This window comes from Notamacropus eugenii, chromosome 3 (genome assembly GCF_028372415.1).
Source record: "Notamacropus eugenii isolate mMacEug1 chromosome 3, mMacEug1.pri_v2, whole genome shotgun sequence".
NCBI classification, from domain to species: domain Eukaryota; kingdom Metazoa; phylum Chordata; class Mammalia; order Diprotodontia; family Macropodidae; genus Notamacropus; species Notamacropus eugenii.
The window spans coordinates 198,152,929-198,224,892 of record NC_092874.1 but is presented as its reverse complement, the minus strand read 5'-3'; the positions used below and the strand labels follow the sequence as shown (position 1 = coordinate 198,224,892).

Below are 71,964 nucleotides of genomic sequence, written 5' to 3'. Positions count from 1 at the left end.
TTCCAGGTTTTTCTGAAGTCCTCCTGTTCATCATTTCTTAAAGCATTGTAATATTCCATCACAACCATACACTACAACTTGTTCAGCCATTCCCCAATTGATGGGCATCCCCACAATTTCTAGTTCTTGGCCACCATAAAGAGAGCTGCTATAAGTATTTTTATACATGTGGGTCCTTCCACATTAATTTTGGGAATAGGAATGAACACACATAAGGAAACACTACACATAAATAGGTAGCTAGGGCAACTCATACTGTTAAGGGGATGCCACAGAGGATCCCCTTTCTTTTTCTCAAGCTGTCTCCACTGGTGTCATCTGTTGAGATGCTTCTTCCATCAAGTTGCAACTTGTACTGTCTGTGACCTAAGAGCTACTGCTTGGGAATGTTGTTGTCTCCTTACAGTTGTGAAGGTAGTAAGCATCTGAGAAGATCTAAATTCAGATTCTCTGACTCCAGAACTCATACTCTTTCCACATACTAAGTCAGGGCTGAAAGTCAAGATTTGAGAGCACTGTATATAGATACTGCTGTTGTTAGACCTTCATTCTCCAGGAGGACCATGATATGAGGGAGGTGATGTCATGACATGCAAGTGAATTGGATTTAAGTGAGGGAGGACTCTACAAAGTCATCAGCCTCACTTCCTCCTCTGGAGCCATCTGGGTCTAGTGGTAAGATATAGATCAGTACAACTGGAGATGGCCCTGGATTCAGTGGCCTTTTAAGGCAGTGAATAGCCTCTTTGCCTAGTCAAAAAAAAATCTTGGAGTGAAAGCATATAGAGATACTGCACATTCTATGAAGTTACAGTCTTAGGAAATAAAAGAAAAAAAGACATTGGTGCAAAGAAACGAACTCTAGATTTGGAGTCAAAGGATCAAGGTTCAAAACTAGGTTCTGCCTTCCACTTACCAGTTGCATGATATTGGGGGCAGCTTGGTGGTGCAGTGGATAGAGCACCAGTGCAGGAGTCAGGAGGACCTGAGTTCCAGTCTCACCTGAGACACTTGACTCTCACTAGCTGTGTGACCTTGGGCAAGTCACTTAACCCCAGTTGCCTCATCCTGGGTCATTTCCAGTCATCCTGATGAATATCTGGTCACTGGATTCAGATGGCTCTGGAGAAGTGAGGCTGGTGACCTGCACAGCCCTCCCTCACTCAAAACAAAGTCAAGTGCAAGTCATGTCATCATTTCTCTGATGGTATGGTCTTCTTTGGCAACGAAGCACAAACACATGCATGATATTGGGCAAGTCACTTGGCCCAGTTTCCTCATCTGTAGCATGAAGAACCAGATTCTTTAGGTGCATTCCAACTTTAAATTTATGATACAGTGAACATAAAATTACTTAATGTTAATGGAATAAAAACAGGGAAAAGTTACAACCTCCAATTTGACCAAGATTTATGTTATTTTTTAAAAATTAAAAAATATATTTTAAAGCAGCCACATGGTATACTATATATGTGTATGTACATATGTGTGTGTATATGTGTGTATACATACACATATATATGTGTGTATATATGTGTGTGTATATATGTTTATAAGGACCTTATAAAGAACAAGGTTTTAGGATAGACCTGTCTGGGTGAATAAGGACTTTTTCAACTATGTCTCCCAGGAAGCTTTGAAAGCATATAGCATGTTTCATGATAGAAGGTACTGACTGTGACTTCATGGGGGCAGGCCAGTCTATAAGAATCATGTACTATAAACTATGCCCAAAGGACTGCATGCCCTTTGACCCAGCAGTCCTGCTTCTAGGGCTGTATCCCAAAGAGATCATAAAAATGGGAAAGGACTCAAATGTACAAAAATATTTATAGCAGCTCTTTTTTGTGGTGGCCAAGAACTGCAAATTGAGGGGATGCCCTTCAACTGGGGAATGGCTAAACAAGTTGTGGTATATGAATGTAATGGAATACTATTGTGCTATAAGAAATGATACATAGGAGAGCTTCAGAAAAACCTGGAATTGATGTTGAGTGAAATGAGCAGAACCAGGAGAATATTATATGTAGTAACAGTGTGCAAGGACTGTTTCTAATAGTCTTAACCCTTCACAGCAATGCAAAGACCTGAAACATTTCCAAAGATGCAAAATACCATCCACATCCAGAGAAAGAACTATAAAGTTGGAATGCAGAATGGAGCAAACTATTTTCTATTTTGTTACGTTTTGTTTTGTTTTGGTTTTTCTCATTTGCTATAATTCTTCTATGCAACATGACTCATGTGAAAACATGTTTAATAAAAATGAATGTGTAGAACCCATATAAGACTGTATTCCGTCTTGGGAAGGGAATGGTGAGGAAGGGGAAGAAAATTTAAAATTTATGAAAGTGATTGTTGAAAACTGAAAACAAATAGATTAATAAAAATAATTTTAAAAAAGAATTATGTATACTAGAGACATGACTTCTGGTAGTTTTAAAAAGCTGGAATAAAGCAAACTGGAGGGGAGACAGAAGGGAAAGGGGCCAGTGAGAATATGGATGAAGGGAAAATGGCCACTCTAGACCTTCCTCTATGGACTTCTCTTCCCTTCCTGGTTCACAGACAATGAACTATTTTTACCTGCCATATCTAACTGAATCTAGACCCATAAATCTTGATGTAAAGTTTCTGTGACTCCCTGAGTCCTGATGTGTAAGGACCAGCACACTTTATGAACCAATATGTTTCTCTACTATTCTACTTTTTCTCTGGAAGAGTTGAGAGGTATAAGAATTAATGAGGAGGCAGAGAAACTATGTTTTTCTTTCTTGTTGAGTGGAAGTAGTGCAGGGAATGTAGAGATTGAACTCAGGAGGCCTAGGAGGTTGAGGCCACATTTTTGTTGCTGATATGTAAATGAGAGCCACAGGTGATGTGATCTGCTGTTTGAGGAGTCTTGATATTAGAATACTTTCATTTTTAGAGTAAATCATTCTTGTTCTCACTGCTGTTTGAGCCTATGTGATAAATCCTGACTGATCTAAAAAGGGGGAGATTTAGTGGGTGAAGACTATATGAGAGTTTTGAACACAAAGCTGGGTAGCCTCTCAGCATAGCAATTTAGAGCATTGTTACAGTACTAGAATAATTATCTTAATAATGATAATGATAGCAAGCACTTTAAAGTTTGCAAAGCATGTTACCAACATTTCATTTGTTCCCTATAGCAGTCTGAGGTATTTGCTATCATCATGTCTACTTTACAGTTGAATAAATTGAGACAGACAGAGGTTAAGGGACTTGTCTAGAGTCACACACCTAATAAGTGTCTGAGACTAAGTTTGAACTTAGGTCTTCCTGCTTAAGGTTCAGCATTCTGTCCTTGGCACCATCAGCTGCCTAATGATGGATATGGTCCAGCTCTAAAAAGGATTGTTTTGCTGCACATATACATATGCAAGGCCAGAAATGGGGTGAATCAAGAGATAGACAATATATCTTGCCACTTGTACTTAGCATTTGAGTTTTTTAAAGAATTATTGGGGGTGGAGCCAAGGTGGTGGAGTAGAAGGACACACATACTCTAGCTCTTCCCCCACAGCCCATAAATACCTGTAAAAAATGACTAAAATTCTAGAGCAGCAAAAGTCACAAAACGACAGAGTGAAAGATGTTTCCAGACCAAAGTAGCCTGGAAGGCCGACAGGAAAGATCTATTGCACTGGGCATAGAGTGGAACACAGCCCATGGAGCCCAACCCAGCCTTGGCCTTGTGACACTGGCAGGAGTAGGACTGGAATGGGCTCAGGGCAGAATCCCCAGCAGCAGCAGAGGTTCTCAGATTCCTCAACCCACAAACGCCAGAGACAGTTTCAAAGGTCAGTGAGAAAGCTTTTTCATCTGGGTGAAAAGGGAGCATGGTCCTACCCTAGCCCTGGCCCCAGGCAGTGGCAGCAGCAGCATCCATTTTTGGAGCCCTCAGCCTAAAGCCCCTGGGGGAATTGAGCAGCTAATCTGGGTCTCAGCCCCGAGTGGTGGTCTGGGGGTGAGGAAGAGTGTTGGCTGGTGTGGTGGAGCTGGTGGAGGCTCTGGAAAGGGAATTCTAATTGAAGATCCTGGGCAGAAAAGCTTTGGTAGCTCCCAGACCAGAGCACAGGCCAGGAGAGGAGTAAACTTCTCTCCCTTGATTGTGCCACCTTGGAGGAACTAAGAACTTACAGGTCCCCAGAGTGTACCCTCTTCTTGACAAAGGACTCAAAACTCAAGTAACTGGCTGAGTAAATGCCCAAAAAAGGGAAAAAATAAGGCTGTAGAAAGTTACTTTCTTGATGAACATTTATTTTCTTCCATCCTTTGGATGAGGAAGAATAATGCTTACCACCAAAGGCCTCCAAAATAAATATGCAATCGTCTCAGGCCATGGAAGAGCTCAAAAAGAGTTTTGAAAATCAAGTAAGAGAGGTGAAGGAAGAATTGGGAAGAGAAATGAGAGCATTGCAAGAAAATAAAGAAAAATGAGTCAACAGCTTGCTAAAGGAACCCAAAAAATGCTAAAGAAAATAACACCTTTAAAAATAGGCTAACTTATTGGCAAAAGAAGTCCAAAAAGCCAATGAGGAGAAGAATGCTTTATAAAGCAGAATTAGCCAAATGGAAAAGGAGGTTCAAAAGCTCACTGAAGAAAATAGTTCTTTAAAAATTAGAATGGAGCAGATGGAAGCTAATGGCTTTATGAGAAATAAAGAAATTATAAAACAAAACCAAAAGAATGAAAAAATAGAAGACAATATGAAATATCTCATTGGAAAAATGACTGACCTGGAAAATAGATCCGGGAGAGATAATTTAGAAATTATGGGACTACCTGAAAGCGATGATCAAAAAAAGAGCCTAGATATCATCTTTCATGAAATTATCAAGGAAAACTGCCCTGATATTCTAGAACCAGAGGGCAAAATAAATATTGAAAGAATCCACCAATTACCTCCTGAAAGAGATCTGAAAAGAGAAACTCCTAGGAATATTGTAGCCAAATTCCAGAGTTCCCAGGTCAAGGAGAAAATATTACAAGCAGCTAGAAGGAACCAATTCGAGTATTGTGGAAGTACAATCAGGATAACACAAGATCTAGCAGCTTCAACATTAAGAGACTGAAGGTCTTGGAATAGGATATTCCAGAAGTCAAAGGAACTAGGATTAAAACCAAGAATCACCTACCCAGCAAAACTGAGTATAATACTTCAGGGGAAAAAATGGTCATTCAATAAAATAGAGGACTTTCAAGCATTCTTGATGAAAATATCAGAGCTGAATAGACTTTCAAACATAATCAAGAGAAGCATGAAAAGGTAAATAGGAAAGAGAAATCATAAGGGACTTACTAATGTTGAACTGTTTACATTCCTACAGGGAAAGATAATATTTGTAACTCTTGCAACTTTTCTCAGTATTTGGGTAGTTGGAGGGATTATACACATACACACACACACACACACACACTATATGTGTATATATATATATATATATATATATATATATATATATATATATAGAGAGAGAGAGAGAGAGAGAGAGAGAGAGAGAGAGAGAGAGACATAGAATAAGTGGGGGGCAGGATATGATGGAGGGAAATATAGTTAGTCTTACACAACATGACTATGATGGAAGTTGTTTGCAAAATTATACATATATAGCCTATATTGAATTGCTTGACTTCTCAGTGGGGATGGGTGGGGAGGGAGGAAGGAAGAGAAGTTGGAACTCAGAGTTTTAGGAACAAATGTTGAGAACTGTTTTTGCATACAACTGGGAAATAAGAAATACATGTAATAGGGTATAGAATTTATCTTGCCCTACAAGGCAAGAGAGAAGATGAGGATAAGGGAAAGGAAGCAGTGTTAGAAGAGAGGGCAGATTGGAGGAAGGGGTAATCAGAGTACACAGCATTTTGGGGTGGGAGGAGGGGAGAGATGGGGAGAAAACTTGGAACTCAAAATTTTGTGAAAATGAATGTTGGAAACTAAAAATAAATAAAGAAAATTAAAAAAAAGAAAACAAAGAACCAAGAAAAATCTGCTAAATAAATAAATAAAATGAAATTATTTACATAGTATTCACAAAAATACTACTATGTGTTAGACCCACATTCCTTTGTGAGGAAAATTAAATAGAAATCCTAAGAGATTTCCTGTCTTTAAACTAGAGACTGATATCTAACAGACACTCAACTCTTAGTGAATGAGAACCACAATTCAAAAGTTAGTAGTAAGCTTCAGGCTACTAGCTAGGTAGGAATGGCTGCTCTGGAGTGGAAGTCCTTGCTCAGGACTCCTGGAGAGATAGATTCCTTTTGGCTCAGTTTCTAAGAAATAGTGATTATTGCTTGAAGAAGAAAGCTGAGAAGGCTTTTTCCTCCCACAACAAGGATTTTTTTCTTGTCTGATGACAAAGTATGCTAAGTTTTCTGTCTTTTTTTGAAAGAACTGAAGCCAGAAAAACATTATGGACTTTTCTCTAAAACAGTGATGGCAGAAAGCATCCCAGCTAAAGACTAGTGAATGCCAGAATCTAGAGGCTCTATAGCTCTGTGCTGAGTAGAATTTCAGCTGGCAGTACAGTACCAACAAGGATCATGGGACCAGATACATTGAGCAGCAGCCAAGACCAGTAGGGAGCAATGTCTGGCAGAGACTAACAGGCTGGACTGGACCAACATAATAACAGTGCCAGAAGGCATCAGTGGCTCTGAAGCATTGTAGGCATGTGTGGACTCCTTACATGCATATCTTGGCCTCACGTATTCCTTATATGAATGCCACTCCACAGATAATGCCCTGATCATGTGTATTTCCCATGTGTGGGCATCTCTACCCATGTTCTATATGTGTTCTACTCTTACAAATGGTATGTATATTTGTGGGAAATTGTGCTTCAGAGCTGGTGAGAAAATGTTTTATTTACATGATGTATTTCATGTTACCTTTGCATTATGTCTTCTGGCTGACTAGTGAAGGTAAACATATTGGTAGGGACTCATGAGCTATGGTTTTGCATGGATGAAGATCCGTGGAGAATGTTGAATCTGGCAGATCCTTGTCAGGTGAATCCACTTTATAAGAGATAGGGTGGGCTTTTGGGTCATACATGAGTGAAATGAACATTTATATTATATTCTCTACGAGACTAGGCCCTTAGATCGAACAGATCCCTGCTAGGTATGTATTAATTTAGAAAACTACAAATTAACATTATCTGTATTTTATTTTATTTTTATTTATTTTGTTAAACATTTCCCAGTTTCATTTTAATTTCGTTCAGGCTGAAACCTGGAGTTTTATGACTGCCTTCGAGTTTGACACCCTTGTTAGATAATAGTATGAAGCTTGTTCAGATTCTTGATTTTCTTAATTGAAGCAGATGCTTCCTGTTTCTGAAGGTTTCTTACTTTCTTTAGAACTGCTGTTCTCTTAGGTGATGCGATAAGAGTAATGAGGGTAGTGGTGAGTCTCAACGCGGGGTGAATGTGACATAATTCAAACCTGGATTCTAGGTTAAGTGGAAGAAATGGAGTTAATTATTTTAATCCGATCAGTATTTTGTTGAACACCTTTTAAATACTCAGCCCTGTACTGGGAGCTTTAGAGGAATATAGAAGAAATATAATACTTGGCATTTATCCTCTTAAATCTGACAGCTGAGCTGAGAAGATAAGAGTCACACACATGAAGCAGTGGAATAACAGTCCTGGCTATACCTTATAGAACTGTACTAAAATTGCATTTACCAATATGGATAGATAATCAATACTATAGGAGTTTAAAGTAAGTACCCATGGTGATAAAGGGTCTTGAGATAATACTGTGTAAGTGTAACAGTGGGTGAGCTGTGACTGTACTCTCTAAGGACCAGGTAGATTATATTTCACCTCTCCCCCAGAGTTTTCCAGTACCCTTAGGGGGTCAAGAAGGTCTCTCATCTCTTCCATTGGCTCAGTTCCCTCTACTCCCAATTATGTTCCCCCCAATTTTAGGAGCCTGAGGACCCCAATTTTATTCAACTACTTAACAGAATAGCTTTTAAAAAGGAATATTTCTTTCAAAGGTAAAGCAAGAGCAACCATACAAACATTTTCCTTTCTACCTTGGGGGACTTCATTCCCCTGCGCCATCTTGGTCTCTGGAGAGGGGAGGGGGATTGGGTTCACAGCTTAGCTCAGATCTTACATAACATTAATCCTGGCATATTCCAAGTCTAACAATTCCATCCCCTTCTCTTACATCTCAGGACTTTCCTGCTGGGCTAGTTGCAACATCTGGCCTGGAATTCTGAGCTCCATTGACACTCTATAGATCAAGCTCCTGGGTCAGTGTCTTCGTTCCCTAAAACTAGACCTGAAAAAGAAAAAAAAAATGGGACTCAAACCTCAAGCCCATTTCTCAGACATATGACTTCAGAAATGGGGAAGGTGTCCCTTAGGCTCTTCTCCAGATTATTATATGGTATGTTCCTGCAGTGAGTATCCTTCACTCTTGAATGAAGCTAGAAAAGAGAGAGACAGATAGTTTTAAAAATGAATCCAATTCTGGCTACACAGCCAGTGGAAAGGGGGTACTCCTAACTACATGGTAGGCCAACACAGAATATCCACACATGTGTTTAGTCTTTTGTGTAACGGAAAGAGGTTTCTAGTGCCTCCCACATGAAGACCTCCATTTCAGGTAGTCTGGGCATGCATCAAATCTTGTTCCATAAGGACAAGTTGAAGACAACTAGGTGGCTCAGTGGAGAGAGTAGGCCTGCAGTTCGGAGTACTTGAATTCATATCTGGCCTCAGACACTTACTAACTACATGACCATGGGCCAATAATTTTAACCTCCATTTGCCTTAATTCACTGAAGTACATGGCAAACCACTCCAATATCTTTGCCAAGAAAACCTCATGAATGTACGTGCTGTGGTCTACAGGGTCATGAAGAGTTGGACAGACTGAACCCAAGTTGAAGAAACTGGGAATGTTTATGTAATACTAGATGGCACTGTGCGGTCTGAGGGCCTGTGCTGGCCTCAATTTCTTTAGCCTCCTGTCCTGAGCTCACTTCCTCAGTGGTGTCATGCTCCAATGGCTCATTCTTTCAGGGGAAACCCAATTTAACCTCACATTCAAGTTTTAGGTTCTGCTTTAGTATCATTCATAAAACTAAACTTTGATCCCAGGGAGGTCTTAACTTAGAATTCCAGCATCAAAGCAGAAATAGTTTAATAAATAATATTAAATAGTTTGTGAAATCCAAAACCTCTGAGGAATATCTCTTCTTGTACACTCTGATCTCATGGCACCATACACTGAGAATAAACTAATTTATGAAAAAGAGAATTAGGTGTACTAAAAACAACCAACAATGATTTTTAGCACTGGTGTGGTGGATAGCAAAATAGGACAGAGTTGTATTTTTTCAGCACCCTGTAAAGATACAGAGGCATGGAGAAAATTACCCCTGTGCTGTGCTGTTGAGGGTGGGGGTGGGGGAGAAGAGGTGGAATTTATTACCAATCTGGCCTTTCCTCCAGTTGGGTTATTGCAGTCCCATGATGATACTGGCCATCTGAGGGGGATCCCAAATGATTTTCCACTCCATTAAGCAGTCTCTGCCCTGTTTCTCAATCCTCTCAACTGCTCTTCTCTTCTACTTTTATTGTTTGTGTCCCAAACTTTGTGTGGCTGCCAGGTCTCATCCCACCCCGGACCCAAACTCAGAACAGCTGGGACAAAATGACCTTCTCCCCAAGGGAGCCATTGAATTCTTCCCTGGAAACTTGTGGGCAGGGCTACATTCACCAGAGTAGGGAAGACATGATAGCTCTCTTCATGTATTTCACATGGCTGCTTTCCAAATATATGAAGAAAGCTCATTAACATGTTCTATTTGGCCTCATATGGGAGAAGATACAGACGGAGATTTTGATTTGCTAGAAGGAAAAGCTTCCTAATAATTAGAGCTTTCTAATCGGGGAGTGGGCTGCCATGGCATGGGGTAGGTTCACTATCCCTGGAAGTCTCTGAAAAAAGGCTTGGTGACTAATTGTGAGTCCTTTGTAGTGTACAAAAATATGGAAAGAAGCAAAGGTTTAGGAGATGAGTGCATTGATTTCATTTTACATGCTCAGTTGTCACTTTAAAGCGTTGTTCATCTTTATGCTGTTGAGAACAGCATATCCCTGGAAGAAAGTTTCCATTTGCAAATGTACTATGGTGTGCTGGAAAGGACATTGTTCTCAGAGCCAGGGGATTTGTAATTGGCTGTGTAATCTTGGGGAAGTCACTTTAAATGTCTGTCTCAGTTTCCCCATCTATAAAATGAATGATTTGCTTAGATGATCATTACAATTTTTTTAAAGTTTTACTGCCATATTTTGTTTTTATATTACAAACATTTTCAGATTATTCCTACTCTGTAAGACATATTTTTAAAATGAAGTTAAACAATGAAACAAACCGGATCACGCAGTGACCTCATGTAAAAGTGCATGCAACATTCCATGGATATAGCATGCCCCTCCATGCCCCTGTTTAAAAAAAAATTTTGGTTAATAGAAATCTATTTTCTTTCCCTTTCACCCCATCCCCATTGAAAAAAAGAAGAGAAAAATAAATTCCTTGTAACAAATACGCATAGCCTAGCAAAACAAATTCTCTCAATGGCTGCATACAAACAATATTTCATTTTGTACCTCAAATTCACCACTTCTCTGTCAAGGGCTAAACAGCATGTTTCTCCCTCGAATCTCTCTAACTATGGAGAATGATTGCATGATCATAGCTTTTATAACTTTCAAAGTAAGGGTTATTGCTATGTAATTGTTCCAGTTTTTATCAGTTTATAAAAATCTTCATCATGGTTCATTTTTATAATATTGATGTGGCAATCTAAAAGATTCTTCTGGTTCTGCTTATTTCGTTCTGTATCAATTTGTAGAAGTCTCTCAATGTCTCCAAGGAATCATCTGTTTCCTCTTTTCTTACACTACAATAGCGTTTTGTCATATTTTTGTGCCCCAGTTTATGTAACCACTCCTCGGTTTATGAGTCTCTCTTTATTTTCTGCTTTTTTTCACTACAGAAAGAGCAGCCATATATATTTTTGTACATATAAGACTTTTCCAGTTTGTTTGGCCTTTGACACAACAGACTAATCCGTTTAGTGTTGTCTGCCTTAGGGACGTAACGAGAAATATGAGACACTCTATGGAGGAATTTATAATCTTGCTGGGGAGACAAAACTAATGCATGTGAAACAATCAGACAACAGTATAAGTCAGTATATATCTAAATAGTAAATAGTTTGGCAAAGTATATCAGTGCTATAGGAGTACAGCAGAAGGTACAGGGCAATCAGGGATGAAGTAACCAATGTAGATTTCATTTGGGTTTTGGATATTGAACTGATCCTTGAAGAAATGATAGGATTTGGATAGACATAGAAATGGGAGGTGGCGGGGGAGGGGAATGAGAGAGGGGAAGATGGAAGGACCATAAGAGAGGACAGACTGAGGAAAGTCACTGAGGGAGACTGAATATGTGTGAATATGTCCTTCATTTTCAAAGAGGACCATGACATCAGGAAAATGATGACATGACTTGTAGTTAACTTTGATTTGAGTGAGGGAAGGCTCTGCAAGGTCACCAGCCTCACTTTCTCCTCCAGAGCCATCTGGATCCAGTGACCTGATATTCATCAGGATGACTGGAGATGGCCCAGGATGCAGTGGGACACCCTGACCCTTTTAGGCTAAGGCCTTTCCAGGTACTCACTTAGAGTGAGGGAATGCCCATTCAGTGAATGGGCCTCTTTAAGAAGTAGTCAAGGGATGGCCCCTTTAATTAGAAAAAGAAAAAAAATCAAGCTGGGAAGGCAAGGCCCTCCAGGTTGCTGTTTCAAAGAGAAAGTTACCTTTGAGATTCACTCTTAAGCCAGGAGGGTTCAAAAAAAATAGCCATTAAGTGGAGCTTGGGTAGGGACTTATTGTGGTCCAATCTATGGGCTTCAGAGTGAACTGGGTGTAAGGAAGGAAGAAAGAAAAAAAGAAAGAAAGAAGGAAAGAAAGAATGAAAAGGAAAAAAGAAAGGAAATCTAGCCAGAAAATCCTAAGTTAAGTGAGTAGCTTCTGATCACCAAAATTTACTTTCCTTTGGGGAGGAGAAGGAAAGGGAGAGGGAGAGGGAGAGGATGAGCTGAGGTACCCAGCTAGGAAAGGATAAAATGAAGAGAAAGTAAAACTAGATTATGGTTGAATTTGGACTAGTTCTTTAGGTTGGTTTTAAAGACTGTTTAGTATCTGATTAAGTGCTGGAATTTTTTCCTAAGTCCTGCTTCAAGTCCGTATAAAATCTTGAAAATGGGAACCTCATGGAAAGTTTAGTATTAATTTGGAATAATAGAAGAACATTCCAAAGAATTTAGAAGGAGGCAAAAGAAAGTTATTTCAAGGACCACTTACAGTTAAAATTGTGAAGACGACAAGTTATCTTAGATGCCTTCCCTCCTTTCTGTTCCTTCCTTTCTTCCTTGGTGATCTGTTTTACTTTGATCACTCAGTACTGTTGTATCGTCACCTGGCTACCCCAAGGACTACACTATGTAAATCCAAATATAAAATGTCCTGTGCTCTGACTCCTGCTCCTTATTCCCCTCAAAGCTATCACTACTAACACACTCTTACCACTAACTTAGCAGACCTTTGTTCCGTCTTGAAAGCCTGTCTCTTTCCTAGAAGACAGCTAGCTTATCTGAAACACTAGAATTTATCCACAGGTAATAAATCATATGAGTATGAGTTCAGAAGCTTTTCAATTTAATGTAGCTAAAGTGATCACTTAGTCTTTATAATTGCCTCTGTCCCTTGTTTGTTTAAGAGTCTATCTCCAACTATATATTTTTTTAGGGTGTTTTTACTTTAGTTTATTATCCATTACATTGTTTTATACTTGACAAAGACTTTCAAATGAAAATTTTTTTAATTTATTTATTTGACATTCATTTTAACAAAATTTTGGGTTCCAAATTTTCTCCCCTTTTGTCCCCTCCTCCCCCAAACACCGAGCATTCTAATTGCCCCTATCACCAATCTGCTCTCTCTTCTATCATCCCTCTCTGCCCTTGTCTCCATCTTCTCTTTCTCCAACTATATTTTTTTAAAATGTGATTTTAATATTAAGGGCTTGGACTCATTTAGAGTATATGTATAATAAGGTGTTAGGGGTTGGCCCAAGCCTAATTTCTGCCTTATTTCTTTTTTGACTTTCTAAGCAATTAAAAAAGTTTTTTTCTAAATAGCTTATGTTTTCTGTTTTATCAGGTTCCTTCATTCCTGATTCTCCCTTGTCTAGTCTGTTCCATTAATCTATCTCTCAATTTTTTAAGCAGTATGAATTGGTTTTGATAACTGATTCTTTATCGTAAGGGGGTTTAGGAACTCTCAGACGCCATTGTAGGACCGCACCTAAAGTGCCTGGAACTAATGGCGTCTGAGGCAGGACCTCTGCCCTTGATTTCTCCTGGAGTTTAGGAGAAGTGGGTGATCACGAGCTGAACATGAGGTAAATGCGGAGCAGAAGTTGGAGGATTAGATTTGACCTTCAAAGGGGTTGGCTGAAGGGTATAATTCATGAGGCTATTATATTATAAATAATGCTGCTTCACTGCTAATAAACAGAGTTGCCTTACACCTTGCCTCCCACCTCATTCGTTGCGTCCTCAGAACGGAATAGGGTCTTGCAGGCCAAGACCCCTGACCCAAAGAGGAAGTTCACACTTTATAACATAGTTTGAAGTGTAGAAATTATTTTTCCCCTTCACCCTTATAAAAATTATTTCCCCTGATATTTTAGATCTTTTTTCCCCTTCCAAATGTAGCACTGACTACCCTTATCCTACTTCCTTGGAAAGCCATCTAGGTTAGATTTTACCCCACCCCTAGGGTTTTCTGGTACCTTTAAGGGGCTTTAGGGAATCTAGAACCTCTACTAAAAAATGATTCATTTCAAGTATACAGAAGTCACCTGCACCCCAGTTCCATTAGCCACTAATATTTGAGTTAGCATTTTATAAAGCTAATACCTTACTACAAAAAGTATAATCACATATATAAACTCACTTCCCCAATATGTAGAAGACATAATTCCCCTTCCTTACTCTACCTCAGTGTCTGGGGAGAATGAGAGAATTAGGTTTTGTTGGTTAGCTCAGTTCCTATACAGCACAGCTCTTGTTCCAAAACCAAAACCCACCTTAGGCACAAGTCTTGGTCTCTCTGACTCCACTGAGCATCCCTGCCAGGGTGATTGGTTGTCCAGTACTGCTGGGAATCTTGGCTGCAAGGTCACTATGGCTCAAATTCTAGGGTCTGGTGGGGAATACTGCATATACTTGAAATAAGACAAACCAAACCAAACCAAACAGAATTGAACACCCCCAGACATTTTTTTGGAACCAGGGAAAAGGAGAGCAGAGGAATGAAGTCCTTTCCTCTTATTGGATCAGTTAATGACTCTAGTACTGTGATGCCACTTTCCGGAAGCAGCAGCAAGATGCCTGCAAAAAAAAAAGCAAGAGGTAGAAAAAAACAGCAGCAGCAACCATCTTAGTTTTAAAGACAGCCTTTGTGGCTGAGTAGCCCATCACAGAGGGTACATTGGTAGGTGGGCTACCAGCTTTTAGTACAGTTTATCATTACTATTTTTGGTTGTTATTTAACTGTTTCTTCTTTAATTGTTAATATGTCCTTTTTGTGTTTATTTTAGCTTTTTTATGATTTTTTGTTTTTTTGTTTTCTAATTAAAAAATCTATATTTAACTTATTAGTTCTTTCCTGTTTTATTAATGAATGATCATATGGACATACTTTTCCCACTAAGAATTACATTAGCTGAATCTCAGAAATTTCTGAATATTGTTTCATCATTATAATTTTATTTCACATTAATTATTCATTATTTACATGCCTTATCCTTTGATTCACTTACTATTTAGGATTTCATTATTAAGTTTCCATTTGGGTCTGTATTGTTTGTGCTCCCTGAACTAATTGCCATTTTATTGCATTATGGTTGGCAAAGAATTTTTTAATTATTTATTTTAGTTTCCAGTAATCACTTTTATAAGTTTTTGACTTCAGAAGTTTTCACCCTTCCCTCTCCTTCCCCCTTTCTAAGATAGCAAACAATCTGATATAGGCTATACATGTACAATCATATTAAACACATTTCCACATTAGTCATGTTGTGAAAGAAGAATCAGAAAAAAAGGGAAAAACCACAAGGAAGGAAAAACAAACAAAAAAGTGAAAATGAAAAGCTTCAATCTGCAGTCAGTCTCCATAGTTCTTTCTCTGGATGTGGATGGCATTTTCCATTATGAGTCTTTTGGAACTTTCTTAGATCATTGAATTTCTCAGAAGAACTAAGTCATCATCCAATGTTGCTGTTACTATGTACAATGTTCTCAGCATCAGTTCATGAAAGTCTTTTCAGTTTTTTCTGAAATCTACCTGTTTACCATTTCTTACGGAACAATAGTATTCCATTCCATTCATATACCACAACTTGCTCAGCCATTCCCCACTTGATGGACATCCTCTCAGTTTCTAATTCTTGGTTACCATGAAGAGAGCTGCCATAAATGTTTGTATGCATGTGAGTTCTTTTCCCTTTTTTAGGTTTTCTTTTGGGTACAGACCTAATAGTGATATTGCTGAATTAAAGAATATGCACAGTTTTATAACCATTTGGGCATAGTTCCAAATTGCTCTCCTGGTTGGATCAGTTCACAACTCCACCAACAATACATTAGTGTTCCAACATCTTCTCCAACATTTATTCCTTTTTTTTGTTGTCATGTTAGCCAATGTGATAGGTGTGTGGTGGTAGCACAGAGCTGTTTGAATTTGTGATTACCTAATCAATAGTGATTTAGGGCATTTTTTTCGTACGACTACAGATAGCTTTAATTTCTTCATCTGAGAACTGCCTGTTCATATCCTTTGACCATTTATCAATTGGAGAATGACTTGTATTCTTATAAATTGACTCAGTTTTCTATATCTTTTAGAAATGAGGCCTTTGTCATGGATACTGCTGTAAAAATTGTTTCCCTGGTTTCTGCTTTCTTTCTAATCTTGGTTTCATTGGTTTTGTTTGTGCAAAAACTTTTTAATTTAATGTAATCAAAATTATCCATTTTGCATTTCATAATGTTCTCTGTCTCTAATTTGGTTATAAATTTTCCCCTTCTATTCAGATCTAACAGGTTTAACTATTCCGTGGTCTCCTAATTTGCTTATAGTTTCATCCTTTATGTCTAAATCATGTACCCATTTTGACCTTATCTTGGTGTACAGTGTAAGATGTTGGTCTATGCCTAGTTTCTGCTGTTGTCTAGTTTACCCAGCAGTTTTAGTCAAATAGTGAATTCTTATCCCAGAAGTCTTTGTGTTTATCAAACAGTAGATTCCTATAGTCATTGACTACTGTGTCATGTGTACCTCACCTATTTCACTGATCTACCCCTCTGTTTCTTACCCAGCATCAAGTAGTTTTGATGATTGCTGCTTTATAATGCAGTTTTAGATCTGGTGTGGCTTTGCCACCTTCCCTTGCATTTCTTTTCATTAATTCTCTTGATATTCTGAATCTTTTATTCTTCCAGATAGATTTTGTTACTGTTTTTCTAGCTCTATAAAATAATTTTTTTTTAGTTTAATTGATATTGCACTGCATAAGTAAATTCATTTAGGTAGATTTGTCATTTTTATTATATTACGTTGGCCTACCCATGAACAACTGATATTTTTCCATTTATTTAGATCTGACTTTATTTGTGTGAAAAGTGTTTTGTAATTGTGTTCATATAGTTTTTGGGGTTGACTTGGCAAGTAGACTCCCAAATATTTTAAATTATCTACAATTACTTTAAGTGGAATTTCTCTTTCTATCTCTTGTTACTGGGCTTTGTTAGTAATACATAGAAATGCTGATGATTTATCGGAGTTTATTTTGTGTTCTGCAATTTTGCTAAAGTTGTCAATTATTTCAATTAGTTTTTTAGTTGATTCAAAGATTTAAAAAAAACTATTTCTGACTTTTTACATTTGTTTTAAATATTTATGTGCCATAATACACAATGTTTGTCAAAGTTTCCTGTAGAAATCTCAGTATTCTTTATTTCATTAGACCTCGTTGCTAAATGTCCAGTGTGAGCGTTTATACCTCATCATTTTTTACACATTAGGGCTTGATTGTTTTGTTGACTGCTCAGACTTAGAAAGTGTCAATAATGCACATTAAATTTCAGAATGTTTTGCATACTTTTTCACGTCAGAGATCCTAGGTGTTAATATTTATCAGCACTCCCTTGTATTGCTCTATAGAAATCATTTGAGCTCAGCAATAAAAAGTACAGGGAATGAAATCATCGCCAAACTCGAGAACTGTTGACTGTAGGCTAATGATCATGATGATGACGATGGTGATGATGATAATAAACAACTAACATGTATATAGACCTTTAAGATTTCCAAAATGCTTCTCATCCCTTATCTCATTTGATACTCACAACATCTATGCCTTTAGTCTTTTAACTTTATTGCTGCCAATTCTATAGTTCCTCTTTTTGTCATTTTTGTCCAAAACTAAGATAGAGATGTTAGAATTTCCTGATGCTGTTGTATTACTCTCTTTTATTTTCTTGTAATTCTTTTCATTTTTCCTCTATGAATTTGGATACTAAGGCATTTGGAACATATAAGTTTAATATTGATATTGACTTGTTGTTTATACTTCCTTTCAGCATAATGTAGTTTCCTAGTTTCTCTCTTTTGATATTGTGAATTTTTTGTTTTTGCTTTGTCCGACAGCATGATTGAAACTACTGTTTTTTTGGATTCACTTGATACATGAAAACCTTTATTCCAACCCCTCCTTTTTATTCTATGCATGATTTTATTTTGGGGGTATGTCTCTTGTAAGCAATAGATTGGGGGGTATTGTTTTCTTATCCAATCTGTCACTCTTTCATATTATTGTATTATTTAACATATTCACATTTAAGGTTATGAGAGGTTTATGTTTTCCTGTATTTGACACACACGCGTGCACGCACACACATATGCACACATGTTCTGAATTAGGGTTTCCCACCTCTTCCTCTATAAAGACAATACTTTGTCTCTTCAGTTATTTGGGCTTAAACTACTTTAAGGCAATCCTGTTATTACTAGCTCTTTTTCCCTCACCAGCAACTCTTCCTCTTCCACTTGTTACCCCTTTCTCTAGTTTTGAAGTTTTACTTAACTTACTAGCTCTTCTTTCTTTCCTTCCTTCTTTCTTTCTTTTATTTAGGTATCTAAATCTGCTTCCCCTTTTCCCCCTCTTATCTAGGTAGTCAAGTAAAATTCTTCTTCCTCTCCTTTCCTTCAACTCATTTTATTTGCTAATATTAAAATTTCACATACTATGCATTTTTCTACAGAGATTGCTTTCCCTTATTCTCTTTGTCATTCATTTTCATTTTCTGTCTATTCTGAGCTTTTATTCTCTAATTCATTATTATTTAGACCTTGTGGAGTCTCTTCATTCCTCCTGGAATTAAAGCTTCTAAGGTACTAATTTTGACTTCCCTCTTCTAAACAATGTCTAAGTTATGGCCATGCAGATTTTCCCCCAATCTCTTTTTCTGTTATGCCTCACTCTGTATCAATTCCTTCAGTCAATAAAGAACATACAATTATTGCCTCATGGTAGGAATTTTCCTATGTACTTGAATGTCTTCTTCCTTACTATCTTTTATTTTCTCCCATGATCATTGTTTTACCCCATTTGCCAGAAATTCTTCTCTCTGGGTCTATACCATCTCATTCTTCTGGGTTCCCTCCAGGAACTCTGAGTCTTCATTTTATGAAGAAAATTGAGTGGTCTCTCCAAACACCATACCCTTGCAGATTGTATCCCTTATAAGGTCCCTATCTTCATTATAGAATCTCTCTCTTCACCCATGGGAGCATTCAGTAGGACCCTCTCCCATCACTGAATCAGCATTTCCCTCTTTCCCTGTTTTAATCTCTCTTTTTGTCTATTACTTATTATCCTGTAAGCCCTCTTCTTCCTGAGAGACTCCAGAAGTTATTTTTCCTTCAGTGTTAACCTTTAACTTGATTATAGAACATCAAACATTCCCTTATATCTTCTTCCTCCCCTCAACCTTTTTATGCATTGTACTGTTGTTTAATTTAGCTGTACATACACACGCACACATCTGTTCACATCTAGGTGGGGTATTGTGAGGTTTATTCCATGACGTTTCAGGCTTGTTTCTCTATCACTTCTTCTATTTGACTTCTGCTTTCACTCTTGTCTTCTTGCGTACATTTAGAAAAAAAAACCTCTTACTGAGTCAAAATTATAAGAATACTTATATTCTCGCAATTGAGAAATGGTCAAAAGATATGAATAGGCAATTTTCAGGTGAAGAAATTAAAGCTATCTGTAGCCATATGAAAAAATGTTCTAAATCTCTGTTGATTAGACAAATGCAAATTAAAACAATTCTGAAGTACCACCTCACACCAGTCAGATTGGTCATATGATTAAAAAAAAGGAAAATGATAAATGTTGGAAAAGATGTGGGAAACACTAATGCATTATTGGTGGAGTTGTGAACTGATCTACCATTCTGAAGAGCAATCTGGAACACTGCCCAGTGGGCTGTAAAATTGTGCATACCCCTTTGATTCAACAATACTACTACTACATCTGTATCCCAAAGAAATCATAAAAATGTGAAAAGAACTCACATATATAAAAATATTTATAGCAGCTCTTTTTGTAGTGGCCAGGAATTGGAAACTGAGAGGCTACCCATCAACTGGGGAATGGCTGGACAAGTTGTGAATGCAATGCTATTCACATCCAGAGAAAGAGCTGTAGAGTCTGAATGGAGATTGAAGCATACTATTTTCTGTTTCTTTTTTCTTTCTCATAGTTTTCCCCTTTTGTGTGGATTCTTCTTTCACAACATGACTAACCTGGAAATATATTTAATATAGTTGTACATGTATAGCCTATATCAGATTGCTTGTGGTCTTGGGGAGGGAGGAAGGGAGAAAAAAATTTGGAACTCAAAATGTTATAGAAGTAAATGTTGAAAACTATCTTTACATGTAATTGGAAAAATGAAATAATATTAAGTGGGAAAAAATCTCTTAATGATCTCTGTTTTTATATTATTGTTGTTGCCACTGACTCTGTGGGTATCTTTCTCATTTTGGATTTTTTTTTTTCATTTAGAGGAAGTAATTTATTTCATTGTCTGTGCCTTTTTTGGGTTGTTATATTTGTTTAGCTTTTTTGTATTTTGGTTATTTGGAGTATATGAAAGTCAAGCAGTTTATTCAGGTCAGGTTTTCATCGTAGGAATACTTCTTTTCATTGAAAGTACATCTTTTATTTTTGTTAATAGTTGGCTTGGTTTTGTAGAATATGCCTTACTGAGTTGCACTGTAGCTCCTTTGTTCTTTGAAACACATTATTCCATTCCCTCCTGTGGCTTCTTGTAAGTGCAGAATAGTCTTGTGTTATTCAAATTTCCTTTATTTTTGAAGGTATTTTTTTCTGGTTGCTTGCAGAATTTGTTGCTTCCCTGTTGTCTATCTGATTATGTTCACTATCTTTAACTGAGTTTTCTTTCTCCTGAGATCTTGTGTTATTTCAATCTTTCCCCTTTACTTTCCTCATTAGTTTCTTTCTGCCTCCTTACCTAGAGGTTGGACATTAAAAAACATCAGAGCCTCTTCCCATGTTGGACAATTCACATTTCTCTGGTCTCAGTCCCTGAATCAAATGACTTTTGGAGGGATAGAACTGCTTCCACATAGATGCCAATCCACTTTCCTTCAGGCCTAGGTGAGCATCATAAATACTGCTATCCTACCTCAGTTCCCTCTATTCTTTAGTTTTTTGAGTATTGTGGTAGCACAAAGTCCCACCATGCTGCAGTTCCAGCAGAGACACCTTCTCATTTTTTCAGTCTTTAGGTTTTGTTTTGTTTTGTGATAAACATATAGAGTCAAACATAATAAATTCCTTCATTGACCATGCAGGTAACCATATTTCATCATGAGTCCTCTGAGATTGGTCATTCTGTTTACCAGAGTTCCTGTTTGTTTTTTTTTTAAATTAAATTTTGTTATTTTTCAAACAGCAAAAATCTACTTTATCTTATTTTTTCCTCCCACCACAGAAGAAAAGGAAAATGAAAATCCATGTTATAAATACGTGTAGTTAAAGAAAGCAAATTTCCATATTAGCCATTCCCAAAAGGAAAAAACTCACTCTTTCTCCTCCTTCTCCTTCCCCTTCCTTCCCTTTCCCCTTCTTCTTCCCCTTCCCCTTCTCCTTCCCCTTTCCCTTCCCCTTCCTCCCCCTCCTCCTCCTCCTCTTCTTCTTCTTCCTTCATCTTCTTCTTCTCCTTCTCCTCCTTCTAATTTTTCTCTTCCCCTTCCAATTCTTCTCCTCCTTCTCCTTTTCCTCCTTTTTCCCTCTCTCTCTTTCCTTATCTCCCTCCTTCCCTCTGCCTCTGTCTTTTGTCTCTCTGCTCTATCTCTCATTCTGTGCTGAGTCCTTTAGCTCTGTATCAGCAGGTGGGTACCATGTTTTATCATTAGTCCTCTAAAACCATGGTTGTTCATGAGATACCTCACATTTTCTTCTCCACCCCTCAAAACTTTGGCTTTGTTTGAATAGTTCTTGTTGTCTTATGGAGTCATTAACTTTAGAGATAACTTGGTAGTACAATGGACAGAGTGCTAGAGCTAGAATCAGGTAGACCTAAGTTCAAATCCATCATTGGACAATTAATAGTTATATAATTCTGGACAAGTCACTTATCTTCTATTTGCCTCAGTTTCCTCATCTGTAAAATGGAGATAATAATAACACCTGCCTTATAGGATTGTTGTGAGGACAAAGATTTTTCTTTTTTTATCACTTTCTTTAACTCTTCTAGGAATTCTTTTTGGGTTTGTATCTAACCTGCATTTTTTTGAGGCATTGCTTGTAGATGTTTTGACATTGTGAGTTTGTGTCTTGAGTTTCCCTGTCTCAATGGTAGCTTTGTTGGAGGTGGTAGGGGTGGTGAGGTTCTTTTTTTATGTTAACTCATTTTTCTAATCTATTTCTCAAGTATGAACTTTATGTTAGAGTAAGGCTCTACTTACCTCTGCTGGTGACAGAGGGATTGTCTCAAGCTTCAGAATTTTTCATACTGCTGTATTCACAACTAGTTTGGTGGTCTGTAAGTTTTCAGTGTTTCCCAGGTGGTATGATCTGGGAAAAGATGTGGTCACTGCTCTCCTGGTCTGCAACTCTGACCCTAAGAAAGGCTCCTGCCTACTTGTCACAGCAATCACCAGTGCTCATCTCTCTACCCTAGAACTGCTACCAGGAACTAGGGCCTTTGCTCTCTCTGCCCTGGAACTGTTTCATGGAACTGGGTAATGGGCAAGGGAGATGCACCCACACAGAGATCACTGTAGTTTCCAAGTTCCTGAAGCTGCTGCTACTACTGCTTTGCCACAGCAAAGCCCACAGTTGATGTTTCCAGTGTTCTCTGCTCCTGGTCCAGCCCCCATTCCAGTGTCAAGGATTTCTCCTTCTGATCTTCTAAATTGTCTTGGGCCAGAAAAATGAACGAGATAATATTTGTAAAGCACTTTGCAAACCATAAAAGCACTATACAAATGGTAGCTATTATTATTTAGTCCATTCTAGCTTTCAAGAAATTTGTTGCTTGCTTGGGTGAGGTTTTGTGCCTTTTCTGCAAGCTGTTAATTCCCTGTCCAATTCTTTCTACTGAGCTTTAATTTCTTTTCCAATTTTTTCCTATAGTACTCTCATGTTATTTATTTAAAAAATATAAAAATTTTCAAAAAATTCTTGTTTTGTCTCTTGAAAGAATTCTAATTGAACTTGTGGTCAACCTGTGTTTTCCTTTGAGAATTTGCTTATAGATGTTTTGGAGTTGTTTTCTTCTTCTGGATTTGCGTCTTGAGTGTCACTGTTACTATAATAGCTTTTCATGGTGGAGTTCTTCTTTCCCCCTATTTTTTCTGGTCTACTTGCTAAGTTCATATTAAGGATGGACTATATACACTTCAGGGCTAGTCTTTCTGCTGCTTTCTTAGGGTAGTGAGTGTTAAATTATTCCAGGATATCAGGAAAAGCTCAGGCTAGGAACCTGCAAACTTTCAGTGTTTCCAAAGTGATCCAATCCAGAACAAAGTTTGATCACTTCCCCACTGGCCTGAGATCTGCAAGTTTCGGCTTGTGTCTGAGGAATACACCTTTGGCATTTCCCCTGGTTGTAGTTCAAGTAGGCTGCTACTGGACTTAGCTACTCTTGATCAGCTAGATAGATGCTAGTTCAAGAGTGACAGAACTATAGGCTTCCCATTTGTCTGGGATTCTTTATTTCATTGTAGGCTTCATACTGCATTGTAGTCTAGAACTCCTACTTCATTCTTCTTATGGGATCAAAACCATACAGCTGCTCTTTCTTTTGAGCCTGTTCCTTGTTTGGTACACTGCTTAAGATCCTCTACCTGCCCCTCAACCTGGACCATCACCCTTGGCTGTAGGACCCCTCCTCAACCAGCCCTGGATCTATAGCTTAGACCTGGGTAGTGAGCAACAGAACTGCCATTTGGCATCTATTTCTGCATCCTGTTCAAGCTTGGGACTCTCTTTGCTGGTTTTAGAAGGGCGGGGAGTGGAACAAGTATTTATTAAGTGCCTTCCACGTGCTGGGCATTGTAATACGTGCTTTACGGATATTATGTCATGTGATCCTCACAAAAACCCTATGAAGTAGCTGCTGGTATGATCTTTACCTGGAGTCTGTAGCCTCTCCCTGGGCTGGCATGACCCATGCTGCTGTTCCTCATTAGACCCTGTCTCCCTGTCTGCAGATCTCTCTGTCTGTCTCCGTATGTGAATGTGGGTGGGAAAAATGACTTACTGTGATTTGGGGGAAGGGGGGATTTTCCAATCAGAATGTGGTCTGGTGAATTTTCTAGACATGTTTTGAGGTGGGAAGAGGAGCTTTGTTGTACTTCTGATACTCAGCCATCTTGGCTCTGCCCTAATTCCAAAGTGTTATTACTTTTTTAATTCTGCACACCTTCATTCTCAATGCATCCTAAGACATCACTGGCTTTTTTGGCTGTCATATGACACTGGTGACTCTCGCTGAGCTTGAATTCCACTGAACCCTCCAGATCTTTTTTCAAATGAATCACATTATAAACAACATTCCTTTTTGAATTGTATAGCTTTAGCATTTTTGGTTTTTAGTTCTATACATATTGTCACAGTTTGTCACGAAGAAGCCTATTCTCCAGAAATTAAACTCTCTCATGAAATATTTAATGCTGAATCTACAGCACTGCTCACATCTAATCTTGGCTATATTCTGTGTCCTAGTTGCCAAGACATTATATGATCCAGCCTTGAACCAAATAGAACTTCAGGAAACGCATGAATTCCATACCAGCATTCTTTTAAATATTTCTTTTCACATAACAAGAATTTACTTTCTCTTTTTTTTTCTGCCCCATTACACCAGCCTCTTACTGACTACTGTTTCTAAAGAAACCACACACAACAATAGCAAATTCAGGAGGGAAAATCTTTGGACCACCACAGCTAAGAAGCTAAACTTATTGAAATCTTTCTTGTCAGCTACTTCCCCACCGTAGGGTGGTCTGATCCAGGTCACCCAGCACCGAAGAAAATGCAGAGCTGGCTAATATAATTTGAAATTACTCAAACTAATGAAACCTATCCCTCAGCTGACTTAGCCAATGGCAAAGTGTGCTCTCAACATACTTTCCACGCAATTGTTTTAAGGGTCTTATGTATAGCTTCCCCTTCACTTCACCAAAGTAGATAAAGTCCATTTGTTTGATTCCCCTTTGGGCTACAATTCTAAGTTCTAGTTAAAATATGAAGCCAAACCCTTGCTGCTGAAGTCTATAATTAGCTCCTTATGTGACATGACCCAGTTGATTTTTCTGACGCATTTGCTCTGTTATTTGCCCTTTCTGAGCCCTCTGATGTCTCTTTCCCAGCTGGTGGCACCCTCAGCCCTTCCTGTGGAGGTAGCCTTCACTTATCCTATCAAATGGACTGCATGTATGTTCAGGCACTCACAGTTTGATTTTTAAAAATGTCACTTTACACGGGAGATGAATATCTAATGCAAGAATTCTTTTCCTTTTTTACAAGTGGTTAGGAAATGTTTCTTCAGAAGCTCTGTAGTTGGTCAGCCGACACTTTTGATGTCCTCTTCAATGATGTCACCAGCTATTCCCAAGATAGGAAAGGCAGGGTCTCCCCCTGGAATGATGACAACACTTGTTTCAAGTTGGAGAAGAACCTGCGGTTCTTTTTCCTGCACTCTTGGGAAAGCAAATACACAATGTTCATTTCCTCAGCACGGGATGTGCTGTGCTGGGCTGCACAGCTAGGAGGTCACTTTCCCGTATGTCACATCCTTCGGGACTAAGGCAGCATGGGGCCAGAGGCAGGAAATGGCATACTCCTGGAATGAGGCAACGTTTTCCCAGGGTAGCTATTGGTCCTTCCTAACTATAAAATATACTCATCCAGAAACAGCCCAAGATTTTTCCTTTTTGGAGGCACCCAGAAGTGAAGCAAGGGTAAGTTGGAAGCCTGATGTGATATTTTTAGAGAAAAAATAGCCTTTGGGGTTCTGTTAATATTGAGTTTATGTCACTGAACATTGTGTATGTGAGTTTTTCTTTCTTTTGATGGTCTTATTGAGGCATTTCCCTGGGAAGAGAAGATTAATTTGTACAATGGATAGGGAATATGGCTAGCAATGAGAATCCCAGTCCCAGCTCTATTAGTCATTAGCTGGGTGCCTTTGGATGGGTCACTTAACTGCTCTGTACTTGTTTCTTTATCTTCCAAATAGAGAGAAAATTTATTTATACTATCTGACTTACAGGGTTATTGTGAGAAATAAAAGAAGAAGCTATAAGTGAAAAGACTTTGGTAAGTTAAAAGGCGGGAGGTATTTTAAAAGCTTTAATTATTTTATAATTAAAATGCCCTGCCTCTCCTACTTATTCTTTGTCTTTTAAGAAATTCCTCTTAAGTCACTTAATAAATACTTATTGACTGTTGACTGACTAAGAAATCAGTCATATATGTGTATATATACATATACATATAATATATATGTATGTATATATATACTGAGTGAAAATCATTGATTACAGTAGGAAGTAAGCTTCCCTGGCTGAAAGCATTTGCAATTTGCTCTGCCTTGTCCATGCTAATGACTATTTTATTTTGTGTTATTTTTGCTTTATTTTGTTTTTATCTTGTATTTCTTCTATTGTCATCCTGTTAATTTTCATAGTTCTCCATGAAGCTTTAGTTTTTAGTAAAAAAAAAAAAAAGATAGAGAGATGACTTGATATAAACATTTTTCAGATCTCTCATCAGAGAGTTGAAATGACTAGGAAAGTGATGCTATTGTGGGAGAACTGAGGAGCCTTGACTATTATAAGAGCAAGTGAAACAAAAAACCTCACTATACTTTAGATTGAATACTGAGATAAAAGTACCCTTGTGGACCCCTAGAAAACCTTTTAGTTATCCCAAAATGAGTCAAATATTTGAGATCTGGGAATGGAAGGAGATTCTAAAGGGGATCAAAAAGGAGAGGAAAAAGTCGATACTTTCTGTTCCTCCTATACTTTCTTTCACCCCTAGTCAATCTCTTTAAACCTATAATTCAATTTATTTTCATTTTTCCTGTCGGGTAAGTGGGAGATAGTGTTATTCCTATTTACTTGTGAAGAAAATAAGATCCTGGCTTCCTTTAAGTGAAATGCCCAAGGTTAAACTATTTGAATGGTTAGTGAGTGAGCTTAGAATAGAACCCATGTTTGAAAGTAATGCTGATGAGAAGGAAGATCGTGGTCAAGGAGGGGACAGTGTGGTGGAGTGGACAGAGAGTCACTCTTAGAGGCAATAAAATCAGTTTCAAATCCTACCGCTGACTCTGAGAGACACCTATGTTTAAATCCTATAACTTTTTAGTGTCCCCCAGGCAATTTTCTAAGACTATAAATTCTAGGGCACTTGTTGATCTGCCTTGGTTGAGGGTATTTTCTCAACTGAAAGCTTTTAGCAGTCTTCAGGGGTCATGGTCTGTATTAGTAACATTTTTATAGCATCAAAGTTTCTGAAGTGCTTTTTTTTTTAACATACATTTTCCTCTCTTGACGCTCATAATTATCCTGTGATGAAATATTTTTCATTTTATGAAAAATTTTCATTTTACAAATGAGAAAACTCAGACTCAGAGATTAAGATTTCCAGGGGGTGATATAGAAAGTACTGGAATTGGAACTCAGGTCTTCCCAACACTGAGAGACCGTTTTGCTGACAGTGATCATAGATACAATTCCTGTCATTGCATAAAGCCTTTGCATTGACCCTTTATCTGTTTCTTAATAGTGTCATGGAAAGACTCATTGTCCCTCAGCCCCAAGCTGTGGATTCCCTTCGCCGTTTCCAGGTGTTGTTGGTGGATAGAAGGAGCAGACTCCATGGCCAGATCCGGAGCCTCCAGGACATCATCCGCAAGATTGAAAAGCTTCGCCAAAGGTCTCTGCTGGCTAACATCGCAGGAAGTTCCCTGAGTGCCGCTGGAGCCATCACGGCCATTGTGGGACTGTCCTTGAGTCCCGTCACTCTAGGGACCTCTCTTCTGGCGTCAGCAGTGGGGCTGGGTGTGGCCACTGCAGGAGGGGCTGTTACCATCAGTTCGGACTTGTCTCTGGTGTTTTGCAACTCCCGAGAGCTGAGAAGAGTACAGGACATTGCCGCAGTTTGCCAGGACCAGATGAGGGAAATACTGGGGTGCCTGGATTTCTTTTGCCGAGGACAGGGCTGTCTGGACTTCCAGCTTCTCCAGTCTGGGAAAAAGGCTTCCATTGCTCTATATAATTCAGTCTACTTTATCGTGTTCTTTGGCTCACGTGGCTTCCTCATCCCCAGGCATGCAGAGGGGGCCACGAAGGTTAGCCAGGCCGTGTTGAAGGCCAAGATTCAGAAGCTGGCCGAAAGCCTGGAGTCCTGCACCACTGCCCTGGATGAACTTAGTCAGCAGCTGGAATCTAGAGTGCAGCTCTATGCAAAAACCAAACATGGAAACCCCTGCTTGAACTCAAAGAACTCTCTGGACAAATATGGAGGGATGATTTTTTGAGAGCAAAGATTTCCCCCGGAGATTAAGACCGTGGAGCTGAACTGGGTTGGGTAGTTGTACACAAAGAGTGGAAAGAAAAAAGAAACCCAGATTCTTATTATAAAAGGGATGTATGGTTTGGGTATGGATTGGATTTCTGAGATGCCATGTAACACTGAGATTTTATGAGTATGTGACTTGAAATGATGGGTTCTCATAGCCCTTATTTTCTCACCACTGTGATATCCTGTGACTGAAAGGACTGGGATTTAGTGCAGGAGACTTTCCCCGTGTGTAAGAGTAGCACATGTGAATGGCACTATTAATGTGTTCTGAACTAGCACAATGTTTTCCTGTTAACATCAGAAGTTTCCTAGTCACCAATGCCAATCAAAAGCTAATTAAATGTTCTTCTCTAACTACCCTCAGTTTGCACCCTGCAGAATTATCTGGATTTTCAGGATGGCTCCAGTTCTGCCGTGGGGGTGCAGATTGAGGCCAAAGAGGGTCTAGGAGACTTCTTCAGAGTCAGGTCAGTTCAAGGCATTCACTTTCAAGCCCAAGGTAATTGAAAGGCTCCAAAGATGTCTTAGGGAGCAGGGCAGATCTAATTACCCCCTCTTTTGATTCCAAGGAGCACAAGAGGATCCAGAACAAAAACCCAGTTACAGAGGCCAAAGAGGACTACTCTTACTTCCTTTTTAAAACTATTCTCCCTACACCCAAAATAAGCAAAAATCTCTGGTTCAGAATTGAAGGAAGATACCTGGAACTAACCTGACCCTTTGTTTTCCCCAGCTTTCTCTATTTAAGGATTCACCTTGGAGATTAGAGAGGATCACTTGAAGTGGCTGTAGGCTGAATTTACACATCCTGACCTAATGATTTCAAGGATCCCCATGGCTATTACTCCAATATTCGGTGTGCAGTCTAAGGGGGCCCTCTTTCTGCTACCTATCTATGTTGGGTGGCAGGCTCAAAGACAGTCAGCATCCCTTGGGATAATGGAAAAGATGAGATAACTGCGAAAGTGGTAGGGTCAGTGTAAGGGAAAGGTATAATTGGTCTAAAATTCCCTACTTTATTAACTAAAGGATATGACACATTCTACCCTTTAGAGGGCAGTATTGCCTATATGTTGTAGACACTGGTACACCAAAGAATGTAACTTTATTGAGAAACTAGCTTTTCTACCATTTATTTCAACACCACACAAAATAGTTTATTTATTTATTTAACTTTTATTATTTTATTGATTTTTATTATATAACTGAATTTTATAGAGTGATATATTTAAAAAATCACCAGAATAGCAAATTTGGGAAATGATGGCCACCATCACTAGCATCATTTCCAAGGGGTAAAGTGCAGCCAAGTGGCTTCTGTAAAGTGGATAGAAGATAGATAAATGATTGTTGGAGGTGACATCACTCCCTTTTTGATCTGTGGAGAGGAGTTTCTTTTTCAATGTTCCTGTTAAGTAGGTAAGGTAAATTAAAGAGGGACCAAATAAAGGGATAGTTTTTTTTTAAAAATAGCCTTTAGGAAAAAGAGTAAGATAATATATGTCTGATTATTAAAATAGATGTTTACCTGTAAGGTACACATGACAAGAGATAAGACTTGACCTGGAAAGAGAATGTATTCAATATAGAAAAGAATAATTTAAGAGGAGGAGTTGTATGAAACAAGCATCTACACTCAGACAGCCTAGTGTCCTTTGAAGTTGTGTCTTATGATTGATGGACGGTGTGGTTGGTGAGGTTATAGTGGTATGTTTTGGTTTCATTTGTTACAGGTACAGGAGATCCAGGGTTTTTTGGGTTTGGTATTGGTTTTTTGGTAGTTACCCTTAAGAAAACACTTAAAAGTTTCATGAGTTGACCTTCCAATAATTGTCACCAAATACCAAAAATAGTTTCCAAAATGTTGGGTCCCCCCCAAAAAATCACCTACCAGTGATGGCAATGAGCCTAAGGAAGTGAAATTTCAAAACTTTGGGGGGTATATTTCCAATTTTTCTGAAAACTTTGACTCATATCTTGTTGCCTTTTTTCTCTTGTATCCTAGGCCAGTGAGAGGGCCTATATTTCCTTAACTTATTTAGATAGGTGCTGGTCAAATGTGGCCCCAACTTCATTCTTACCAGTGCTTAATACTGAATTGGATTCTATCAGTGAATAAACTCTATACTGAGCAGTCAGATGCAGTATCACTAAGTACTTTAAATGCATCAAAATTGTAACTTTGAGTTACATCTTGCATGGATCAATTTATAAAGGGACAATGACTGTTCTGCAATAATGCTAAGTATACTGTAGGGATTCCCTAAATATTATTGAATGAATAAGTGCCTTAATCAATAAGAATATCTGGCTTATATGCCATTGGGGACTTGGTAGGAAAAGAAGATCACCAGTTTTTCCTATGTTATTATTATTTTGAAATTTGGAAGCTCTTTAGGGCATTAGGCAATTTATCTTTGGTCAAATGTAGCTAAATATTAATTATTAAGGGACAATAATATTTTTGTGGGAATATACAGAATGTTGTTTTGATAAGTCTTCATTCTATCAGGAATAAGGTATGAAATGAAATGTTGTGGAAGGAAGAATGAAATACTTAGATAAAAGGTGCACATCAGGAAAAAAATGTATTTTTCAAAAATAAACTTGTTAAAAACAATATTTTGAATGTCTAAATAATTTTCTGGTTATTCTTCTAGTGTTCTATACTGAAAACATTTGAATATGCTGTCTTTCATAATGCTGAGGTCTAAGCTTCCATTCTGCATTGTAGTGTTTTACCAAAACTGTATCATGTTCTATTTTCCAAAAATGCAAGCTATACTGTGTGTGAATCAAACTACATGGGTACATTAGAACAGGGATAGTAGTACATACAATAAATGTCCATGTATGTGGGAACCAGACTGGGGAGTATGGGAAAAAGGTCTCTGAGGAAATAAAATTGTTATCTAAAAATCGAATAAGGCTGAGAATTTGGGAATATTGTCCAGCCTTCACTCAAATTTAATTTATTATATTTCAAATAAACATTTGGCATTCCAGTCCAAAGACATAGAAGGCAACAAATTTAAAGATAACAGCTAAAGGCAAGAAGAGACAGGTGTCACTCCTCACTGACAGCAGTGATGATGAGAACTGACAATCTGACCTCAAAGGAACAGACAGAAACTATAAAATTGGAGATAAAAATAAAGAGCACCGCAATTTGGGTCCTGTTAGTAAAAGGGTAAATAGCTTTACACTTCCAAAATCTCCGAGGTTATTCATAATTGCTGTTCATAATAATGACCTTATGTTATCATAAAAGGTCAAATTACGTAAAGTGCATTCTCATAAGGCAGAGAAAAGTATAATACATTTCAGGAAGATTTTCATTAAGAGTGTTTAAAAGAAAAATGATTTTATACTTAAATAGGCAAATGTCAATTATCTGCAAAACTCCCTTATATTAAGCATTATATCCATAAGGTCATAGATCTAGAGCCAAGAGGGACTTCAGAAATCATCTAGTCCAAACCCCTTATTTTATAGATAAAGAAAGTGAGGCCCAGGGAGGTTGAGGGACTTACAGGAAGGAAGCAGCAAAGGCGTGATTTGAATACAAGTACTCTGAGTGAACTAACGCAGCAAGATGGCGCTATGGATAAAGTACCAGACCTGGAGTCCTGAGTTCAAATGTGACCTCAGATACCCACTAGTTGTAACTTGGACAAATAATTTGACCCTGTTTGCCTCAGTTTCCTCATCTGTATAACGAGCTGGAGGAGGAAATAGCAAACCGTTCTAGTATCTTTGCCAAGAGAACCCCAAATGGGGTCATGGAGAATCAGATGCTACTAAAAAATGAATAAACATCATTTTGAGTCCAGAGACTGTGCAGCCTTTTCATTCTTTTTGGAGCATTCTTCCTGTAAATAAAGTATTGCTGCATTCATACCAACACATTCAAACACCAGTTAGTTACCTGAGCTTTAATGCAGTTTTTATATAGCGTGGCATTAGACTTTTATCATTCTGACTAGATGACTCTGATCTAATACCATACTATATAAAGATTTGTGTGATTCTAGTTGTATCATATTGGGCAAGTCATAACCTCTCTAAGGCTTAGTTTCTTCATATTTAAAATGAGGAAGTTGGACCATATTATCTCCATAGTCCTTTCCTGGTCCAAAAATCTATGATCTAGTGAAGGTCTGAGATGCATTCTGTAAAGCTTCAGTTTTTCAATTTTGAGGACTGTTCAGTAGAATCATTTTAGGAAACTGAAGGAGAAAGTACAGTAACTTAGGCTATAGAAGGAAATTAACATCAGCAGAGATATTGATGCCCAACTGGGTACAAAAAGTACTTGAAAAATTGCACGTGCTGATTTGAATGATGACTTCCCACCCCTCTGCCAGTCAGTTTACTTTGTGTTTGAAAGGAAAGGAAAAGGATGGAGATATAGAAAGAATAGTGATTTAGCATTTGGCACACTCAAATGTGTCAAATATATAATCTAGGTGGGGAACCGTAATAAAAGGATTTGTTCTGTAAAGTTTGGATTCAAAGTTTCTGCACTTAAGTATCTAGAGAGTCATATGTGGCCTCGAGGAGGAAGGTTCCCCACCCTTGATCTCGGCTGAAGGACATAATATAAGAGAAAATGCTTGGAAAAGTTCAAGGTCCTAAAGAAATGATGGGCATTAGACCTTCTCTCTGATATTAGCCAATGGAATATTCATCATGAATAGATTTTTCAGCTAACCAATACTCTTAAAGGTCTATTGAACTTTGAAAGATTGGTTGCTTTTGATTTATAGACTCACAAAATGTTGGATCTTAACTCTATGAATTTAGAAGTCATCAAATCCAAGCAACCTCATTTGATAGATGAGGAAACTGGACCGGAGAAGTCAAGTTAGTTGTATAAACTCACCCAGCTGAATTAGGATTAGAACCTAGCATTCTGATTTCAAATTCAGTATTCTTTACTAAATGACATTAAGCAACTTTTATTTTTAAAGATGGGAGAGGCAGTTTGGCATAGGGGATGAGAGAGCTGGCCTCAGAGCTAGGAAGACCTATCTTTAAGTCCTCTGTCTGACAAAAACTCTATGACCTGGGTAAGTCACTTATAACTATGCAAGTCTAGTCTAAGAGTCTAGGTTTCAGAGAAAGTGTGGACCTCCCATTTCAATGAAACCATAGGTAAAATCTTTTATTTTGTAAGATATTTCATATCAGTTTTTTGGTCTATGACAGAATTTCACTAGCCCTTTTCTATTCATTAACTCACCTTGAATCTTGGCTGTAGTGAAACCTTTCCTGGGGATTTGTCCTCCAGCTTGGGACAGAGTTGGTTTCAGAGCCTGCCAAGCTCTGCTCATCTCTCAGCACTTAGCTATCTTCTTTGTGCCTTGGCTACAAGTGATCTATTCAGTCTGTCTGGGCTGTTTGACCTAACGCAGGGAAAGTCTTAGTTGGTTTTTTGGACCTCTCTGCTTTCAGAGCCTCAGTTTTCCTTATCTACACAAAGCGGAAGAGTGAGAGGTGCAAAAGCACCTGCATTTGCTTGTTGTAAGCAGAAAGAGGTATTTCCAGCTTCCCTGAAGAGAGATTTGAAGCAACCTCCTTCGCCAGGCACTGTCTCTCTTAGACCAGACCTGGTTATTTTGAACATAAGGTGAATTAACTCTTGGTAGATTTTCTCCCTTAACAACTTTTAATTCAATTCAACCCAACAAACACTTAATTCTACATATACTAGTAAGGCAGAGGTGCAAGTTAATAACCACACAGTTTCTGCCCTCCACACGTCTGTAATCTAATTGGAGGATAAGATGCATGTAGATAAGATAGGATTCATTAAAGGCACAAGGAAAATAGACTCTAAGGGCAAAGGAAGGGTTTAAGGAAAGTGCTATAAGAAATTCAAGAAAGAAGAAATCACTTTCATATGGGGAGGAGGGAGGGGAGCTTCATGGAAGATGTGGCACTTGAGCTTTGCACTGAAGGAAAAGAATTTCAGCTGGGAGAGATATAGAAGAAAGGCATTCCAGGCATGGAGAAGGGTCTGAATTCACGTGTAAGAAGCTGGAGTGAGGTTTAAAGGAAGACAAGAGCTAGTGGCCTCAATACAAACTGCCTTAGCAAAGTGTCTCTTACATAGAACTGAACAGTATTTCAATAGATTGGGGTTATGAATCTGCTTTCCAACTTTCATCCTAAGATCTTGTGGATCATTGAATCTCTGAATTGAGACTTCAGAGGCTCAGTATTCTCAAATCAGGATCCTCACAACAACATCAATATTTTTAGCCGGCCTTGACCTGAAGATCTCTAGTGAGTGAGAGCCCACTACCTCCTAAGTCAGCAAGTCTCACTTTTGGATAACCATCTTTTATTAAACCTAAATTTAAATCTTTACCTTTTCCATCTACTGATGCCCTCTGGAGTGAAACAGAAGCCCATTCCCTCTTCCACATGAAGACCCTTCAAATGAAATTATAACTGCATGAAAAACAGGAAGGCAGCTAGGTGACTTGGTGAGTAGGGCACTGGGCCTGGAGTCAGGAAGAGCTGAGTTCAGATCATAACCCTGGACAGCTTAATTAACTTGTGTTTACCTTAATCCACTGAAAAAGGAAATTGAAAACCACTCCAATAGCTTTGTTAACTCTCTCCTCCATTAAAAAACCACAAAAGTCTCCTGTTATTTTTGAATAATTTATACCCTTCTAGAACCATTGATTCCACACAGGGATCTCAAACCACTAAGTCTCAATTATACTTTTGAGGTCAAATTTCTCTCTTTTCATTTATTGTCTGCATAAATATGTCAGGCATAATTCCGCATGTGCTTGGGTCTAGGCTGAAAAACTTGCCATGGTCACCCATGCTTGACAAGATTTCCTAGAAGGCATTTTGGGGGTAAAGGAATGAAGCTGAGACCTCTAGGAAACAGAGAAGCATTCTGAAAGTAGGTCTATAAGGTTTAGTTTTCCTCATTCAACTGTGAGACCTGTCTTCTCAGGCAAGATGTCTTCTACAGCACCCAAATGTCAGCCTCAAGCTATCCCCAACTGTGATTTGACACAAAGTACTTGGTATGGGCTATTTTTGCTCAAGTTTACCTGGTTGAGTTCTTGGGAGTTACCTACCAACGTAGAGGTAGACTGACAATTAGGTGGAGAGGTGGTGTGAGAGTATAAAGTAGGTCAAAATTCCTGAGCATAGGTACACATGAAGGTTAGTGTGTCATTTGAATGGATACTTGATTAGGTAAATTTCAGGTTGATGATGAGGGACCTGAGCTAGGAAGATGAGAGGAAGACCAGGTTGGATCTGTGATGGAGTGAGGTGGGCTGAACTCCTCATTATGGCAGGTAAACTGACAGGCATGTCTAAATAAATTGAGTTGGGATCAGGGTAATTAGAAGGGTTTTTAGATAAGGAGTAGAAGCAATGGAATATGTCAAGCAAACAGAGATTCCCTCCAAAGTGGTGTCTTTTAAGTGGTCGCATTAGGTCTTCTAGGGAGCCCTGTCTCTGCAGGGGGTCTGCCCTGGCAACCCAGTTTGAAGGGGTTGGTCCCTATTTAAGCATTCTCCAAATTTGTCATCCTAGGAGTTCCCTGAGTTGGAGGTAATGCTACATCTTTGGAGCAGATGGAGAGCTCAGTTGGGTCCAAGTGTACACTACTCGTGGTGTGGTCTTGGGATGCTACCCTCTCAGTCCTTAGGAAAGAGTCTGAATCACAGAGTGCTGGGGCCAACTCACATAGGCTTGCTAGAACTGATTATTAAATGTTCAGTGTGATCATTTACACTTTAGGAAATTGGCAAATGATACAAATCAGGGCTTGATTTATTGTTTTGTTGATTTCTAGACTTAAGAAAGAGATAGTGAAAATGTTAACACAGATTAAATTTAAAAGTATGTTCTGCATACAACTCCCCCCCTCCCCAGAGCCAGTTGTGAAACATCTATCAGAACACCCCTGGGTAAAATGACTTTTAACAGGGTGCTTTCCAAGGAATCCTGGGGTTGTTTGCTGTTAGAAGGCCCTGTATGTCTTGGATAGATATTTCATTTGATCTTTACAACAACTCTGGGAAGTAGACGCTATTATTATTCCCATTTTACAGTTAAATAAACTGAGACAAATAGAAGTTAAATGACTTACCCAGGGTCACTTAGCTAATAAGTGTCTGAGTCGTGTGTGTGTGTGTGTGTATGAGAGAGAGAGAGAGAGAGAGAGAGAGAGAGAGAGAGAGAGAGAGAGAGAGAGAGAGAGAGAGAGAGAGAGAGAGAGAATGTGTTTTTTGTATAAAGTCAGATATCTGAGCCCAATGATCATCAACTATAAATTTTAGGGCAAGTGTTACAGAGCTAATCCCATTTTTTAAAGTTTAGGGATTTGAGAACCTGGCCCCCCAATCCTGTTTCTCCTACTCCCAACCCTCAAACTGAGAATTCCTGGTACAAGAGAACAAATATTTCTTTGAAATGTAGATGTGTATATGTAAGTGATGGATTTAGCCTAAATCCACTAAAGGCAGGAAATGTAAAACACAGCACTCCAGTTCTGGCCTTGTTGGTGCCATGCTCTATATTCCTTCCATAGAAAACCACAGTGTCTGGTTTCAGGACCAGCCCCCTAGCTGAATCTGCAGCAAAGGGATAAGCAGCTTTGACTCATTTCCTGGCTTCCTTCTTATGACATATTTCCTTCATTTGTGTGTACAGTTAAATGTGAATAGAACTTAAAGAGAGACATATTAGAACTGGGGAATTTTATGAGGTTTTTAGCATCCAGATATTGCTTTCATGATCAAGCAATAAATGAAATAAAACTAAATTTCCAGGCCAGTGGTTTAGAGAAAGCAGATGCACCTATGGTTTTTAAGTCTGAATGTTTTAAATAGAGTGACAAATCATTACTTCAACAATTTAATTCAAGAAACATTTACTAAGTGTCTTCTATGTGCAAGGCAGCAGACTAGGGGGGTTGGGGATACAAAAACAAGAGTAAGTCAAGTCAAGACAAGAAGGTACCTACTATGTTCCAAACACTGTGCTGAGAACTGAGGATACAAAGAAAGACAGAAAAAGTCACTGTCTTCAAGGCGCTGTCACTGTTGTAGCTGAATACAACATGCAAAAAAGATAAAAACAAGATGAGAGAGAGAAAGAGAGAGAGAGAGAGAGAAAGAGACGGAAGGAGGGAGAGAGGGAGGGTGGGAGAGAGACAGAAGGGAGGGTGGGGGGAGAGAGAGAAGAGAGAGAGAGAGAGAGAGAGAGAGAGAGAGAGAGAGAGAGAGAGAGAGAGAGAGCAAATTAAGCCCTGGGAGAAGGGGAGAATCAAGGAATTCTTCCCAGAGGAGGGGACAGATTAGTATTTGGTGGTACTCAATTAAAATGGTCAAAAATAGTTTGGAATTAATTGTCTATGCAACATAACTAATGTGAAAATGTGTTTAATAAGAATATATGTGTAGAAACCATATAAGATTGCATGCTGTCTTGGAGAGAAGGGGGAGAGAGGGGAAGAAAATTTAAAACTTATGGAAATGATTGTTGAAAACTGAAAACAAATAAATTCATTAAATATAAAAAATAATTTGCAATTATACAAAACTCATTTTGTCTCTAGACTACAGAATAGAAAGATAGCAATACATGCTTGTGTAGAGGCCATATACCAAGAGCAGTCTTTAGCTCTTAGTGGGTATTGTGAAATTGGAAAATATAAATACCCAGGAGAGAAAGAGACTTGGGTAGTGAAGATTGATGAGGTGACATGGTGATTGGGCAGAACGAGAGAAAAACCATGTGGAGATAGACAGTTCAGGGGTGGGAAGGAGGAGGAGAAGTGCTTTTTTGCCAAGAGGGTGGTGAGGATGACAGAGGTTAGAGCCCTCAGGTGGTGGGTGCAGAGCAAAAGAATATTCCAGTGCTGGTGGAGCCATGAGGACCACAGATGGCATGGAGTTACTATAGTCCAGAGAATCCACACACCTTCGCAAGGGGTGAGCCACAGATGGAAATTCCAGGAATGAGTCTTTCTCTTTTACCTGTGGTTCACTGTCCTGAGTTATGCCTGGATTGGGTCTAATTCAAATAGTGGTCATAAACCATCACTCTATCTGTGGCTTATTATGCCATCACTCTATCTTTGGCTTATATATGCCCTGATTCAGAATTTAGTCTGAAGAATATCTGAATATTGCTTTCTTAAGTCATTCCCAAATGTGGGTAACAGGGTTCCTAACTTACATACAAGAGTTAAAGGTAACTTATGCATATTAAGTATAAGATAGTTTTTTTTTTTTACCCTACATCAAATCCAAAAAAATTCCAAGAACTTGCAAAAGTCCATAGAAAAGAAAATATATAAAGTGACACTCAATGGCCCAGGACCAATCATTAGAAATGAAGATTTTTCTTCATTTTTCTGCAAGATCCTGGAGTCTTCCAAACTCAGTGATTTTCCATAGTTTGAACACATTTTTGACCTGCTAGACAGATAACCCATGTCCTAGTGAGTCTGTACTGACTGAATAACTCACTGAATAGTGGGGAGCAAAACCAAAGCCCTTTTCTCATCCATGTTGTGGCTTTAGTTCCTTACTGGTGCTTTAACAGTGTAGATTACAGAGGTTATTCTTCTCTTTCTCTGGGAATTCTGCCATTCAGGAAATTCCCCTTCTCTAGATAGAAGATTGGATGACCAAATTCCCAAAACTTGAAGTTATTATCAAGTCAGTCCCCAAGGCTGGTGCCACCCATTAAATCTCCCTTCTCTGGCTAGAAGGCTAGATTCTAGGATTATGCTGTGCAGGAAAGATTCATTGTCCCTGAGCTCCTCTCTCAGACCATATAGGCAAGCACATGTATCTTTTTTGTACTTCTCCAGGACAGTCCACCAGTGCCTTGTCTGCTGCCTTTTCCTGGGCTGGAAAAGTCTACTGTCAAGTAGATCATTTGTTCCCTGACCTGTGTTCAAAAGAGAAAAAAAGATGCTATTCTCTTGGGCTAGGAGGACTTGGGCAAGCGCGTCCAGTTTTCATATGAGTCTAATTGAAGGTAGCCATTAACAATTCTTGAGGATCAGCAGGGAGGACAAAACTCCCCAACACCGCCCCTCCCCCCCCCACCTGGTATGTCTACTCCAGAAGGTGAAATGGAAAAAGAGAACCACAATCAAAAGTTGCTAAGCAGATATTTGCTTACTTTATGAGCTAGTACAAAGAGTGGCTCACTTTTTGGAGGAGAAATTCTAGTCACTCCAATGCAAGGTACCAAGAGATGGGCCTATACCAACCAATTCACCCTGGGGCAGCTCCAGTAGCTGAGATTTAATCAATTGCCAATGGACATACCAACATCTTGGAGGAGAGGTGTGTGAAGAGTCATAAGAGTTGCAAACTTCCTTCCTGGGAGGCCCTTAGTAAATGCTTACTGACTGACTGGACTGGACAGCTAATCCATCTTTACACTAAGGTAGTGCTGTTTGGGTTGCAGGGCCTGTGCTGAGTCTCTGAGAGAAGGCAGGGGGAACACTGGCTGGGACTTTCATTATTTTTCTAAGAGCTCAGAACTGAGTTCTTATTCTATACATGACTGTATTAAAATAAATTCTGTTCTATTAGTTCTTGTGGGGGAGCTGAGATCCCTTTGGGAAAAAGTACATGCCGCCATTGCCTCAAGGTCAGAGCCTGCTCCCCAAATTCTTTAAGACTCTTAAGGACTTAAGAGGACCATTTGTCTCTGTCATTGACTCAATCCCCACTAATTGTGTTCCCTTCAGTTTTAGGGTTTTAAACACCTTTGTTCCATTTAATTACTTATTAGTCAGATTAGAGTTTTTTTTGGGGGGGCAATGAAGGTTAAGTAACTTGCCCAGGGTCATACTGCTAGTAAGAGTCTAAGACTGGGATTTGAACTCAGATCCTCTTGATTCCAGGGCCAGTGCTCTATTCACTGTGCCGCCTAGCTGCCCCTAGATTAGCTTTCACAAAGGAATATTTACTTCATATATTGCCAGAGCAAACATTAACATTTCCCCACAACACCCCAGAGGCGTTATCCTCTCTATACCACCCCTGTCCAGCATTAGTTCCAACAAGTTTCAAGTCCAAAGATCCCCTGGGTTTGCATCCTGGGGCACAGGCTTCTCAGGACTTCCCTTCTAGGCTAGTTGTAATATCTGGACTGGAAACCTGAGCTCCAGGTTCCCAACAGTTCAAGATCACAGGATAAAGACTTTACTTCCTACACTTAGAACTGAAAAGTACGAACAAAATAAGACCAAACTCCAAGCCTGTTTCTTGGACTTACAGGGGCCTGAGGAGGAAGGAATCCCCAGGTCCTTTACCTTAACTGAATGACATTCATGCAGTATATGCTGTGTCTTGTACCCTTGGACAACCCTGGAAAGAGATTGGCTGTGTTTCAATCAGGTAAATTTAAAGATGCTGACAGTCCTGGCTACATAGTCAATGGAAAGAGGGTGCTTCAAGTCACATAGTAGGCAGGCCAAAGATAGAAGGCCCACATGTGCCCCAGATCCCCTTTCTCACATAAGCACTTCTCTGGTGGCTCCCACATGGGTGCTTCCATTTTAGATGATCTGGGTGTGTGCCAAACCCCTGATACCCACAAATTTCAAGATATTAATTTCCCAGGGTTTGCCTGAGGGAGGGGGGTGATGTGAGCTATTGAGAGTTTTGTGAGAGGCTAACTAAAGCTATACCTAAGCTAATGTGTCACATATAGATTACATTCTGAAATGGGGGCAGGGGATGGGGAGAGGGAAGAGCAAATCAGCAAATCAAATCTGTTGTGGAGGATGAGTTATGAGTGCCATTATAAGAGTCATCTAGATAGGGATGCTAGAGGCTAGAAGTGAAGGACAGGTCAATGCCCTGGGCTGAATTTCTCTCTCTGGCTAGGGAAGGAACAAGACACAGAACATTTCTGTACTGTGAAACTGCATTATATGATTAGAACACACCTTAACTGGGACTATCAGAGAAAAACCTTTACAACTTAGAATTCCTAAGGATCAGAAAAGTGATTTTTATCAGCTCTAGCTTGAGTGATGAAGCAATAATTATAGATGAATTATACCCATCTGAAAAAATAAAGAATTGGAAGAAATAGGAGAGGTGGAGAAAGGTACCCCAGCTCATTCAGCACAGCTATGAAGGTAGCATGCAGAAGGATGTCACTTTTGCAAACTCTGTCTCTCAAAGAGAGCCAGACTATGGAGAAAGTCTTAAGGAGGTGCAGGAATTTTAAAGTAAAAAGGTAAAGAACTACATATTGATAAGTCAAAACAAAACAAAACTACATGCCTAGAAATTATTTTAAATATAGCTTAAGTTGGAAGGGAAAGTATTGTTTTGTTATTCTGGCTATGTGAATATGTGAATAATTTGCTAACAGGTTCAATTCAGCATAGAACTACTTTTCTTCTCTTTAATTTTCTATCTTTTATTTTCATAGTTTTTGATAACCTAATTCTTCTCCTCTGATGAATCAGTGGCTGCAGTGGATCTTCCAGTTCCATTAGGGTCTCCTTTGTAATGATAGACAGAATACTCTCTTTCTTAACTTGTAAAGTCGATGTATCTATCCATGTATCTATGTATCTAGAAACATAAATGTTTCTATCTACATGTGTATGTATCTATCTGTAGCAAGGTTGACTGTCTCTTTCTTGAGCTCTCTGCAGCATTTAATGTTATTTATCTCCTTCTGATGTCCTCTCATCCCCAGGTTTTCATGACCCTGCTTTCTCCTAGTGGTTACTCCTTCTCAGTTACCCGTGCTGAATTATCATCTCTGTCTTACTCTCTATGCATTAGTGTTCTTCCAGGGCACTATCCGAAGATCTCTACACTCTTCATTTTCTTACTGTCATTTCATCCACTTCCATTGATTCAACTATCATCTCTTTGTAGACAGTGCTTAGATCTGTTTATCAAGGCCCAGTCTTCTCCTGAACTACAATCTCATACCACATGTAACACTCAACACATCCATTATCATTGCCCTGAAGCCCTCCACTATTCATAACTTTTAAACACTTCTGTTGAGGGCTCTACTATCCTTCCATTTACCCAGGTTCATCATCTTGGACTTATCTTTTACCTTTTTTGCTCCTTCACTTCTTCTATCAGTTATTTAATCTTTCTTACTCAGTCTTCATAATCTATCTTACATCTGTTTCCTTGTTTTCACTCACATACCACTACCCCAATTCAGGCCCTCACCTCTTGTTCAGATCATTACAATAATAGCTTACTAACTGGTCTTCAGGCAGCTAGATGGCATGGTGAACAGAGTGCTGGACCTGGAGTCAGGAAGACCTGAGTTCCAATCCAGCCTCAGACACTAGCTGTGTGATCCTAGGCAAGTCACAACACTATTTGCCTCAATTTCCTCATCTGTAAAATGAACTGGAGAAGAAAATGGTAAACCTCTTTAGTATCTTTGCCAAGAAAAATTTAAAAGGGGTCACAAAGAATCGGACATGACTGAAAATGATTAAACAACAAAGCAACAAATTGACTTTCCCCTTTTCAATCCATTCTCTACACACAACTGCCACACTGATATTGCTATGACGGGTCTGACCAAGCAAGGCTTGGTTATGTGACACTGAGCAAGTAAGTCATCAAATCATTATGTGCTTCAGTCAACTTCCAAGAATTGATCAGCTAAGCCACAGATGGTTTACGATCTGCACTAGTGGGTGAGTATTCCTTTCACAGATTTTCATGCTGGTGCAATCAATCCTCATATTATTCTTGCATGGAAAACATTGGTAGTCATTGTTCATACTATGCTATAGTCTGCTTATTCCCACCATAATTTTTCCATTGCCCTTTGTGTCTCACACAACTTTGATTGTTCAGACTACAGCGTTACACTGTCACAGAGTGGACAACAAAACTTGAGTGGGTCACTGCCTGTATTACTAGATGAGATCAAAGATCTACTGGCAAATCTAGGTCTTAAATATCCTAGCAAGCTATGGCAAGCTGAAGAACTACTCTTCTCTATTCTAGTGATTTTTCTGTCTAAAGAATCACAACATCTTTCTCCATGGACAGAATTTAAAAAACAAAAACACAACTGACAAATATTTAAAAGTTTCTTTTGTTTCCATGCAGACCATTTCCCCCTCTTTTCTCATTTGTCATCAACAGATTATATTCCCTTTACCTCATTATATATTCATAACAGGTTACAATTCCCAGGTTTTCAGATTATTTTCACTTAATTACAATTTATGTTGACTTTGTCTGGAAAAGCACTATGTACGTGTTTCCAAATTACACTCTAGGTTGGTTTACTTTTCTTTCTCTAACCACCAGGGGGAGGTGGAGAGCCAGGGAAGGCCGTGTTAGCATCCCTGAATTCCTATGGGCTGCTCCCTCTGCCCAAATGTGTGCATGCTCTGTTGGAGCGTCCTCTGCTGGACCAACACTCTTAGGTGGTTCTGCGCTCTTTGCCACTCCCTTTCCAGAAGCAGCATCTGTTTCCATTCCATTTACTGCCTGTGCCCCACTATCTTCCTTCCACCACCGCCCTCCCCCGCAAAAAGAAAGGACCCTAGCAATATCTTGCGTTTGCAGGGCTTGTGAACGTCTAACTCTGGTATTTGCACTTTGCTTTCCTTGGGTCCAATTCCAGCTTAATCAAATGCTTCACCTTGGAAAGGACTCCCCTTCTTTCTCTTTTATCTCTTTATTTGAGCATAAAGCAAAGTGCAACGACAGTTGGGTTTTTGTTGGAAAAAGGTTTTTCTCTCTTCTGATGGCTTTGGAGTGAAAATAATAATTTCTAACATTTGTATACCACTTTAAGATCTGCAAAATGCTTTGCATAAATTATTGTAACTGATTCTCAGAACAACCCAGTCAGATGCAATTATTATACCCATTTTACAGATGAGGAAACTGAAGTTGAGAGAAAGTTAAATGACAGATTGATAAAGGTCTTTTTGATTTCAAGTCAAACATTCTATTTTCTCTACCATCTAGCTACTCAAAGACTGAATCTCCTCAAAGTGGGTGGGATGGGGGGGAAGCAATGAGTTTAAAGTGAGGCGATAACCCACAATACATTTAGTTCCTTTTTGAAGGGAAAAGAGAGACATCTGAGAGGTGGAAGGAACCTGAAGACTTGAGTGTGTTTCTCTTCCTTCCCTGCTTTCCTCTTTATCCCCTGCCCACAGTCTAGGCTGCTCAGAACCCATCTGGGCTACTTGACCACTTTTATGGCTTCGATGAGATTGGAGTCACCAACTCCATTCCTTTTGGTTAGATAAATGACCACCAAACCTTACTGTGTTCCCTTACTAGTATCCTAAGGCCTTATCATCTAGCTGTCTTTACATCTTCCAGACCCATCCTTTAATCCTTCCAAACAAAGGGGTTATTTTACCATAAAGCACAAGAATCCCTTCATGCTCAGTCACATGAGACTGAAGAGTAGGCTTAGCCACCTCCAAAGGACCCTTGCATATCCCTAAAAGTGCTAACATATAGTCAGCTGGAATTAGGAAATGTGGCTTTGCTCATTCCTTGTTCACTTCCTGGTTGCATTCATTTGGATATACCCTTACACAGATTTGTGTTTTTTAAAGGATAGATTCAGGGATAAACTTTTTTGTGAACTGTTATACCATAACAGACCTCAACTCCTCATTGACCTTAGCAACTAAATCATCACAAGGCAGCTTGGTGGAACAGAGGATAATGCTGGACTTGGATTTAGGGAGATCTGAGTTTAAATCCTGCCTCAGACACTTACTAGCTACAAGACTCTAAGCAAGATATTGAACCTCTGTTTGCCCATTTCCTTATTTGTTGTGGGAATTGATGATATATTTGTAAAAGCACTTTGCTAACCTGAAGGTGCTACACAAATGCTAGCTATTAACATTACTTTTACAATTTAAAGATGTTACAGGTGGTTCTTTTGTAAACAAAGAGCCCTTTAAAATTTATAAACCTCCAGATCAACTCTGTAAAGTGATTTAAATGGGGTTTTTAATAGTTTTCTATATGCTTAACATTCTTATATAGCTGAACCAGTTCTCTCTGTATTTTTGATATTGGAACTCTATGAGAGAAATTTGATGCAAATTTTTTTCATAGCTAACCATTTCCCTTATATCTATTTACATGTTGTTTGTGCAAAATCTTTAAAATTTTACATTATTAAAATTATCCATTTTATCTCCTGTGATTCTCTCTATCCCTTATTTGATCAAGGACTCTTCCTTTATGCTTTCCTGTTCCTCTAATTTGTTAATTATATATGATCCTTTAGAGCTTATTGTGGTATATGGTGTGAATACTGATCTAAACCTAATTTCTGTCAAATTGCTTTCCAATTTTCCGATCAGTTTCTTTGGTTTATTATTTATTTTTTTCTAATTTTAAAATGTTTTTTAAAAATTCTTTTTTGAGTTCCAAATTCTTTCCTTTTCTCCAGTTACTCCCCTACCCAGCTACCCTTTATGCACATAAAGTCATGTAAAATATATTTCTGTATTAGATATATCACCAAAAAATGACAAAATTATATTTCAGTTTGTACCCAGAGTTCATTAGTATCAGAGAAAACTTGCTGTAAATGTCTTTCTCTCCCCCTACCCCATCCCCAGTTTCCTGCTCTCTTTCTGATTTTGGTTGTGTTAGTTCTGTTTATGCAAAACCTTTTTACTTTCATATAATCAAAATAATTCATTTTACTTTCCATGAGCCTCTCATCTCATGTTTGGTCATCAGCTTTTCCCTTAGATTTGACTGGTTCATTTTTCCATCCTTCCCTAATTTACTTATGATATCACCCTTTCTGTCTAAGCCATTTTGACCTCATTTTGGCATATAGTGTGAGATGCTAGTTTATGCCTAGTTTCTGGCAAGCTGCTTTTCAGTTTTCCCAGCAATTTTTGTTAAATGGTTAATTCTTGCCCCCAAAGCGTGGATCTTGGGGTTTACCAAATGCTAGACTGCTATGGTCCTTTGACTATTTTTTGACTGGTTGCTGTGTGTGAAGAATGTCCTTCATTCTCAAATAGCATGACATCGAGGTGATGACATGACTTGCAGTTGACTTTGAGTTGAGTGAGGGAGGGCTGTGCAAGGTCACCAGCCTCACTTTCTCCTCTATCTGGGTCCAGTGGCCTGATATTCATCAGGACGACTGGAGATGGCCCAGGATGCACTGGGAGACCCTGGCCCTTTCAGGCTAAGGTCTTATCACATTCTCACTTTGAGTGAGATACATCCATTCAATGAACTCAAGAGATGACCCCTTTAATTAAAAAAAAATCAAACTGGGAGAAGACCCTCAGGGTTCCTGGATAACAGAGAAACAGTTACTATTTGGTTATTTTGGTGGAGGAAGGTAGTTTGATCTTGACTCCTCACCAGAGACTGCACAGCAGGACTGCTAAGGCTGGGAATGGGGGGAGGATTCGTGGTTACTATGGTAACTGGCAGTCAGTGGAGGCCGCCCGCCACCAGGTGGCGCAGTGGGTAGAGCCCCTCCCCCCACAGGAAGGCTTGAATAATCTGTTTGCCTCATTTTCTCCATCTGTAAATGAGGCTAATCATTGTGGTTTAGTCGTTTCCAACTCTTCATGGGATTGTCCGTTGGCCATTTCCCACTCCAGCTCATTTTACAAGATAAGGAAACTGAGGCAAACAGGGCCAAGTGACTTGCCCAGGGTCACGCTGGTAGCAGGAGTCCGAGGCCGCATTTGAACTCCAGGCCCCGCGCTCCATCCACTGCGCCACCTAGCGGCCCCAGGATTGTTGTGGACGATTAAATGAGATACTTATGAACCGCTTTGCAAATCTTGCGCTATATAGGTGCCGACTTTATTAGGAAATCAGGTTGGGTTAGGCCTTGGGACAGAGGCCCCCTAACCCTTGACCCCTTTAGGGACCTTTCAAACAGGCCAATCTGTAGGGGTCCTTCCATTCACTTAAAAAAAAAAAAAAAAAGCTCTGGAGACAAGAAAGGCCTGCAAGGAATCTTCCTGCTATGTGGGCAGTGCCCTGAGAACAGACCAATCATCAGGCAGCACCGGGGAAGATGGTGGCCGAAAAGGAACAAGGAACTTCACTTCCCAGGATTGCGCGCGAGGGAGGGGTAGGGGGTAGGGAGGGGACGTAGAGGCCGAGAAGGAAGAGGAACTACATTTCCCAGGATCCCGTGCAGCGGCGTAATCTTCGAGCGCAAGATCAACATGGCGGCGGCCACGGAGCACGATTCTGGGGCCGGCTCGTCAGAACCAAAGGAGGCCGAAGTTCAGGAGATTAAAACGTTTAAAGACCTGGTAAGGGCGCGGGTGTGCCGCTTTTATTTATTCATTTTTCCTTTTTTATTTTTACATAGCCAGCTCCTGGATCAGAGCGTTCCAGGCTGGAAGGATCAGGTAGTCAGTCCGTAAACATTTATTAAGCACAATGCCTGGTACCAAGCCCCTCGTCTCAGGCCTTGGCCCAGGTCAGCACCAACTTCCTCGGTCTTGGAGCCTGGAGGAGACGTGGCTTTCCGAGCTCGACCCTGCCTGCTGGGGGTACGACCTCCGCGGGCATCGCCCGCCTTTCTGAAGGGGAAGGACAGGCGTCTGTCCCCTGTCTACTTTTGGGAATGGGTTGCACGAGCACCTTTCCCTCTTTAGGATGGTTATATCTAGGTCTGTGTATGTATTTGTGTGTGTGTATGAGATAAAGTGCATCCTAGATTCACGAGACAAGTGACAGAATTATCCTAGATGCATGAGAAAAATCGCATAATTATCGTATACGTGTGAGAATTATCCTAGATGTGCGAAATAGATTGTAGAATTGTCCTAAAGGAATTCTCATACGCATGTATCTATGTATCTCTGTATATATATATGTACACACACACACACACACACATATGGCATAAGTGTAAGAATGCTGTTGGTCAGTCTTTTTCCAGTTGTGTCTGCCTCTTCCTGTGAGCCCATTTGGGGTTTTCTTGACAGAGATACTGGAGTGGTTTGCCATATTCTTCTCCAGTTCATTTTACAGATGAAGAACCTGAAGCAAACGGGGTTAAGTGTCTTGGCCAAGGGTCATACAGCTAAGTGTTTGAGGCTGGATTTGAACTCAGAAGGGAGTCTTCCTGATTCCAGGCCCTATATTCACTGTGCCCCTTTGCTGCCTGAGGAAAAATTACAATGTATTCTATATGTGTTTATGGTATATCTAGGATACATTGTAACATGTGTGTATATGTATCTCTGTGTATGTATATATGTATATACATATAGATATTAATACATGTAGGAAAACCCCACAATTTAGCTTATGTGGGCATATAGGGCATAATATAAGAATACATATAGAATAAATCCAACCTTTATCCTATATGTGTACGTAGGGTATGAGTGTAAGAACCCTTAGCAGATAAATCTTCTGTTTTTCCTGTATATGTACACAGGGTATTTGCCTAAGGATACATATTGGATAAATTCTATATGTACACAGGGTATTTGCGTAAGGATACATATTGGATAAATTCACAATTTGTCCCGTATGTGTGTGTGTAAGGTATGAGTGTATAGGATAAATTGTAGATTTTTTCTGTATACATTCCTGTATGTGTGTGTGTGTCTCTCTGTACGTATATACACACACATATATACATATGTGTATAAAATGTACATACACAGATGTTTGTATGTAGTTCTTTATATGTTGTCTCCTCCATCAGATTGTGAGGCCCTTGAGAGCAGGGACTGTTTTTTTGCCTTTTCTAGTATCCTCTGCACCTAGCACATTGTAGGTGCTTAATAAATGCTTGTTGAGTGACTAAATTGAAGCCTGCTAAGCTAAATGTACAGGAAGGAAAAGAGTTTTGGGGGCAATGGCTAAAGTTTATTTTCTCTGAACTCAAAGGGTGTGACTGAGGTATTGTGTGATGCTTGTGACCAGTTGGGATGGAAGACGCCAACCAAAATCCAGATTGAAGCCATTCCCATGGCACTGGAAGGTAAGTTACAATGCAATAATATACAGTAAATAACAGAAAACAGCACAGAAAGGAAGGAGCTGTGGTCAGAATGTTCCCTCTTTTAATATCAGGTATTCTTAATGTGAGAGTCTGTGGACTTGTTATTAAAAATATTTGGGTAACTATTTTAAGATGATTGATTTCTTTAGTAATCTTATATATTTTATTTTATGCATTTAAAAACATTATCCCGAGAAGGGGTTCTTAGGCTTCATCAGACTGCCAAAGGGTTCCATGACACAAAAAACAGTTATGAACTCTTTCTCTAGGTCCATTCCTGTTAGATCTGAGAGAAGGGAAAAGCAATATAGGGAGTTCTTTAGGTCCCAGAAAGCAGATGGTGGGCTTTAAAAGGATACTTTTGTATTTCATACACAGAATAGTAAATCAAGGTTAGGATGATACAAAAATTCAACAAATTATGAATCACTTCTGTGCCAGGGGTTGGAAATGAGAATCCCAGCTTACTGCATTCTGTTTGGTGAATATGCTAGATAATATTTGCAGAGGCAAGAACTGAACAAAGTAGAAAAATTTGAGAAGAAAATACTTTTTCAAGGCAGTAACCCTGGGGAGGTGAGAGGTTGGCCTGTGACTTCTCTGCCTGGCCTTCTGATGCTGGTAGGGTGCAGGTCCTGTGATGGGAACAGCATGGAGACCTCACCGGCTCCCTGCATGCTTTGCTGACCCCAGGAAATTCCCACTTCATTATCTGTGATCATAAATGACATGCATATTTCATGTAAAATGTTGGTATTATGGTCACAAATATAAGAAGTTGTAGTAATTAAATATAAGGAGTTTTTTTCTTGTTGGCTGTATTGGAAGAAAAAATACGCACACTTACGCAGCATTTGAGATAAACAAAATTTGTTTCTATCTAGCTAAATAAGAGTGGTTTAGTGTCATCTACTATTAGTCTAAGTGCCCTGTCCAGTAGCTTTAATTGGAGAGACCAAGACACATATTAAATAGCATGAAATGATACATTCATTCAAGGAGTATTTATCAGTCACTTGTCTCTAGGCAGTGCACCCTCCTAGGTGCTGAGTAAAATATGAATAAGACGTGGTTCTTGTTTTTAGCTTTCAGTCTAGTAGGAAGATAAACACACATACATATACATACCCATAGACATATATATATACATACCCATAGACATATATATACATACATTCACTCATTTCTTTAGAAATTTTTAAGCACCTGCCTTAAGAGCATGCTACGTGGCTGGTAATATATATAGTTTAGAAGAGAGACTGTCCTACTTATACTCTAGTTGGAAGAATAGGTGAAAACTCAAATAACTGCAGTAGATATTACATGATGACTGAATTAGATAATTGTAAAAATAAAATACTAAGTGAGGTCTGGGGGAGATGATCATTCCTAATAAGGAGGATAAAGGAAAGTTTCACAGAAAAGGTAGCAGATGAAAGGATGAGTGGGAATTCCTAATCATAGTGGAGGAGGAACGATATTACTAGCATAGGGAACAGCATGAGCAAGAGCAAGGAGGTGGGAAGGTGCTCCTTCTGTTGGTAATGAAAAGTCACCTGATTTTGCTGTTTATGTTTATGCTCCACAGAGAGTGAGAAAAGACTGGAAATGTAGGGTGGCACCAGATTGTGGAGGGCCTTGAATATCAGACAAAGAAATTTTAATTAAACCACTGAATATTTTTGTGCATAATTTTCAATTCAATTCAGTGAACATTTATTAAGCACCTACTGTGTTCTAAGTACTGGGAATACAAATAAGAAAAAGAGAGTCTCAGGCCTCATGGAGCTCACAGTCTAAGGGGGGGAGACAATACATGAAGGTAGGCAGGATAGGTGGAGGGCACCAGGTTGTACCTGGTATTGAGGGCATCTTGTTTCATGGAGTGGCAACCAGGTAGAGTAGCACATGCAAAGTGGAATGAGCTGCAAGTCCAGTTTCTGCCTCTTTAAAGGAAGGCTTTGGGAGGAGTTTGGTACTTGGGCCCTCCTCTCACTGGGAAGAGGAAGCTGAGAGAAGTGGGGTCAAGGCTGGAGTCAGCAGCATGGTAATGAGATTAGAAGTGATGAGCTTATCCTAGGAGGGGCATCTTGTTCCATGGAATTGAAACCTGGCAGAGGAGCAGATACACAGTGGAGTGAGATAATGGGATTTGTGCATGAGAAAAATTGGTTCCGACAGCTATTTGTTTGTAGGGTGAAGATGCGAGAGAATATTAGACTGTTGCATTAAGGAGAAATGAGATTTTGTACAAGATTGGTGGAATTCAGGGAATGGGATGTGAGAAGAAAGGCTTAGACTTGAAAGCATGTGTTATATAATGCCAGGTAATTGAAAGGTTTGGTATGAAATAGTATACATAAAGAAATGTAATGAAATAATCGTTAAGCACTTATTAAGTACTTACTATGTGCTAGGTGTAGAGGATACAAAGAAAGAAAAATTCTTAAGGAGATTTCTTTCTAGTGGAGAAGACTACCTTTATAAAGCAGTACAAAAATAAATTCAGAATGTCCCAGAAGTCTTAATGCAGGTTTAAACTTTAACGACTTAACATTGCACTGGAACTTTTGGGATCTGCTGTACAGGGTAGATGGAAAATAACCTTAGAGGAGAAGGAAATCTCAACCATAAAGGCCTCCTAAAGAGGTAGAGCTTGAATTCAGCTTTAAAGGAGGCCAAGGATCTAAATGTTTGAGCTGAGGAGGGAGAGGATTCCAGGCATGGAGGACAACCAGTACAAATGCCCAAGGTGGAAGATGCAGTGCTCTGTGTAAGGAAAAAGATGTGTTAAAAGACTATAAAGATAGGAAGGGCCCACATTGTAAAGGGCTTTATATACAGCCAAAATGCCAAATCAAATGTAAGTTTGATTTTAGAGGCAAAAGAGAGCCATTGAGGTTTATTGAATGTAGTAAGGGAGGGCAACATGGTCAGACTTTGCATTTAGGAAAATCACTGACAAGTGTGGAGGATGGTTTGGGGTAGAGAGAGAGTTGGGGAGTTGATGAGTGTAATTAGGAGGCTTTGTAGTAGTCTAGGCAAGAGGTAATGAGGTCTTCCACTAGGGTGGTGGCTGTGTGAGTGGGGAGAGGGGAATATATGCAAGAGCTGTTGTAGAGAAAGAAATGACAAGATTTGGTAGTTGATGTGGAGTAAGGGAGAAGGAGGAGTTGATGACACTGAGATTATGAAATTGGCTGACTGGTGATATCTTTGATGGTAATAGTCAGTAATCACTCTTCTGGCCAGAAACCCTGAGAGTCTTCACCTCCCAATTTGATTTTTTTTTTTTTTAGTAGGCAAACTATGCCATCTTTTGCCTCGTTTCTTACCTAGCCTTAAATCACTGAATAGGTGTTACCTCAGACAAACTGAGACTTTAGTTTAAAAAGGCCAAGGTCTTCCACTGCATCCAGGGCCATCTCCAGGCACCCTGACTTATGTCTTACTACTAGAAGCAGATGATCCTGGAGAAGACAGTGAGGCTGACTTTGATCAACTCTGCCTCACTTAAATCCATCTCACTTGCAAGTAAAGACATCACCCTTCTGATATCATTAGTCCTCCTGTCTTGTGGGACAGACAACAAACGACAATAGTCCCTAAAGATTTATTAACCACCTACTGTGTGCCGGTCATTGCGCTAAATATTGGGGATACAAATAAGAGGAAAGATACCCCTTGCCCTTTAGGGACTTATAGCCTAATGGCAAAGACAGGACCCCAAAGGAAGCTGAGAAGGAGGAGTAGGAGCACTGAAGGGCTGGGGCACGATGTTGGCAGAGTTGAAACCAAGGAGACGAGCTAGGGAGGTCTGGAAGAGGAGTGGGTTTGGAGGGAAAGATAATGGATGGGAAAGTTTGAAATGCCCACTAAGCAGTTGGTGATGGGAGAATGAAGAGCGGGGGAGGGACCAGGGCTGGATATTTACATCTGGTAGTTGTGAGCATAGATGTGGTGATTAAATTCAGGAGAGTTGAAGAGGCCACCAAGAATGGAGAGAAGAGAGGGCCTTGGTTATGGTCTGGGGGTACGACAGAGGGAGCACAATACTCATGAATGTCCAGCAAAGGATACTGAAGAGAGTAATGGAGTGGAGCCGGTATTCGACAGTATCAAGTGCAGCAGAGATAATGAGCACTGAGGAAAGACCATCTGTTCTGGCCTTCGAGAGATCATTGGGACTTCCAGCCAAGATGTCTCCCCAGAGAGAGACACATACCTACTCCAGAAAAGCCTTGAAGTCCACGCCATAAATCCAATGAGAAATGAGTGATTTCTCTCCAGAAATACCAGAGGAGCTTGCCAGGAGCAAGAGTGGAGAGGGGACCTGCTAGCAAAGCCAGGAACAGAACAGGGCTGAAAAGGCAGTGGACTAAGTAGCGGAATAAGACACACGGTTTTTGGATGTGGCCAGTGTGGGAAATTTTTCCCCTGACAATGTGAATTCATTGTAAGTGTTTTGTGCAATATTTCTTTTCATTGGGCAGGAAAAGGAAGGAGAGAGAGAGAGAGAGAGAATTGTGGAAGGGAGACAAAAGAAATGTTTGAACAAACTATTCGCTGTTGTCTCTTCCTTTTCTCCAGGTTCTCCTTGTCCAGGCCTAAACCTCTATTTGTGTTCTTGATCCCATTCCCTTCCTTCTCTGTGATGTTCTTGCCTCTGCCAATGCTGGTCAGCTTCTCCGCAGCTTAGTCTTAGAGAGTTGCTTAAAACATTAAGATATCGGAGGACTTGCCCAGGATGACACAGTCATTGTGTGTCATCAGAGGTGGTTTTCCTACCTCTGATACTGGCTTTGTCCTGCTGCTCCCTGCTGCCTTTCCTACACGAATAATGCCCACATCTTTACAGCCAGCCCTGATTTCTTGCCAGAGCTGCACTTCTGTATTGTCAACTGCTTGGATGCTCCCTTGCATCTCAAACTCCACCTGTACAAAATAGAATAGCTTATCTCCTACCTTCTGCACCCAGCCCTATTCTCTTCCAAATTTCTCCATTGATCTTCTGGATGGCACCATCCCAGTCACTCAGGTTTGCAACCTTGGAGTCATCTTTGACTCTATCTCTCTCTATCCAATCATTTGCCCAATTTTATTGATTCTTCTTTTACGGGATGGCAGCTAGTTGGCACAGTGGATAGAGTGCTTTGGAGTCAGAAAGACCTGAGTTCAAATTTTGCCTCAGATGCTTACTAGTTGTATGACCCCTATCCAGGTCACTTCACTTAAAGTCACTATCTTCCTCAGTTTGCTCATCTTTAAAATAGGGATAAGGATGGCATCTACTCCCCAGGTTTGTTGTGAAGTGCTATATAAGTACTAGCTGCTGCTACTATTACTATTACTACAACATCTTCACATTCATTCCCTTCTCTTTACTCTCACAGCAACCCTTAGCCTATTTCAGGCCTTCATGACCCCTTGACTGGATTAGTATAATAGTCTCCTAATTAGAGACTCTTTCTGTTTCTATTCTCTCCCTTCTCCAGTCATCTAGCTGCCAAGTTAATGTTTGTAAAGCAGATGTGATTCTGTCACTCTCGCTTGCTCCAAAACTCTTCCGTATTTTCTTTTCATCTCTAGATTAAAGTTCAAACTCTTCAGCCTGTCATGCACAGAGCCCTATGGTGTGACTTCCTGCTATATTCCCCATCCTGTACCCCAAGTTCTAACCAAGTTGGCTTTACTAGCTGGTTCCTGAAGCTGAAATCTCCTGTTTGAGGGTCTTTGCACAGGTGGCTCTTCTTTCCTGTAATGTTCCCCTTTATCTCTGCTGCTTTGAATCCCTTAGTTCTTTAAAGGCTAAGACTCATCTCTCATCACCTCCATGAAGCCTTTCCCATTGTGCACCTCCCCCCCCCCTCAGATCACCCTATGTTAATTTACTTGTGCATAATTTTACATGGTGCATCCATCAGTTGGATTAGGGTAAGAACTATTTCATTTTTGTCTTGGTGTCTCTAGTAGGTACTTTCTAAATGTTACTTGAGGTGAATTGAATTAAATTTCTTGTTCTTACTACCCCTCTCCTTTATTGTTACTCCTGTGCTTACAAACATTGAGTTCCTATTGTGTAATGATTATAGACTTCTTATCTGGTCCCTCAAGTCTGTCTGCAGTCCGGCTTTTCAGTTTACCTTTCTAGTCTCATTTTTCACTACTCATGTCCAAGGGTGTTAGACTACTGGTACTATTCGTTGTTTCTCATTCTCCTTGTTCTTTCTAAGTACTCCAGACTTGAATAGGTTCTCCTTTCCCCTTCCCCACTTGTTGAGATACTTCCCTTCAGAGCCCAGCCCCAGGTGTTACCTCCAGGAATGCTTCTATCATATTTCTCTTCACAATCTTTCTTCCTTATCTATTGAAGTCTCCTTTGCTCTCATCACATTCTATTATAGCTGTTTGTGTCCATGTTCTATTAGTTTGTAAGCTCCTAGAAAGCAACAGCTGTATCTTATTTCAATTTTGTATCCATTGTTTTGCACTTCTTTAATTGAATTGACTAGAGTACATCTGGAATACTGTGCTCAGTTCTAATTTCCATCTATGAAGAGGGTTATCATCCAACTAGAGGGCCTCTTAGAAGACTATAAGTGGAATGTGAAGGGTCTGGAGATTGGGTGATATGCAGAACAGAGGTTCTTTAAAAGAGAAAAGTTAGATGGGACATAATAATTTTTAAAAGAAGGGCTGTCCTGTAGAGGAGAAATTGGATACACTCTTTGTAGGTCTAGAGAAACAATAACTATTTTTTTTAAATGAGGTTGCACTAAGAACCAGATGGCACTTGGATTTGGCTCTTTGGCAGTACTCTGCTGACCCTCTCCTCTAGAGCATTAGTAGAGATCTAGGGAATAGAAGTTTTAGTAAGACAGGTTTAGATTTTGTGGGTAAGAGCTTTTAACAATTAAAGTTATCTAAGATGTATTGGAATACACTCCTGGTTAATATAAGTATCCAAGCAGAAGCTGGACGATCATATTCCAGAGTTATACAGGGGATTCTCACATTCACTAGGAGGTTGTACTAGATTAGTGATGACAACCTCAGATAGAAATAGGGCCTTTAAACCGTACATCCTTATGGGCTGCATATTGATTTAGAAGACCACATGCCAACATTATCTATGCTGTATTACATTTTTATTTATTTTGTTAGATATTTTCCATTTCCATTTTAATCTGGTTTGGGCTGTACTTGGGAGTGTTGTGCAAGTTTGACACTTTTGTGTTAGATGATCTTCAAGTAAAGTTCTGTGATGTAATAATCAAGGAACATTTGTGAGCACTATTTCTAGGAAAAGAAGATAAATAAGAGACCTGGGTAATCCCAGTCTGAAATTACTTATTCCTTAACATGTAAACTGACATACTTTCTAAAGCAGAGCTAAAATTCTTCTATCCACCAACTAAAGTTTAAACTATTGTCTTCTTGTAGGTCGTGATATCATTGGCCTGGCAGAAACAGGCTCTGGAAAAACAGGGGCCTTTGCTCTGCCCATTCTGAATGCTTTGCTAGAGACACCACAACGTTTTTTTGCTCTGGTTCTCACCCCGACTCGGGAACTGGCCTTTCAGATCTCAGAGCAGTTTGAAGCCTTGGGGTCTTCCATTGGAGTTGAATGTGGTGAGTGAACAAAGAAGAGATGTAATAGTAACAGTGACAGGACACACTGAAACGGTATGAAAAAGGACAGCGGGAGGAAATATTAATTTAGTATTAGGTGATAGTAGCTGATTGGTAGCTTAAAATTATAGTTTTGTTTAAACCCAAGAGAAAATATTAGGAAATCATTTGTAATCGATTTTAAATTAACCATACAGCTTCTTCTTCTGCTAACTCCATGTTCTTTCTTTCTGTAGCTGTAATTGTGGGTGGAATTGATAGTATGTCCCAGTCTTTGGCCTTGGCAAAAAAACCCCATGTGATAATAGGTAAGCTGCTCTTTGTGTTTGTAGGACACGACTAGAGGTGGAGTGGGCTGGTGATGATGGTGGAGGGGGGAGTCTCTTATTTTCTTGGGGTCTTGAGGAATATCAGGATTATTGTAGTCTTTGTCCCTCTGAATTCTTTTGTGCATTACAGTTAATTCTCTTCACCCTCTTTTGGTTTTTTTGAATTTACTCATTTTCTCCTTCAAACCTTTCCTGGTAGCCACACCTGGCCGCCTGATTGACCACTTGGAAAACACAAAAGGTTTCAACTTGCGAGCCCTCAAGTACTTGGTCATGGATGAAGCAGATCGAATATTGAATATGGACTTTGAGACAGAGGTGAGTTTACTTTGTAGTTTTTCATCTCTTCTGAAGAGTTAGGCAGTTAGGATAAAGGCCCTGAATTTTAAAAATATACATATTATTAAACACCTTTTGTGTCTAGAGTAGAGTACAAGGTTCTGTGTTCCCAGTCCACTCAATTTTGGATCTTTGTTATCTGTTTTACCTTTTCACCTCTTCCAAATTGAAAACATTCTAGCTTTCTAATTTCTCTTAGAATTTAGCCTCAGTACTGTGGCCATGAGCTAATATTTGTGTATGTTTATGTTGAGAACTATATTAACTGTATTTTCTTTCACATTCTGTTTAAGTAAGACTTCTTAGACACATTCTGGAAAATCTCTTCTTTTACCTCGATATTACATCTTAAAGTGCATGGTAACCATTATATGTCCCTATTGATGATGATGATAATTGATAAGCACAATTGATAAAAAAGAAAATTAAGCACCTACTACGTGTCAGGCACTGTGCTAGACAATGGAGATATAAAAAAAATGAAACAATCCCTATTCTTGGGGAGCTTACATTCTAATGTATAGAATAAATGTAAAGGGAATAAATACAGGGTGGCCCAAAAGTGCAGTTTAAAACTTTACTGTCTTACATAGACTTTTAGGCCTCCTTGTATAAGGCAGTTAAACAGGGAAGAATAGTCTAGAGACCATGCCTCTTCAACTGCTCAAGTGATCATATACATGCTGGCTGAGGCTTTTCCTGAGTTCTTTCCTTGCAGTGACTGTTTTGCAATCGATGTTTGTCTACAAGCATTTATTAAGTACCTGCTTTGTGCCAGGCACTGTAGTGGGCACCAGGGAGACAATACCCAAATACCTATTTTCAAAGGGCTTACATACTATTAAAGGATACAGCATCTACATACATAATTTTTTATAGAATTAATACAAAATAAATGCAAGGCAGTCAAATTCAGAGTTATTAGAGATGGATGTATGGAGGGCAGGATCAGGAGAGACTTCATGTAGAAGAGAGTATTTGAGTTGCTTCTTGAAGGAAATGAAAGTTATCCTTTGAGGGAGAGGTGAGGAAGGACTGCATTCCAGACATGGGTTGGCTAATGAAAAGCCTGGTAGGCACAAGACCGAATGCTATGTGTAAGGAACATAGTTTCACTGGATTATAAAATATAGTGTAGTGTAGAGTATAATAGTGTATGGAGAGACTGGAAAGAATGTTGGGGCCAGGTTGTGAAGGGTTTTCAAAGGTGACCAAAAGGATTTACATTTGATCCTAGAGGCAATAGAAAGCTATTGGAATTTGTTGAATAGGGGAGGGACATGTTCACATCTGTACTTAAGAAAAATCTCTTTTTCAGCAGGGAGTAAGGTAGACTGGAGGGGAGAGAGATGCAGCAGGAGACCAGTTAGGAGGCCATTGCAGTCATCTAGGCGAGGGGTAAAGAGGGTCTGAGCATTGTTGCTCTGTGACTAGTGAGAAGGGATCAGGTGTGAGACACATTGTGTAATTAGAAATGGTAAGATCTGGCAACTGATTGGAGATACTGATTGAAGAAGAATAAAGAGTTGAGAATACAACTGGAGTTATGAATCTGGGAGCTTGCAAGGATGGTGATATCTTGCATAGAAACAAATTTGGTAGAGGAGTGGGTTTTGGAGAAAAGTTAACGAGTCATATTTTGTACATGTTGTGCTTGAATCATCTCTGGAACAATTTGAAATACCTACAAGACAGTGGTTTAGGACTGAATCTCAGAGAAGACACTGGTTTTGAAAATATAAGTCGAGGAGTTATATACATACATAAATAAATAGAGATCAGAATTATACTCTTATATCCATGGAAGTTGATGAAATCACAAAGATGACATTAAGAGGAGAGAAAATGGCTCAAGACAGATTTTTTTTTTTAAATATTGTATTTTTATGTTTATAAAATGCTTCAAATACATTTTTGCATTTGGGCTTTACAACTCTGCAAGGTTCGTACTATTATGAGGTCAGTTATTATCCTCATTTTACAAATGAGGAAACTGAGGCTAATGATAACTGTGGTGCAGAGCTCTGGGCCTTGAGTCAGGAAAACCTGAAGTTCAGATCCAGCCTCAGACACTAGCTGTGTGACCTTGGGCAAGTCACTTAATCTCTGATTGCGTGACAGAAGGATCCACTGAATCCACTGAAGAAGGAAAGGGCAAACCACTTTTTGCCAAGAGAACCCCATAGATAGTTGCTCCTGCAGAGTCAGAAATGACTGGTAAACTGAACAGAATGGTCAAACAGCTAGCAAATGTCAGAGGCAGGTTTAGATTATGGGTGTTCCTGATAGGAACTTTCTCTAAGGCATAACCTCTCTAATTGTCCTTGAGCAGATACGTGCATGCTGTTTTGTCTTTTCTCATAGATAAACTCTAGGAGTCATTTGTTTATCACTTTCTTTTCCCAATGACCAGTACACAATATGGTGTTGGTCATCTGTTGCACCTCCTTTCATTTCCCAGTTGCAAGGTCCCGGCACTTGTGAGAAGACAGTTATGAACTGCTGTGCTGAGGAGAGTAGCCAAGGGGCAGGCCAAGGGCTTAATTCATGTTCTTCTTTAATTATACTGTAGGTTGACAAGATTCTGAAACTAATTCCCCGAGATCGGAAAACATTTCTCTTCTCTGCTACCATGACCAAGAAGGTGAATCTTGTTTTGCATATTTACCCATGAATTGACTTATAAAGTAGACTTGATGCAGGAATCAATGTTCCTAATTTTGGTTTTATTTATTCAGGTGCAAAAACTTCAGCGAGCAGCTCTGAAGAATCCTGTGAAATGTGCTGTGTCTTCCAAATACCAGACTGTTGAGAAACTACAACAATATTACCTCTTTATTCCCTCCAAATTTAAGGTCTCTATTTCTCTCCTTCTGTCACCCTAGTTTTTAGCTGTGATAAATTGTTAATTTTTGATGATCTGTGTTCAGTGAGTAGATGTTGTTCTAAATTGTAGAATAATTTGTATTTAGCTTTGGAATTCATTTTATACTTACATTATTGTCATGGCATTTGTAAATGTTTGTGGGAAGTGGCAGTTCAAAAGGAGTGTTGAAAATTGGCCAGCCACCCATGCTGATGCTGTCTCTACTTTTCCCAACTCAGGCTGCTTATAGATATCACCTCTTATAATTTTAGCATACTAGTCATAGTAAAGTTAGCTTCTCTTTCTAAGCTTATTGTGTCGCTTGATATGCCCACAGGAAGAAAAGAGTAATTACAAACTGATTTAAAAGGCCTTTCCTGGTACCTAAATGTGATTACCAGGAAGGAAATCTCAAACAATGCCCTCTCTACTGCTAGAATATACGTAAGAAATAAATTGTTAATGATGCCATTAAAAAAATTGAAAGGAAAGCAGAATGCCTTCCTGTCCACCCCTACTCATGAATGAGAGCTCAGGTTTAAGTAAGAACCAGCTATATGCTTTTGTCTGTTTCAGTCTTAGGAATATGATTTACAGATGGAACGGACCTTGGAGGTTTTGATTTTCCTGTCCAACAGTTCAAATATGTAAGTCATCAATTTTGTTTCCCAATCCTTACCACTTATCTCATTTTGTGTGACCTCTAGGATAGCTACCTGGTTTATATTCTGAATGAATTAGCAGGAAATTCCTTCATGGTATTCTGTAGCACTTGTAACAACACTCAGAGAACAGCCTTGCTACTCCGAAATCTTGGATTCACTGCCATCCCTCTCCATGGACAGATGAGTCAGGTATGTTTCTAGTCTCTCACTTTTAAATCCATCCTCCATACTGCTGCCATATTAATATTCCTAAGACACAGTCCTGACCATTTCTTTCCTCTGTTTAAAAAAAAAATCTTTATTGGTTCCCTCTTATGATTTCTTGGTTACTCAGCTAGATTTTTAAAAATGTTAATAGCTGTCTACAGAAATCTTCTAATATACAAAGAACCAAAAGGAGATTGTATATGAAACTGGACTTCTGTTATATACAGTTTCTTTCTGTTAAGTGTATATTAAATTTTACCAAGAGAGGAGAAAAAATTCCCTTGGTTGTGTTTCCTTCTGAATTTTATTTTCTTTTTAAATTTTTATGCCTTCTTCTATTGTAAATGCCTTTTTCTTTCCCTTGTGTAATCCTTGTCACGTTCCACTAACTCTTTCCCTTCCCTTTCCTCTACCCTATATAATAAATCGTCCCTTGTATCATGTATCTATACTAAGTTGATTTCTACTTGGTTCTTGTGTTCTGTGCTTCTGTTTACACATTTCAGTGTCTCACTTTCTCTTCTTGTCACTTGCATAATCTCATGTCTTTTCATTTTTCTAGAATAAACGCCTGGGATCTCTTAATAAATTTAAGGCAAAAGCAAGATCCATTCTGCTTGCCACTGATGTAGCAAGTCGAGGTCTGGACATTCCCCATGTGGATGTCGTAGTCAACTTTGACATCCCCACCCATTCCAAGGTAAATTATGTTGAATTGCTGCTTCAGTTTAAATAACGTTTCTAAATGGAAGTATTTTCTGATTTCCCTATTAGTAAATGTTAAAAAAATAGGAAAGGAACAGTTGTAGAGCAAGAAAAAACTAAGTCAAGTCAACAGGCATTTGTCAAGTTCTTACTATGTGCTAAAAAAAGTTAGTCAAGGTCATAGTTGGAGAGTCCTTACTGTGAGGGTACAAGAGTGAGTTAGCAAAGGTTTCACCCATGCTAGCTTCAGGCAACCACCATTTCTTTAGAGGAGCAAGCAGAATGTTGGGTTTTAATTTGGGATTTTCAGTTTCTCATAGTTTTGAACATAATTTATAGATTGTCATCATGCAAAAAAGAAGGGTAAATGGGGCTCTAGGTCACTACCTTTGTAATGACTTTATGAGGAACCAAAAAAGGCTAAGTAGATGCTGGGTCTAGAAACACAGTGCCAAGCCAGTTTGCCCTTTTGTAATAGGGATTCTCCTTTCTCTCCTAGTTTGGGATTAGACTGTTTTTCTTACACCTGGTTTCATTTATTCCTCTCGGTGTTGGTGTAGTTTTTGCTCTTGATAGAAATTCTTTTTTTTTTTTGTTAGGATTACATCCATCGAGTGGGTCGAACAGCTCGTGCTGGGCGCTCTGGCAAGTCAATCACCTTTGTCACACAGTAAGCAATCCTACTTTCCTTGAGCCCCTAGAACCAAAGAACTCATACTTTTCCATCTGCTTTGGGAATACTTGAAACATCCTCTTCATTTCTTAATCTCTTTTGAGAAGCAGAGAATCTTACATGCATTTGTGCCTTTGTAGAAGGGTGGTATGTTTGTTATTTGAAAGAAAGAAGGTAAACATTCTCATGGGCATTGCAAGGGATTTTTATTTGACTTGTACTTGGAATGGAGGAACTGAGTCTTAGACTTTGGGGTCAGTTTTGAGTCTCAGATGATCCATAGTCATACCGATTTCCTTTTTTTTTGCAGGTATGATGTGGAACTCTACCAGCGTATAGAACACCTAATTGGGAAGAAACTTCCTGCCTTCCCAACTCAGGAAGAAGAGGTCATGCTGCTGACAGAGCGTGTGGCAGAAGCCCAGAGATTTGCCCGCATGGTATGGAACTTTCTATCTTTTTCTCTTCAATATGTATCAAACCAGATTTTATCCTTTAGTGAAGAAACTCTAAACTGAGGTGGGGAACTTGTGGCCCTGAGGCTACATGTGGCCCTCTAGGTCCTCAAGTGCAGCCCTTTGCCTGAATCCAAACAAATTTCTTCTGGGAAGTTTGGATTCAGTCTAAGGGCCATACTTGAGGGCCTGAGGCCACAGGTTCCCCACCTCTGGTCTAGACCAAGATTCATCCTTGGAAGTGTTAATTACCCACCTGGGATTTTTTCCTTGGAGGGATGGAAAATAATAGTTAGTCAGGGAAGGTTGTGAGGTAATTAGAATGCAAATGTAACATCTTTCCTGCCCCTCCCCCCTTTTTTTGTAGGAGATGAGGGAGCAAGGAGAGAAGAGAAAACGTTCGAGAGAGGACAAAGATGATGATGACACAGAAAATGCCCTGGGTGTAAGAAACAAGGTCGCTGGAGGGAAGATGAAGAAGAGGAAGGGCCAGCGGCCACGTTAATAGAGACTTGCTTTTGATACATTTTTGTTAAAGAAGACTTCATCAAGAAAGAAACCCCGCCAACAACGCTCTTCAGATTCAGACTTTCCAGGCCTGAACCGAGACTCTCTAACTACACAAGTGCTAATTCTCTGCTGATGTTTTATTACAGAATGTTTTTTTCTCAAAATGGCTGATTCCTATTTGCTGCTGTGCCATACACAAGCTTAAGCTCTTGCTCTTGTGACATGAGTAGTGTACATTTATTTCCTCCCTTTTCTTCCTCTTCTCCCTGCCTTTCCTGATGATTCCCAGATCTGCACAATCAGGTCTAGAACTCCAGTCACACATCATCAGTGGGAATTCTGGAAATCTTTGCCTAGATGTCCCATTGTCATTTCACACTGAATGTCGAAATTGGAACTCATTTTCTCCCAAAGCCATCCTTCCTCCAAACTTACTATTTCTTTTAAGGGGTCATGGTCTTTTCTTTCAACTAGATTCATAGCCTTGTTGTTTACCTTCACTCTCAGTGACCTAATCAAGTTATCAAGTCTTGGTCGTATATGGGGATTCTTAACCTGGGGTCCACAGGGTGGATGGGGGAAAATTTGCATCTTTATTTTTACTAACCTCTAAATGAAATTTACATTTCCTTTGATTATGAAATGTAGGCAACAACCATTATCCCTAGGAGGGCTCCATAGGCTTCACCAGACTGCCAAAGGGATCTGTGGCACATCAAAGCTGAAGAACTCCTGCTCCACAATATGTTCTCTTCTCCAGGCCCTCATCCTCTTTTGCTTAACCTGTTAGGATAATCTCCCTGTTTCCATTCTCTCATCTTTACAGTCTGTCCTCCACAGAACTGCCACATTAATATTCCCAAGACACAGGCTTGACTATTTCACTCCTCTGCTTAAAAAAAAAAAAATCTTCATTGACTCCCTCCTATGATCTCTAGGTTCCCTCAGCTGGATTTTTAAAAATATTCTTAATCATCTACAGAAACCTCCTAATATACAAAGAACCAAAAGGGGTTTGGATATTAAACTGGGCTTCTGTTACGCACAGTTTCTTGCTATTAAGTGTATTTTAAATTTTAACAAGAGGGTAGAAAAAATTTCCTTGGGTTCCCTATTGAATTATATTTTAAAATTTTTATGCTTTCTTCTATTGTAGGTGCCTTTTACTTCCTCTTTTAATCCTTGTCATGTTCCACTAGCTTTCTCCCTTCCCTTCCCCTCTACAAACCCTCCCTTGTATCAAGTTGATGTATTCAAGAAATTGGCGGTATCTGAAAATATGCCCTGTTCTGCAGTTCTAATCTTGTCTCTCTGCCAAGATCAGCAGGGTATTTACAGCCCTCTACAGACTGGCTCCTGCCTTTCCCCTTCATAATATCTAATATTTGTCCTCCACTTTAAATTTTGCAAAGTACTCTATGTGCATTGTCTCATTTGAGCCCCACCACAACCCTATTAGGTACTAAAGATATTTTTTCCCCTCTTATTTTACTAATGACTCAGGTTTAGAAAAATTGTCACCTGCTCATAATCATATGGTTAGTAAGACAAAGGCAAAATTTGAACTCAGGTTATCATGGCTTCCAGTCCAGTATTGAATGTATAAATAAAGCATTTATTAGGTGCTTACTATGTGCAAAACACTGTGATAAGTGCTAGGAATGCAAATGAAAAAGACCAGTTCCTTTTCTCAGAGTTCACATTCTAATGGGGGAGAAGACACATATGGAAGGTTTCATCTGCAAGTCTGATGGAAAACACCATGGTCCAGCAGCAAAGCAAATTTAGTATCTCTAATATTTCCACTGATAAGATCATATCAATTGTTGATATTGAGCCCAGGACTTGGGTCATATGAACTTTCTTTTCTCAGACTTCAGTAGTTAATGATTGTGTAGCATGTGCAGGAGCAGGTCCAGGCTGCATCTCCCCAGAGTTTGCTTCTCTGGATTATGGCTGGTGGCACTGGGCTGGCAACATTGTGTTGTGTTCCAGATCCTGGCCTGCGTCCTTGCGTCAGGTGATCAAGGTAGTGTTGGTTGTGGTCTAGTTTACCTGGCAAGTGCTGTCTCTGTGTCCTCCCTCAGGCTCACTTGCCTGTCCAGTGGAGGGTAGTCTGTTGGCATTTGGTGAGAATGGCTGACTCCTCTACAGAATGTTCCTTACTGCCTCTGGAGTCCAGCCAAACTGGGCTCCTTTGTTGCCTCAAGTCAATATCTCATCTCCTATGTCTTTGCATAGACTACTCCCTCCTATGCCAAGAATGCACTTCCTCTTCACCACCTTGTCTTGTGAGGAGAAAGGAAGACATACAAGAGGATGGGTCCAGATGTGGTGAGAGTAGCTTGAGACCTGGAAAAGTAATATTAAGAGGAAAGAAAAGGTGCTAAGTAAGGGATTTATCCTCGGAGTTTCTGGGTATTCTGAGCAAGAAACATTGTGGAGTGGCTCTAGATAATGGTACTGTCCCTAGATCAGAGATGAAGATGAAAGTGTTTTAAGTAGGGTAGAAGACTAGGGAGAAATAATGCAGAGTTTTTTGGTAGAATTTTCTGGTGGGTTAGGGTTCTCAGGATTTCTAGGATAACAGGTTAGAGATGTGTCTATCCTAGGAAAGGCACTTGTTTCAATAAGGAGACAATGTAAGAATTTGGTTTTTGACTTGGGTGCTGAGATACAATATGAGTAACCATTTTTTGGATAAATATCTGGAGTATAGTCTTACAATGGTTGAGATCATCTTAGAATCAATGATTAACTTTGGGAATTAAGGAATTAGTTTTCATAATTAAGATGTGTTAGGAAGTATTTATTAAGTGACCCTGTGTGCCAGGCCCTGTTCTAGGTGCTGGGCATACAGAGATGAAAATAAAAATACTTTCTCTCCGGGAGCTTACAGGGGAGACAACATGTACATATACAATTACATGTATTTTGTGTAAGAAATTTTGTATTTACTATTCATATATAATTACATATACATACAATTGTGTATACGTAGTATATATAATTATATATATGACAGATACAAAATAAATGCAAGTTATTTTGGGGAGGGAGAGTACTAGCAGTTGGGATCAGGAAAGGCTCTGTGCACATAGTAGGACTCGATCTTGAAATAAGTAAATAATTTTTTGAGGTCTTAAGATGAAGTGAGAACAAAGGGCCTAAGTTAACTTAGACTTGCCCTGGAGGACTCACGGAAAGTCCCTACTTCTAGGCAAATCAATGAAAGGTTTACGTTAATTTTTGATAATTCATTAATATTTTTACTTTCAATAGTCTAGCAACTCCTACAGAACTGTAAGATCTCAGAAGTTTGTCTTTGAATGTGAGGTAAAATGAAATGATATTTATAAAGCTCTTTCCAAACCTTGAAGTGCCATGTAAATGCTAGCTATTATTATTAGGAGGTAGTAGGATAGATACAGTGTTGGATCTGAGTCAGAAAAACCTGAGTTCAAATCCAGCCTCAGACCCTTGTGAGTAAGTCACTTAACTTGTGTCTGCTTCAGTTTCCTCATCTGTAAACTGGAGATAATAATAGCATCTATCTCCTAGGCTTGCTGTAAGGATCAAATGAAATAATATATATTTAATTTCATGGAGATGTCTGTAGACATCATATATACCTGTATTGATTCTCAGTCTCCCTTCCTTTGGTTCTGCTTCCTCCCAAGGTTTGCTTTGCCCCAGGAGACAGATTGATTTTCACAGCACAGTTCAAGATGACTAGGTTAGATTCAAACCCTTGGGGTGATCACTGAGAGCTCCCAAGTCCAACTGCTCGGTTTCTTCAAATCCTACCCAGTAATCCCACCCATCCAGCTTTGTTGGATGAATTAGCTGGGGCTGTGGACATACATTCCAAGAATCTCTCACTTGGAGTATGTGCAAATATGCCTGCGAAACAGGGTGTGTCTCAGTGCTAGGTGAATTCTCAGAGTGAGAATGCTGTAGGATAAGGAGTATGAAGGTGAAGCTTTGTCAGAGTCCAGGGTTAGTAGAAGAATGGGAGTCTTCCTTGGAAGAAGGGAGAAGCAGCCTGTATATCCCATTGTAAATCCCATTGTAAAAGTTTTGCCTGTAAATCCCATTGTAAAAGTTTTGATAAATAAATATTTTATGGGGGGGAGAATATCTCAGATGGGCCTAGGGGAAGACTGAATGGAGGCAGGAGTATCTGGAGTAAAGTAAAAATTTACAGGCAAATAAAAAAATGAGCATCTCTGCTAGCTGGTGTCTGTCCTAGAGAGGTGAATGAATGAATAAGGCATTTATTAAGCACTTACTATATGTAAAGCGTTGTGAAAAGTGCTGGGAATACAGATGGAAAAGTAAGATCAATCTCTGCTCTCAAGGAGCTCTCATCCTAATTGGTGGAGGAAACAGCTACGGAAGGTTTCATCTGCAAGTCAGATGGAAGGAAAGGTCTCATGGTCCTTAGGGTGGATTAGCAAAGCAGGTGAGGATCAAATGTCATCTCCACTGATAAAATAGTATTGGCTGCTAATAATGAACCCTTTGACAATGCTGAGGACTTTGTTCACAAGAATTTGGCCTGCTGTATCCTCTCAGGGTTTACTTCCCAGGATGGTGACTGAGGGATCTGGTCTGGAAGCAGTGCTATTCCCACGACTCTTGGTTCAGGGTCCTAGGCTGTGTCCATCAGGGACATGGAACAAGGTGGTCAAGTTGGTGGTGATGGTTCAATTTGCCTGGCAACATACTGCCTCCTGTCTCTCCCATAGGGTGTCCTATTGCTTCAGCTACGGTGGCTGGCTTGCCCTGTGAGTGGCATTTGGTTGGCAGTTAGTGGGAATGGCTGGTCCCCTCCCCGTAGAAGCTACTTCCTAGCAGTAGTACTGGTGATCCGGGGGGGCCATCACTCCCAGTGCTTATCTCTAAATGGTGGTGACACTCATCTTTAGCATAGTTATGTCTTGAGAAGGGTGCTGATGAATAAGACATTTTATCAAATGAAATACAAATTTTTTACATGTAATTTCATGTTTTGTTGCTATTTATTATGTTGGGTTTAGAGGAAAGTTAGAGAAGCAAATGAAAGGTAAAAGTGAAGAATGTAGAGTAAGAGGGATAGGCAGAAGAAACCACTCTTTCTCTACTTCCATTTGCCAACATACAATTTATTTTAAAATATTTTTATTGGCATTTTTGTTTTGATATCACCTTCATACCCCAATATATCTTTGTTTCCTCTATTCCCCAGCAACACATGTGTCAGTAGATGCACTATTTCTTGCCACTTTTGCAAGTGTAATGACCTCAGAAGTAGCCTTTTTTTTTTTTTCTGTTTCTCTTCTCCTCTTTCTATTTTGATATGCCTAGGATATGGAAGGGGTCCAGTGATTACAAAATTTCCCAAAGATCTGTCCATTTTTCTCTGTAGTCCAACTCTGTCCACTACTGATCCAAAAAAAAGTCAATTTCTTAATCCCCCAAAGATGTTCAAAATCCTGGAGTCACCCTGTCAGACTAAGACCATCAATAGCAACCCAAAGCTGCTTTCCTGTTGGTGGGGAGTTTGAACATCAAATAGCCTCCAAATCCTCAGGGGTCCTTCTCTTTCCTCCCTTAACCTGCCTCACCCACCACCCCAGTAGCATGAATTAACTCTTGAACCAGTATGCAGATCCAGGTTCCCTTCCTTCAATGTTTGGTGCTGCTAGATCTAGATAAGAACTGTAGCCACCATATTTTACTGGTTGGGATGTCCCATTCCTTTTGGGACCTTGGAAGGTCCCAGCTAACTCACCATTCTCCACCATCTTCCCTGACTGCCTTTCATATTTTAAGTAGATTCCTTCAATAAAGCTGGCTTGCTTTTCTGTTTTATGTGTTCCATGTTTCCTTGGACTAAACTATGGTATTGTGAACCTCCGCAAGTATACATGAAGATAATGAGGGGAGGAAGGTACATTTTCTCGATTCTTCTCTGAGGCCAAGTTTGGTCATTATAATTACGCCATGCTGAGTTTCGGTTTTGTTTTGTTTTGTTTTTTGTTTTTGGTAACATACAATTTAAAGAATTCATTAGAGAGAAATGTGGGTCACAACCATAACATGTACTCTAGCCATAAGAGGGTGGATCAATGTTTTCCCATAAATGTACGCATTGATAGGTGGGTCTGAGGTTGGACATTCCATTGTTTACTTGGGGGCCTGCCAATTCTAGGGCAATTGGTTTCTGGAACTAAAGGGTGAGAGGTAGTAGCAGTAGTTTTTACTAATTGAGATAAAATACAGCCACTATTTGTGTAGATGGGTACAAAGTGAGTTCTAAGGAGGAGCAAATGATAATTGGAACTGAGGTATCTAAGGGAAGATACTAAGGAAAGTGTTTACTTCAAATGTTTTTAGGGGTTATGTTCCATTGTTGTGATTGCTTTTCCAGCCTGTTAAACCCCTTAGGAGGTTTAGCAATGGGTATTTTCTAGAGTAGAAATAGTGGACAAATATGGACTAAAGAGGAAAACATGCAGGGTTATCATCAGGAAATTTTATGAGCAGGGAGCCCCCTCCATACCCTAAGCAAGTCAAGATAGGAGAACAGAACCAGAAAGAAGAATTGAAAAATGATGCTTAGAAAAAGATATAGAACAATCTTAACTTAAAAATATAGTCTCAATAGCAGGCTAGAAAGAAAATTATCTAAGTCTTTGTATGCTTGTCTTAAGTAACAAAAAAGTCCAAACAATCATCAAGGGTTAAACTAGCTGAGGGCAGATACTGAATCAGGGTGTGAGTCACTTGTCTTTCACTGGAATGAAGAGAGACCCCTGGCACTAGAGATTCAAGGGTTACCCACACCCACATTCTTCCCTCAGCCTCACCTGCCCCAGGTATGTGCTAAAACTGCTAAGAATAACTGAAGGAACCCAAACTCTGGGAGTCACACCTAAAAGGAAGAGCTAAGCAATCGTGAAATCTACTCCAGTTCTGTGGGGCCTTGATATCTGCTTTTATTCTAGCAGCACCTGATCCATACCGTAATAGGCAGAAGTAGGGCCAGTAGAGTGACTTGCAGGTAATAAATGTGTGATTATTGTTTACTGAATCTGAACTGAACTGTAATGAAATTGGGTATCCCTGAGGTCGCTCCCAAACAGAAAGGTCCTCTGCTGCCTGCTGCCATCAACCTGCATTGTATAGTTAGCTTGGAGCGTTAAAGTTTATTTCTTCTATGTACTTTTGGTTCACTTTCTAATTTTTGTTTTTGTGGTGATTGTTTAGTTATTTCAGTCATGACCCAATCTGAGGTTTTCTTGACAAAAATACTGGAGTGACTTACTATTTCCTTCTCTAGCTCATTTTAACAGATGAGGACACTGAGGCAAACAGGGTTAAGTGATTTGCTCAGTGATACAGCTAGTAAGTGTCTGAGGCTGGTTTTGAATTCTAGTCTTCTTGATTCCCAGCACTCTATCCTCTGTACCATCTAGCTGCCCTCTCTTTCTAATTAGCAGTTCCCCTTTTAAAGCCTAGTCTTTAAAGTTACTGCATTTCCTTATTTGTCTGCTTTATTTCTACATCCAGGTGAAGTTCAGAACAAGTTTTCCCATTGAAATCATGAGAAACTGGCAAATTATGATAGCATTAGAATTATAATTCAGTTATGTTATAAACTAAATAAATGTCCTCTTGGAATCTACTACTTTCTATTTCTATTGGACAGTGCATTAGACTTTTCATACAAGTGCACATACAAATCTTTGGAACAAATTCACTGGTGAATTGAGTGTGTCTTTACTCTCTTTTATATTCCAATGAATCTGTGATCTTGCTGATGTGAGCATCTCAATAATGAAGATTGCAACCAATCTATGTCGTCCCATAAATTGAATACAGATGGAGAGAGGAAAGGGTATGTCAAGTCAATATGGTAGAGGAGATTTTCTGGTGTTCTGACCCTGCAGGATTATCAGTGGAGCATGTGAACTCTCTGTATTCTATTCAAGAAAAAGAGAAGAGGACAGGTCTCATGAGAAAAGCAAGGGAGAGTACTATCCTGTGTGGCCACTAGATGGCACTCTGAAGAAAAGATGATATAGTAAGGTTGAAAGAATTTTTAAAGATGTATCCAAGTACCGGGAGGAAAGATTAAGAACTTTCAGTCACTGATAGGTGGGGAGGGACGACGAACATGGCACTTTGTGTAGAGCTTGGCCAAACAATGATTGAGGTGT

General features: G+C 39.4%; 2 protein-coding genes across 3 annotated transcripts; both read left to right on the top strand.

The window, feature by feature from the left end:
- Positions 1 to 25,534: 25,534 nt before the first annotated feature.
- On the top strand, positions 25,535 to 30,965 carry APOLD1 (apolipoprotein L domain containing 1). Of its 2 annotated transcripts, XM_072653912.1 has the most exons (3): positions 25,539 to 25,711; positions 26,023 to 26,069; positions 27,546 to 30,965. In XM_072653912.1, exon 3 carries the CDS (start codon positions 27,550 to 27,552, stop codon positions 28,297 to 28,299), a length of 750 nt encoding a protein of 249 aa, XP_072510013.1. In that variant the 5' UTR covers positions 25,539 to 25,711; positions 26,023 to 26,069; positions 27,546 to 27,549; the 3' UTR covers positions 28,300 to 30,965. The 2 variants fall into 2 exon arrangements, with proteins under 2 accessions (XP_072510014.1, XP_072510013.1); XM_072653913.1 differs by lacking the exon at positions 26,023 to 26,069 and having other exon boundaries at positions 25,535 to 25,711.
- Positions 30,966 to 47,493: 16,528 nt separating this feature from the next.
- DDX47 (DEAD-box helicase 47) lies at positions 47,494 to 63,978 on the top strand. The gene is made up of 12 exons (XM_072653898.1): positions 47,494 to 47,664; positions 49,262 to 49,355; positions 56,820 to 57,008; positions 57,245 to 57,316; positions 57,537 to 57,655; positions 60,249 to 60,320; positions 60,415 to 60,531; positions 61,250 to 61,396; positions 61,977 to 62,114; positions 62,719 to 62,789; positions 63,103 to 63,232; positions 63,615 to 63,978. The coding sequence occupies exons 1-12, from the start codon at positions 47,575 to 47,577 to the stop codon at positions 63,750 to 63,752; spliced, it is 1,377 nt and encodes a 458-aa protein (XP_072509999.1). The 5' UTR covers positions 47,494 to 47,574; the 3' UTR covers positions 63,753 to 63,978.
- Positions 63,979 to 71,964: the final 7,986 nt, after the last annotated feature.

Excerpts from the sequence above, each read along its gene's own strand:
- APOLD1 (XM_072653913.1), top strand. The coding sequence starts at position 27,550 with ATGGAAAGACTCATTGTCCCTCAGCCCCAAGCTGTGGATTCCCTTCGC.
- DDX47 (XM_072653898.1), top strand. The coding sequence starts at position 47,575 with ATGGCGGCGGCCACGGAGCACGATTCTGGGGCCGGCTCGTCAGAACCA. Across the intron at positions 57,656-60,248 it reads ATATGGACTTTGAGACAGAG|GTTGACAAGATTCTGAAACT; the intron begins GTGAGTTTACTT and ends ATTATACTGTAG. Across the intron at positions 61,397-61,976 it reads TCCATGGACAGATGAGTCAG|AATAAACGCCTGGGATCTCT; the intron begins GTATGTTTCTAG and ends TCATTTTTCTAG.